The sequence below is a fragment of the Vespa crabro genome, chromosome 13, assembly GCF_910589235.1.
Source record: "Vespa crabro chromosome 13, iyVesCrab1.2, whole genome shotgun sequence".
NCBI classification, from domain to species: Eukaryota; Metazoa; Arthropoda; class Insecta; order Hymenoptera; family Vespidae; genus Vespa; species Vespa crabro.
In genome coordinates, this window is record NC_060967.1 from 6,099,379 (window position 1) to 6,171,467 (window position 72,089).

The following is a 72,089-nucleotide window of genomic DNA, read 5'->3' on the forward strand; positions in this document are numbered from 1 at the left end:
AATCAGATAATGTAAAAGCGAGAAAAGTATGAATATTATGAAAATAAAGCTAGAAAATAGAAGACAAAAAAATTCGCAAAAAATCGCGCATTCCGTTATCGACTGATATATCGGAAGAGGATGTACGTTAGAAAAAAATCTACTAATTATCTATAATTATGAAAAACTACAAAACAACGTGTAAACTCGTTATAACGCCCAAGATGACAAAGGAACCACTAATAGGGAACTGAAATAACTCCTGTAATTCGATTACATCACATTACTGCGGATACAGCGCGAGTCAATGCAAATATTATTATTATATTTATTTAGTTAAAAACAATAAAAACATAAAAAAAATATGTGAAAGTATCAAATATAATTAATTCGAATTTTAAATATAAACAAAAATTTTCTTTCCTAATTAAATTTTAATATAAATATAGAAATATAAAATAGACCCACACATGAGTAGATCCGTGTGCAGAACATCCGTAAGCTTTCTATATTACGCGCGAAATAATGAATAATTAATAAATCCAATAATTGGAATGATTTATCTATTCACGTATTTCTCTATTTATGCACATCTCTAATACGTTTCTACATGTATTTGGGGAAGAATAATACTTTGTCGAATTTTTATTTATAAATATTGAATAATAGGTCATTTACAATTATAGTAATGTGTATCATAATTTGGTAATAATTAGATAGGAATTGTTCGACTTTCGAAAAGGAGAAAACATATATACAAACAACCACACACTCATATACAAATACTTAAACGTGAAAGGCTCAAAACTAATACATTCATCGTAACAACTGCGAGAATAGAAAATATTTATATGGAAAATAATTATACGCGGACGAATAAATATTTTCTAATAATATATATATATATATATATATATATATATATATATAATAGAATATATAATATATAATATATAATATATATATAATATATAATATATATATATGTAAAGAAAGTCTCATTTTCTAATAATACATATTTTGTTTTCACATTTAGGAGCTTTATTTCTACAGGTATCAAAATGAATCGATTAATTTTTCATTTAGTTTGGACTGACAAGATATCCGTTTAGACAGTTTTTAAATTCCTGTATCATATTTTTAATGTTTCGATATTTTAATATAATAAATCGAAAAATTACAAACTTTGTGAGGTCTATTGCTCAGATGATATAATACGCATGTGCAAAGATCCAATTAGTTTCTTTGCTGACGATGAATTAATCAGTTTGTATAACTTTGCGATACAGGCTGCAACCAAGTCTCGTCGTCTGGTTAATTGTAGGTAATTAGAATATTTTCTAAAATTATATACTTACTTTATATATTAATCAATTGTTAAATAGACGACTTTCGCGCGTTAATGTTGACATGACATAGCATCGTTTCCTTTAACAAATATCTGCGAAAATAAAATCGGCGTCTCAGCGTTCCTTGGTGTTTCTATTTTGAATTATTTTGTCTTATATTTGCAGTGTCAGTACTTGTTTCACTTTTAACATTTTTATTATTTTCATAAAAAATTAATGGCAATCGGTCATACACCAAATCGTGGCGTTTCGAAAGTAATGCCATTTTTTCATCGGACTAATGCTTCATTTTTATCTCGTTTTGAAACGTAACTAGCTTAGGGAATAAGGATGACGATATCTATATAATAGGTTTTGTAAAATTTCGGCGAAAGCTTTTGTTATTTACTGTAACTTTATTTCTGTCAATTCTTTTTCTGTCAAATGTGTAGTGTCATGCGGAAGATACAATCCGTTTTCATTGGAGAGGTTTTTCCTAATAATTTCTTAGCACATCTTTTTTAATAACACGAAGTATGTTGCGTGACAACTAAATCGAATCATTGTATTTATAAGATAAATGCACTTGGCAAAGTCTAAATGTGAAGTAAAAAAATATCTAAGATAATTGATAGAACGAAGAAAACACGTACAATTTTTCGATTTTTCTTCCTGATCATATGTATCATTCAAATATATGTGTTCTTATACGATCCTCGTGATTGGCTAATTTTAAGCGCTGATGAAGAACGTTGAGTAGTTAGTAATTGGTGTCCTAGGAGTACATTGGTTGGACAGTTGCGTACTTAGACATTGAGCTCGTTGATTGGACGGTTGGTGCGAGTAAATAGGATGATGTTGTTTGATCGATCTTGTGAAATAATAATTATGTCTGGAGTATTTAGTTGGAACGAATTTATTTCATTCATATAAGAAGATTTAGCTGTATTTAAAAATAAATATTTGAGAAATGAGGTTTTCGATATTGCGAGGTAAGATATAACTTCAGCTTTCATGTGACCGAGGGAAAATATTTTTCTGTTTTTTTCCGTTCCTAGTTCCTTTTTTAGGGATGCTTGCAGTTTCTTTCTAGTATTTTACCGGCCTTGTTAATGATTCAAAATGAAAAAATGGAGAGGTTTAAATTGTTTCGCCAAATACATAAACGGTAATGATCTTAAATGGGTTGGACAAATATTCATTTTCATTTATAAGAGAAAATCTTGTTGAATTGTGCGAGCGAAATTATAATATTCATTAGTACATTATCTTTTCATCATACTAGCCTTTTCTTAAGCAATCGAATGAACGCTTTTAATGATTTTTTGATCTTTTAAAATTATACAATATGTGAGATTTAATAGAAGTTTAATAAAAGATTAATAATTTAAAAAAAAAAGATATAAAGAAAAAAACTTGTCCAATTCAAAAGCACTGTTTTCTATATACGCCTATACTCTCCAAAACCATATATCAATGTTTTCGATAAATGCAAACCTGGTGAAATAGTGGCGCTGTTGTCAATAAAGGTCTAAGGTTAAGTTAGCTTAACATTATATTCAATGCTTATTTAAAAAATAAATTGATAGATGCGTTTGATCCCATAATTTTTTCAAGTGATATGTTTTCGTTGTGCATAACAAAAATGTTGAGTTAATACCAATTTACAGAAAATCATTTGCATAACCACACTGTCTACATATATATCATAAAATGATACTTTACTCATAATGTGTTTGTTGCGAATTATTCGATATCAACAACATCCTATTTTTCTATTAACTGCAAGGTAATCGTTCTTTTTTAAATTATTATAAATAACTTTAGTAAAAAAATTGTATTTGACGTTACAATATATTTTGTTTTCTACCAGTCATTTTCTTTGTGTATTATTGCTAATATTGATCATCATTAAAGTTAAAAATATAAAAAACGTAGGTCGTTTTTTTTCAGGGAATCGTTACTAATTAATCCATCCAAAGGGAAGAGTAATGTCGTCGTTGAATTTAAAAGAGATTTCAACGCCACGTTTAGGTTATCTATTAAATAAGAATACAAGAAGCAAAAGATTCTATCAAACATTTACGAAGTTGGTTGAAGGACATTATTAACAGGTCCAGTTAATATATTGAAAGTAAATATGAAAGAAGCAATTAAACGAATTAAGAAGGCAACAAAAAATAGTGATAGGCCGTAACCACAATGGAAAGATTTTTTGGAATATTTATATTCACAGTTATTAATTTCTTTGTCAGTAAGTATGAAAACATTGATAAAAAGTATTTATAGCTGTAGATTGATTTACCCTTCAAGCTACTTGAGACGTAAAATTTGCTCGTATTAAAGTAAATCAATATTACTTTAATCAAATTTTCTTCCTTTAACTGTTTATACAAATGATGTGGCAAAAAATACTCTTATTGGATCATAGGAACAAATATAGATATAAAATTTATTTATCGACCGACAGATATTTACCTAAATTTATTATGTAACATGAACTTAGATAATTGCTTGAGGGTACTGTTTTACAGGACCCATGCCATCGTTTCTATCACATGTGCATAGATCCATCACTACATATTGTGTCACTACATTCGTTATATTATTTATTTGTAGATTATTCTGATAATAGCAATGTTAAATATATGGATCCCAAAAAGACACCATAATACATAAATGTATTGACAAAAATAGTATAAAGTAAAGGAAATGTTTCTACAAGGAATATTTTGGAAATGCTTCTGTGAATATCATTCGTGTTGGGTCGCATATATATTGCACAAGTATGTACATACTATATATTTCTAATAGAGATAGAGGATAGTTTCTTCTTTATGCTCTTAAATCATAACCAAATTTAAATGTTGCAGCCATTTTTTACTTGCTTTATTGCTTATATTCACGCAATTTCTTATATTATAAAAAGAGTGGCAATGAAATCAAAATGTATTCAAATCTATCTTTGCGCAAGGTGGTACACTCTTCGAGAAACAGAAGTACTTTTTAAAGTAGATGAATATGCATTTGACGTATTAGCACTTGGTATAGGTTTTTTCTATCACGTACAAATTTATTTTGAAATGATATTTTGCTTTATACATTGTACTTTGTTGGTCATTTTATGTCCATTGGGCAATTGGCATCTAACAATCTTATGGCATTTTTGATACCAACTCAAATAGTTCAAAGATTCTCTCTATAGTATTTAATTATTCTTACTCACAAAATTTTATATAAATTGTTTATAATCGTATGTGAATTTTATCTTATAGTACTTAAATATGCTACCATTGTCAATGATGGTGGGAGGAAAGACAATAATACATTAGGAAGACTCTTGAAAGAACTGAAGAAAGCATTATCTACAGTCAAGGACGTGAATTATATAGAAAACGAATTAAAAGAGAAAATCCAAAACGATAAAGGATCGGTAATTGTATAAGCTTGTCACAAATAAGAAATAGATGACAAAAAATGAAATAGATTATGTAAACTATCTGGAAATATAACATTTTAGAGGAATAATCGAATCTTAACAGCAAAATCATGGAGAAAGAACAATGAGTTAAAGGATCTTTCACAAGAGATTTTTCATCAGAGGTAGCTTCTCATTTTGTATTGCAGAAAAAATAGAAAATTTTCAATATTTAAAAATTAATATGCAAAATTTACCTGAGCCTAATGTAATTCTTTGATGCATAAGTATACTTTGAAAATGAGGTAGAAGAATATTGTAAATTTTACAGTCATTTTGACAAGAAGTTGAAAAGGAGCCGCCTGAAGAAAACAAAATGTGGAAATGGAATAAAGGATTCAGACCAAATAATCTGGATTTAGAGCATCGAAGAAAAGAGCCTTCAACAATACGGAACAAGCTACAAGGATGTTACACAAACGCGAGCCTCTTGTGAAAGTCAAATTTAGCAGCAACAAATGATACGACAGCTTGCAGACTGCAACAGAGTATTCTAAGATTTACACATCAATGAAGAAGTAAGAAGTAACGTTTTATATGAATAGTCGATCTTGGAATTGCAACAAATAGAAACACTAAATAAAATAAGTACTAAATCACACATTTCAGATAATCGAAAGGATGAAAATATTAAATATATGTACTCTAATATTCGATCTCCTCTCTGAGGAAATAATGATGGAAAGCAGAACGGTACCATGAAAAAGGATATTAATCCGCAAAAGCATAGTAATAACACAAACACATTCTAGTAAAATCACCTGTCAGCTGATTGATTGTTAAACGTACTGGTTATTGTAATAACAATCGAAAAAAGAAATTTTAATTCATTTTTAAATTGCAATTAACATGTAGGTAATATACTTTAATACGAATTTTAAATAAGCCAAACTTTTCATAAAGCTCATATATTATACAATTTCCAAACATTAGCAAATTTCTTATAGTTTTATAGTCTACAATCATAAAATTTTTAGGATTTTATTCTTTAGGGACAATTATATCAATTACGCTGGATGAAGGACTTATATTTATTTATATCAGCGATATTCAAAATTTTATAAAGCGCTCTTTTGATCGTTCAAAAAAGAAATTGTGAAAGAAAGATGAAGTACGAATGAATATTAAAAATTCGCTCACACACTTCGACAGAATTTTTCTTTTATAAGTGGAATTGAATATATTACATATATTCACTAAACCGTTAATTTATGCAGTAAATTCAATATTACTGTAATATCTGATATCGAAAACAATGTAATGTTCATATCCGGCGCACTCCCTGCAATTTTATCGGATTAAAGCAAAAATATTAAATCCGAAATATTCGAATAGTTCTCAACAATTTTTCTTCCCTCAATATTATATAACATTGGCACCGTAAATCGAACGGATGTTTAAATTGTTTAAACTATTGTATAAGCGAACGTCACAAATAGAATTAATACCTTACGTTTCCCAATTTTTGTTATATAACGTGTATATCAATAAAACGTCTATCGTTTATACGTCATCATATATGATGAAACTTTAGACCTTTTATTTGATAAAGCTGATAAAAGTAGCTTATATTAATTGAAAATTCATTTGTTCGTAGCATTAACTTTCTGCAAGAATAAAATTAACTATAAAAGTAGAAGTAACAGCTATTCCCGGCAGTGTCACTATTACAATTTCAGAATTTATCCCTTACCTTATTATGTTAATAATTATCCATTAATCTAGTGAGCCAAAGAATTTACAATATCATAGTAAGAGAAGTATGAATTACCGACAAGTATTCAATATAGGAATCTGTAATATCGACGTATGAGAAACGCAAGTGTGAACTAAATGCTGACGTCATATATATCAACGGAGCAATCAGAAAAATCCAGATGACACAGTGGACGCGAACAGGACTGAAATGATGACCCTGGTGACTACAAGTTCAGTGTAGTAGGGACAGACTTTCGAACTTATTCGTCGTTAGCATGAATGAAAGATCGAAAAAATTGAAAAATTCACCCATCGCTTAGAAAAATTCTGCGATGGTACTCTAACACGTCTATTTCACAGCTACTACGGCAGTCATGCGAATAATGAACTCCATGATATTTTTTTTTATAAAGAAACAAGTAAGGAAAAAGGAAAATACACGCAGAGCTCACTTTGATTTCAATTATATTGATCCTTGCATATTAAAATAATGTGCCAGAATAACGAACTCTTAGAGTACAACAGAATAATGGCTCATTTGCTTTTAGATGAAAACAAACACAAAAGCAATATATCATTTTCATGCAAACAATATAGCATAATATCATCATTATTATAAAAAATTATGAAAATTATTTAAGAAATATTTAAAAGAGCAAATTATCTATCACGTAAAACAATCTACTGACAGAAAAATGACTATTATAAGTAATTTACTCATATGAGCTATTGTATTTATATTATTAAATACATTACAATTCTTGAAAATCATTCCTGAAAGTAGCACTTTAAAAAGAATAGTATTCGAAAGTATTAATCATAGATAATATATTATATTTTTCATTTAATCAAATTAATAAAAACTAAATAATAATTTTGTAATATGCCAAAGTATGCTGTCATGGAGACATCATTATATTTTCATTCCATAAAATTGATTATTACACGAAAATGATCAGTAAATCTCATGTCAAATCAAAAAATGAACGAGTGGTATTGTACATAAAGTTTATTCTCGCATAATCGGTCGATTATTACTCTGTAAAATTAACAGACTTGAATGAACAATAACTTTTACAATAATTTACTTCTTACCTTTCACTGCTTTATATATCTCATGTGTCTTTCTCACACTCTCTATTTGTATCTATTTAATCGATCTAATGATGATCGATTAAATCGCATTAAAGCATGATTATATTAATCTTACGAACATCGATAATTGCTACAATAATATAAAATTTATAGTAAGTAAAGCTTTTAAAAAATTTCCCGATTCTCCATAAGAAAAATGAATATAAATAAAAATAGAATGAAATGGAAAGAATTGTGAACGATGCTAGCGAAAGCTGCTAAAAAGTTTTAAGTTCGATCACTTAATCATAATATAATTTCATTTTCTTATAAGACCTATACATCAACGGCACTATCTAGTTATAAGATCGAAACTGATTTCCTTGTGTCGATTACTCCTTCGAATGCGCATCGACACTATTCTAAGCCTCAAACGATTCGATGTATCACCAAAAAACGACGATTACCTTTCCATTAAAACGATCTTGTGAAAATAATCTACGAGCCACAGTCTTCTACGTCACAAGCACTAGATATGTTCAACGCTGAAGAACAAGAAAACAGTATAAAATAATAAACATAATTTCCGATATTAAAAGATTAATACATAAGCGGATAAAGTTCAATCACTTTTTTCCCGAGAAAACTATCAGTCGTGTCGATTGGTCACGATCGACTAATAAATAAAAAAATCTTCAAAATGCAATATATACATATATATATATATATATATATATTACATATATATATATATATATATATATATATATATATATATATATTACATATATATATTACATATTTACTTTTACATATTTATTTTAAATATATATATATATATACATATATATATATATATATATATATACATATATATATATATATGTAAAGAAAGTATACTTTCTTCAGGTAGATTTGCCACGCTTTCCATGGTCCGCCCTTCCGTTGTCCTTTGTTATTTACAAATTCTTTTGTTACCTACAAATCGAGCCGATAAGATTTGGAAGAAAAACGGGCACTAGGAAATAGAACGTAGAAAAGAGAAGTAGCACGAGAGTTTATAAGAATATTTATACTAGATAATATATATTAAATAAAATTTAAATAGTGTGAATAATAAACGTAAATTGTCGTTTTTTTGTTCACAGGTAAGACTAATTAGCAAATAAGTATTAATTAACAAATAAAGATTTATTACTTTGTTCACGGAGAAACATATTTTCGTTTATCACCTCACATAATCAATCCAAATTATTATATATATATATATATATATATATATATATATATATATATATATATATATATATATATACGTATTCTATACAAGATATCTATGTATATGTATATGTACACACACGCACACACACATATATATAATAAGATGAGGAGATGTAATAATATACGATAGAATTGAAAAGCTCCGTTCCATCTTTACGTTCGAGAGAATGATTATTTGCACGGCAATGAAACGAAACAAATAAGAGACGAGAATTGGGAGATGGTGGACCGGGAATTGGGGAGAAATAGGATTAGATGATAAGGTTTGGAGGACTTAAAATGATATCAATATGAATCCATTAAGAACTTTTCCATTCCTTCTACTCTTCGTCCTTGACCAGTCTTCTTTCTCTACTGTCCATCTCTTTGTAATATCTTTTACGAGACAATGTTTAGGGTTCATTATTGGCAAGCAATCGTCGATTTTATATCGATGAGCCCTTGCTAAGGTATGACGAAAATGATCTCGATCGAAGAGACAAAATGAACGCACGCGCTCTTTTTACTCCTTCTTTTCTTTTATTACTACTTCCTCATTCACGTTATTCTCCTTTCACATCCTACATGACGGTCTTTTTTCCGATCCAAAGCAAGAGATCATTCAACGCGCACTTGCTGTTTCTACTTGATGACCTTGAATCTAATTACTCCTTCTCATTTTTGTTTCATTTTTTGTTTCTTTAGAATAGAAGAATAAAGAGAAAGGTAGTAATTAAATAGTTTCCCGGGCTTTTAGTCGAATTATTTTTACCAACTAATTATGTAGTAATCCGATTACACCGGACGCGTGAATATCCACGCATTTCATACGATAGGAGAATCCTCCCGAGGATTCAACGGACTTTCCCTTCCTCTCTCTTTTTATTACTTACTCACTGACTCATCCGCTCTCTTTCTCCATATATCTATCTATCTCTCTTTCGTACTTAATATTTCAGTTTTGATCGAAGGAAACGAGTTCACTGATCGTTTCACATGCGTCTAATCGCTAAGGACTTCCAATCGAGTTTGATTTGATTTGATTTGAGAGAGAGAGAGAGAGAGAGAGAGCATGCTGAAAGTTATTTCCGATGTCTTTTTTGTTAACTATTTTTCCTTTCTATCCGTTATAGAATCCATCAATCAACTCAATCCTATTTCCTACTTCCCCCTCTGCCGCAGCCGGTCTACCGTTAGCTGCATTTGAAGAGAAAGTAACATGTATTATTCTTCGTCGAACTTTAATTTGTTTTTCTCTGTTTAATTCTGTTCATTATCCCTGGTTTTTTAATGGATTACGCCATAAAAATATTATAAAAGAATTTTTGACTAACTTTAATGAACAAGCTCTCATTTCAAAGACGAAGTTTTATTATACGACGTATTGGTTTCAAATATGAGAGAAATGTTTTTTCTTCGAAAAAATATCGTGCTAAGAAATGGTATTTTGCGAGAATAATATCCACAAATAAAAACCTTTTATAAAAATTTGAAACCAATACACTGTAAATTAAACTTTTGTCTTTAAAATGAGATCTTGTTCATCAAAATTGGTCAAGAATTACTTCTGTTCTCATTGATGTTGTTTTCGACATTTTTTGCGAAGGAACAGTTTAATAGTGCGGTGCACCTCGAAATTGGTAACAAAAGAAATAAAGCTCATACCCTCACTACTGATTTTCAAATAAGCGCTTAAATGGTGTATGTTTATGTCCGTGAAAAAGCTATTGCCTGCTTGGTTGTGTAAGAAAATAGTTGATGTTCAGATTTTTTAAATATTTCTAAACGCAAAGAAATACGGTTTCCGAAGAAATTACGATGAATCAGTCGATCGTTTTAATGAGCTTTGGCCAGATGATTCTATGGCAACAATAAGAAAATATATGATCAATCGTTTATGCCAAGAGATCTGAGTTTCTAAGTTATTATTAAATTTTTGAAAAATGTATAGTTCTTTTAGATTTTATAAACTAAAAAGATAGAGATTTTATTATCAACTTAAAGTACTTTGGCATGCGTCGAGATTCGTAATTCAAGAATTCTAGTTTCGAGCCTATAATAATCTGGTTTTTTTGTATTGTATGGATGTTAACGACAATAGCGAACTAATTTACTCTTTTCTCCTTATTTGATAATTTACTAAGAAGTTTCTCTCCAATCTCTTATATTTATTTCCTCCATTGATGACTGAAGTGAATTTGCGGTAATCTGTGCTAGATAGGACACAGCAGTAGTATAATTTTGTTCGATGATAAATGCATATGAAATATATACATGTGTTGATTAATTTTTCAAAATTAATAATTAGGGAACATATACATTATATTTTATTTTTAATAAAGATCAAAAGATGAATTCGTTTTCACATTATCTATGAAATTTCTCTCCCAGCGCTACTTTGTTATGATTTTCTCTATAAGAGTTAACTCCATATTATTATTATTATTACTATTATTACTATAATAATATGTAATGTAATAATATAGTAATGAAAATAGTAATAATAAGAAGAAACAGAAGAATGTATTTACATTGTATACATCGTGACACATATGATGACGGTAATATATGATAAAAACAGAAGGAAAAATGTATCATTTTAGATGTTGGTTTGACGGTCGAATTCTTAACAAATCGTGTCCTTGATCATTTCGACACATGACCGTCCTTCTAATACAAATGTCATGAAGAAAAATACAAAAGGTTTCTTCTGTTTTCGTCCGCTATCGTTTCTTCTTGTGTCACTAATTTATGATCGTTATGCATTTGTTTCCATACCGTTTCTTACGATCAATCGAAGATAATTGTCTTTACTATTATAATATAAAATGTATTAAATAATATCTGGATGTACATAAATCATTTTTAAAAACAATATATTATTATATTATGTTTTTATTATTATTATTATATTATTATTATCAGAAATAATAGTAGAAGTAATAGTAGAAGAAGTATAGAATGGATTGCTCCTACAGGAGAAATCATGAAAAAGAACACTAATAGTTCTACCTCATAAGTAGTATGCAAATGAACTTATATTTTATTTAATTAACTTATATTTGTATTAAAATGATATAAAATATAAGTATTCACTAATTATTTTTAAGAAAATATTAGAAAAATTCTTATCTTTTGTCGCAAATTTATATAACAATTCCTATATGTGTCAATTATATTTATTATTTTCTATACATTTATCGTGCAACAAATGCGTATCTAGCACGGACCACTGCAAGACGCACGCTCTTTCAAAGGAAGATATACATATGAGAAAACAAAGAATGTGTGTTCATGGTCTACTAAACTACTTTAACCCACACGAAACCAATTGTTATGTATGTGTGAGAGGGAAATAACTAAACAAGCTTATATGCCGACAAGATAGATGCATGATTGGGACAGCGTTCCACGTTTGTATAGAGAGTAAGAGAAAGACACATGAGATATGTAAAGCAGTGAAAGGTAAGAAATAAATTATTGTGAAAGTTATTGTTCATTCAAGTCTGTTAATTTTGCAGAGTAATAATCGACCGATTATGCGAGAATAAACTTTATGTACAATACCACTCGTTCATTTTTTGATTTGACATGAGATTTACTGCTCATTTTCGTGTAATAATCAATTTTATGGAATGAAAATATAATGATGTCTCCATGACAGCATACTTTGGCATATTACAAAATTATTATTTAGTTTTTATTAATTTGATTAAATGAAAAATATAATATATTATCTATGATTAATACTTTCGAATACTATTCTTTTTAAAGTGCTACTATCAGGAATGATTTTCAAGAATTGTAATGTATTTAATAATATAAATACAATAGCTCATATGAGTAAATTACTTATAATAGTCATTTTTCTGTCAGTAGATTGTTTTACGTGATAGATAATTTGCTCTTTTAAATATTTCTTAAATAATTTTCATAATTTTTTATAATAATGATGATATTATGCTATATTGTTTGCATGAAAATGATATATTGCTTTTGTGTTTGTTTTCATCTAAAAGCAAATGAGCCATTATTCTGTTGTACTCTAAGAGTTCGTTATTCTGGCACATTATTTTAATATGCAAGGATCAATATAATTGAAATCAAAGTGAGCTCTGCGTGTATTTTCCTTTTTCCTTACTTGTTTCTTTATAAAAAAAAATATCATGGAGTTCATTATTCGCATGACTGCCGTAGTAGCTGTGAAATAGACGTGTTAGAGTACCATCGCAGAATTTTTCTAAGCGATGGGTGAATTTTTCAATTTTTTCGATCTTTCATTCATGCTAACGACGAATAAGTTCGAAAGTCTGTCCCTACTACACTGAACTTGTAGTCACCAGGGTCATCATTTCAGTCCTGTTCGCGTCCACTGTGTCATCTGGATTTTTCTGATTGCTCCGTTGATATATATGACGTCAGCATTTAGTTCACACTTGCGTTTCTCATACGTCGATATTACAGATTCCTATATTGAATACTTGTCGGTAATTCATACTTCTCTTACTATGATATTGTAAATTCTTTGGCTCACTAGATTAATGGATAATTATTAACATAATAAGGTAAGGGATAAATTCTGAAATTGTAATAGTGACACTGCCGGGAATAGCTGTTACTTCTACTTTTATAGTTAATTTTATTCTTGCAGAAAGTTAATGCTACGAACAAATGAATTTTCAATTAATATAAGCTACTTTTATCAGCTTTATCAAATAAAAGGTCTAAAGTTTCATCATATATGATGACGTATAAACGATAGACGTTTTATTGATATACACGTTATATAACAAAAATTGGGAAACGTAAGGTATTAATTCTATTTGTGACGTTCGCTTATACAATAGTTTAAACAATTTAAACATCCGTTCGATTTACGGTGCCAATGTTATATAATATTGAGGGAAGAAAAATTGTTGAGAACTATTCGAATATTTCGGATTTAATATTTTTGCTTTAATCCGATAAAATTGCAGGGAGTGCGCCGGATATGAACATTACATTGTTTTCGATATCAGATATTACAGTAATATTGAATTTACTGCATAAATTAACGGTTTAGTGAATATATGTAATATATTCAATTCCACTTATAAAAGAAAAATCCTGTCGAAGTGTGTGAGCGAATTTTTAATATTCATTCGTACTTCATCTTTCTTTCACAATTTCTTTTTTGAACGATCAAAAGAGCGCTTTATAAAATTTTGAATATCGCTGACATAAATAAATATAAGTCCTTCATCCAGCGTAATTGATATAATTGACCCTAAAGAATAAAATCCTAAAAATTTTATGATTGTAGACTATAAAACTATAAGAAATTTGCTAATGTTTGGAAATTGTATAATATATGAGCTTTATGAAAAGTTTGGCTTATTTAAAATTCGTATTAAAGTATATTACCTACATGTTAATTGCAATTTAAAAATGAATTAAAATTTCTTTTTTCGATTGTTATTACAATAACCAGTACGTTTAACAATCAATCAGCTGACAGGTGATTTTACTAGAATGTGTTTGTGTTATTACTATGCTTTTGCGGATTAATATCCTTTTTCATGGTACCGTTCTGCTTTCCATCATTATTTCCTCAGAGAGGAGATCGAATATTAGAGTACATATATTTAATATTTTCATCCTTTCGATTATCTGAAATGTGTGATTTAGTACTTATTTTATTTAGTGTTTCTATTTGTTGCAATTCCAAGATCGACTATTCATATAAAACGTTACTTCTTACTTCTTCATTGATGTGTAAATCTTAGAATACTCTGTTGCAGTCTGCAAGCTGTCGTATCATTTGTTGCTGCTAAATTTGACTTTCACAAGAGGCTCGCGTTTGTGTAACATCCTTGTAGCTTGTTCCGTATTGTTGAAGGCTCTTTTCTTCGATGCTCTAAATCCAGATTATTTGGTCTGAATCCTTTATTCCATTTCCACATTTTGTTTTCTTCAGGCGGCTCCTTTTCAACTTCTTGTCAAAATGACTGTAAAATTTACAATATTCTTCTACCTCATTTTCAAAGTATACTTATGCATCAAAGAATTACATTAGGCTCAGGTAAATTTTGCATATTAATTTTTAAATATTGAAAATTTTCTATTTTTTCTGCAATACAAAATGAGAAGCTACCTCTGATGAAAAATCTCTTGTGAAAGATCCTTTAACTCATTGTTCTTTCTCCATGATTTTGCTGTTAAGATTCGATTATTCCTCTAAAATGTTATATTTCCAGATAGTTTACATAATCTATTTCATTTTTTGTCATCTATTTCTTATTTGTGACAAGCTTATACAATTACCGATCCTTTATCGTTTTGGATTTTCTCTTTTAATTCGTTTTCTATATAATTCACGTCCTTGACTGTAGATAATGCTTTCTTCAGTTCTTTCAAGAGTCTTCCTAATGTATTATTGTCTTTCCTCCCAGCATCATTGACAATGGTAGCATATTTAAGTACTATAAGATAAAATTCACATACGATTATAAACAATTTATATAAAATTTTTTAAGTAAGAATAATAAAATACTAGAGAGAGAATCTTTGAACTATTTGAGTTGGTATAAAAAATGCCATAAGATTGTCAGATGCCAATTGCCCAATGGACATAAAATGACCAACAAAGTACAATGTATAAAGCAAAATATCATTTCAAAATAAATTTGTACGTGATAGAAAAAACCTATACCAAGTGCTAATACGTCAAATGCATATTCATCTACTTTAAAAAGTACTTCTGTTTCTCGAAGAGTGTACCACCTTGCGCAAAGATAGATTTGAATACATTTTGATTTCATTGCCACTCTTTTTATAATATAAGAAATTGCGTGAATATAAGCAATAAAGCAAGTAAAAAATGGCTGCAACATTTAAATTTGGTTATGATTTAAGAGCATAAAGAAGAAACTATCCTCTATCTCTATTAGAAATATATAGTATGTACATACTTGCGCAATATATATGCGTGCCAAAACAAATGATGGTCACAGAAGCATTCCAAAAATATTCCTTGTAGAAACATTTCCTTCACTTCATACTATTTTTGTCAATACATTTATGTATTATGGTGTCTTTTTGGGATCCAAATATTTAACATTGCTATGATCAGAGTAATCTACAAATAAATAATATAATGTATGTAGTAACATGACAATATGTAGTGATGGATCTATGCACAGGTAATAGAAACGATGGCATAGGTCCTGTAAAACAGTGCCTTCACGCAATTAACTAAGTTTATGTGACATAATAAATTTAGTTAAATATCTGTCGGTCGATAAATAAATTTTATATCTATATTTCTTCCCATGATCCAGTAAGAGTATTTTTTGCCACATCAATTGTATAAACAGTTAAAGAAAGAAAATTTTATTAAAGTAAAATTGATTTATCTTAATACGAGCAAATTTTACGTCTCAAGTAGCTTGAAGGGTAAATCAACCTATAGCTATGAGTACTTCTTATCAATGTTTTCATACTTACTGTCAAAGAAATCAATGACTGTGAATATAAATATTCCAAAAAGTATTTCCATTGTGGTTAAGGCCTATCACTATTTTTTGTTGCCTTATTACTTCGTTTAATTGCTTCGCATTTAATTGCTTCTTTCATATTTACCTTCAATATATTAACTGGACCTGTTCATAATGTCCTTCAACCAACTTTGTAAATGTTTGATAGAATCTTTTGTTTCTTGTATTCTTGTTTAATAGATAACCTAAACGTGGCATTGAAATCTCTTTTTTGAATTGAACGACGACATTACTCTTTCCTTTGGATGGATTAGTTAAAAACGATTCCCTGGAAAAAAACAACCTATAATTTTTATATTTATTATCTTTACTGATGATTAATATTAGCAATAATACACAAAGAAAATGACTGATAGAAAAAAATATATATTGTAACGTAAAATACAAGTTTTTTACTAAAGTTATTTATAATAATTAAAAAAAGAACAATTACCTTGCAGTTAATAGAAAAATAATGTGTTGTTGACATCGAATTCCCAACAAACACATTGTGAATAAAGTATCATTTTATGATATATATGTAGATAGTATGGTTATGCAAATGATTTTCTGTAAAAAAATTATAGGATCAAACGCATCTATCAATTTATTTTTTGAATAAGCATTAAATATAATGTTAAGCTAACTTAACCTTAGACGTTTATTGACAACAGCGCCACTATTTCATCATTTTTGCATTTGTAAAAGACATTGTTATATGGGTTGGTGTGTAAAATAAGGGTTAGAAAAAATTTTTTAATTACCTATAATAAAGGAGACGACGAAGCTCGTTTACAACAAAGTACCACAAAGTTAAATCAAATTAATTAATTCACCGTTAGGAAGGAGACTAATTGGATCGTCGCTTATTACATCATCTGTGCAACGGACCTCACAAAGCTTGTCATTTTTTGATCTATTATATTAAAATATCGAAACATTAAAAATATGATACAGGAATTTAAAAACTGTCTAAACGGATACCTTGTTAGTTCAAACTAATTGAGAAAATTAATCAATCCAATTTGATACCTGCAGAAACAAAGCTCCTAAACATGAAAACAATTATTCGATTTATTAATTATTCATAATTTCGCGCGTAATATAGAAAGCATACGGATGTTCTGCATACGCATCTACTCATGTGTGAGTCTATTTTATATTTCTACATTTATATTAAAATTTAATTAGGAAAGAAAATTTTTGTTTATATTTAAAATTCGAATTAATTATATTTGATACTTTCACACATTTTTATTATATGTTTTTATTGTTTCCAACTAAATAAATATAATAATAATATTTGCATTGACTCGCGTTGTATCCGCAGTAATATGATGTAATCGAATTAGAGGAGTAATTTCAGTTCCCTATTAGTGGTCCTTTAGCCATGTTGGACGTTATAGCAAGTTTACGTGGTATTTCGTCGCTTCGCATAATTACAGATAATTAGTAGACTTTTTCTAACGTACACTCTCTTCCAATTTATCTATCGATAACAGCGTGATTTTTACGGGACCGCGTTCGCAAGTCGGCACGTACTTTTGCGTATTCTATTTTCTTGCTTTATTTTCATAACATTTTTTTTCTCTGACATTGATGCTTTTACACTACCTCCTATTCAATAATTTTGTGTTTATAATTTTGATCGATCGATATCTTGTATTACATTGAATATTCATATATACTTATATTTATGCTTGTATATATAATGTATGAAGTAGAAGCAGTGTTTATTCGTAATACGTTTGATTTATTTTTATATCTCAAAATTATCTGATTAAATAAAATTAAATTCAATATAAATAAGCGATGTAGAGTTTATGCTAGTTCATATTCTTCATGATCCTGGGGGAGGATGTTCATCGTGCAAAAGATCAACAAAGTGTACTCTAAGTAAATTTCTTTTTTAAACATTTCCTTCATAATTCAAAAAACACTTTCATTATGAAGGTCATACTAATAATTTTGTTTTTCTTTCTTTTTTCAGATAATCAATGCAATCATGCGGGTGATAATGAATCGAGTGTTGTACCGTTTAAATAATATAACAATCATGAATTAGAAGGATCCTTCGTTGGTTACTTTAATTTCGCCCACGTTTAGCGATTTAAGTTTTAGTATCATATGCACTTAAATCGACTGCGAGCAAAGCAGTCATAGAGTTATGATTTGTTCTTATAAAGTTTAAAATTATTTTTCTTTTTATATTGTTACACTATTCGCGTAATAGAGTCAGTGCATCGAAGAAAATGATCAAAAAATAAATACATTTTCTTCTATAAAAGCATATTGGTAAGTAAATTTTTTAATTTCATTCCTAATAATTTCACAATTTTTCTATTAATATAAATTTAATAAAAATCTGTTTATCTTTTTACTGATCATCATTATGATTGTATCTTATCAATGACGATGAGCTACTTTATTTTCAAATTAATTATATATCGAACTACATTGTTGTTGACTTACTATGGATCATAGCTGTTCAATTTTGACTTATTTCGCGGACAAATGTTTTGAAGCTAACGTAGAACTTGTAGCAGAAAGCGAACGAATTTAAAATCCCTCCAACACTCAATCATGTCGAGGATGAAAGGTCCGAATCAGCACAAATTACTGTTTGTAATATTTTAAATAAGTTATTGACGAGCATGACCATGAGTAATTCCTCTTTAGGTAATTTCTGTTTTGCTTGGTATTTTTTAGGAAAGTTGTTTTGTTTTCGCATGATAGACAATTAGGGAAGGTGACTTCTCTTTCACTATTCTGTAATATGATCAAGGTACAATACAAATAGAGGTACATAAGTAATATTATTTTCTTGATGATTATTCATCGAAAATTTTATTTTATTTTATTTTAGGATAGTTATCATTATTAAATAAACCGCAATTATCATTTCCTTTTTATTTCGTGCTGTTTTAGTTTTTTTTCATTTAGTTTTTATTAATAAAAATTCAAGTAACCTCTTTTCGTTTACTTAGTATACGTTTACTTCCAAGGAGCTTTATTTATTATACTAATGATACTAGTAATATTGCTTTCGCTTTATATCAGATCTTATTGTGCAGTTGTCTGTGTAGCCATGGATGAGTCGATTCTTGTTTCATTAAAGTAAAAGAAGAATCGTGAAGCTGACTGTGTTTTTGCATTTATTTAAATTTATTTACGTTTTGCGATTTCAATTAACTTTGAGAATCATGTATTTGAATAGATTGCGCGCAGAACTTTCTGCAAGGAAACCCTCCTGATTAAGGGTGATTAGTTTATAAATCCTGTTCAGCTGGAATTGTCGGAGTTCTGGTGATGAAGATGGATGCCTGTAACCTTCTCAGGTTAGGGTCGAAGAGGCTTACACCCATCTCCCTATTTTTTTCTTTTCTTTTCACAACACTCCAATACTTGCCACATTATTCTCTATCCCACGAACCCATCCTATCTTACCGAACGTGTGTTAAGGATCGTGATACTGTGAGTAGGCCTCTCTGTGGTACCCTATGGGCACAGCTGGTGTCACCGTGGTGATTCGTTGTGGATGTCGGTCGTGGCTAAACCAGTCAGCCTGTCTTACCAGCAGGAGTTTTGGGCTTTTTCGGGACTGCTCAATCGGCGATTGTGGCTACTAACTGTAAATGATTTCGTAATGAACGCACAGACGTATTAACGAATGATATTTTTTTCATTCAACTCCGTCCTTTTCTATGTCTACATGGTTCGTAAAAATCGCCAAAAAGACGGGAGCTGTGCCGATAGTAGATGGTAGATTAGCCTGGAATAGCAGCATAAGATGTGGGGTGGAGGTGGGTTTCAGGGGAGTAGAGGCATCATAAAAAAAAGCTCAATTCGGGCCAGCGGGAAGTGCTCGGATAAAAGTCAAAAGGAGAAACTACGCAAAGAAAGAGAGAGAGAGAGAGAGAGATCACCTTACCGCCTCGTGTTTTTTTTCGTTCGTGCGTCATTCTAATGACCGATTTTCTTTATTTACTTTGATAATGTTTTCCCTCTCCTCTCTTTCTCCTTCTTACATTTGAATGCCTTGCCGTCTGCCCTGTATATTTCATGCATCCCTCTCATACTCTCTCTTTCTCTTTCTATCATTATCACCTAACTCTTCGTATACTGTTTGTACCTTTATTACCATTCTTATCTCTTCTTTTCATTCTCTCTCTCTCAAAGGAAAACTTATCTCGCTATCTTCCTTATTCTATGTGTGTATATATATATATATATATATATATATATATATATATATAATATCTCGGATTAATTATGTGAAGTAATAAACGAAAATATGTTTCTCTGTGAACAAAGAAACGACAATTTACGTTTATTATTCACGTTAATTAAAATTTATTTACTATATATTACCTATTATAAATATCCGTATAATCTCTCGTGTTAACTTTCTCTTCTATGTTCTATTTCTTACTGCCCGTTTCTCTTCCAAATCTTAACGGCTCGATTTGTAGGTCATAAAAAGAATTTGTAAATAACAAAGGACGATGGAAGGGCGGGTCATGAGCGCACGGCAAATTTACCTGAAGAAAGTCTACTTTTTATATATATATATATATATATATATATATGTTATGAAACTTTTGTAAAGATAGAAGGAAACAATAATAATAAAAGAAAGAAAAAAATTCACAGAAAAAGATAATACAAAGAGATAGCACATTGCGATCTTAAGAATCTATTAATATTTGTCACGTAATAGTGTGTTGACTCGATTTTTTACTTCTTCGTTTTTGTCATCGACGAAATTAGGTAAAACTGTAATGAACAAGAAGAGAGAGAACCTTTTTTCATGCAGTACACACAGTTACATAATTCCATTCCATAAAATCGATCACTACAGGAAAATGAGCAGGAAATCACGCGAGTGGTATTGCTCATAATGTTCATTTTTGTATAACCGGTCGATTAGTGCTTCGCAAAACGAACAGACTCATACATGATTCCACTTGAATGAACAATAACGTATTGGTGATCGTTTAAGTCGCATTACGTTAAAGCATGATTGAAATAAATTTTAACTTCGATAATTGTTACGATAATGTAAAATCGATTGTTATAAAGCTTATAGAAAATTTTCCAATTCTCCGTAAGAAAAAAGAAAATTAATAAAAATAGAAAAAGAAATGGAAAGGATCATGATCGATGCTAGCGAAAGCTGTTCATTCTACTAAAAATTTTTAAGTGCGATGAATTAATCATTATAATGAAGAAGAGATTAAGGGAGAGAGAGAGAGAAGATAGGTATGCCGATAAAAGTTATGAGGCAACATACTTTTCATTTTTTTCAAGCTCAACTTCACACTTTTAGCTATGATATTAAACGATGCTTGCATACATTTTTCTTTATTTTTTCTTTCTTTCTTATATTCTTTTATTCATTTTTTTCTTAAATAAGCCCTCTTACTATGTTCACAACTATACCATAACATAAACTCCTCTGTGTCAATCTATTCTTCTAGCATTGTTTTTTGATGGGTATTGAGTGAACAGAATGCATTATGATTCATTATTTAATATGTATATATTTAACATAATAGAAACTTTTTGATATATAAATATATATATATATATATATATATTGAATATATTGCTTATAATATATGGTCAGAGTGTTTGTGATCGCCTAATTAAAGGGTGATTGAAAGGGATCAACTTTATATCATGTCTTTTTATATCATGAATATATATAAATAAATAAATAAATATATATATATATATATAAATATTAAATATTAAAAATAAATATTAAAAAAATATATCAATTCTGTTGACAGTACTCATATGATTTTTCATTCTTCAAATGATACATGTCAAGATTTCGTGACATTCTGATAATTAGTTTACAGGTTATAGTGGTTTTAGTGAGCCCAGTTTTGTAATTTTCAAAACATTAGATAAAAAAGGATTTCGTGTATTGATTAAACATTGTTTTTTGACGAGGAAAAATACTGTTGAAGCAAAACAGTGGCTTGATAAGTGTTATGGAGTCTCTGCATCATGAAAATCAACTATTATTGACTGCTGAATTTAATCAAAATCGGCAGTTGTTCCGGAAAACATAAAAAAAGTCCACAAAATAATTTTGAAAGGCCGTAAAGTGAAGTTGCATAACTGATACCTTATATATATCAGAACGTAGTGTGTTTACAATTTTACAAGAAAATTTGAGCATACGTAAGTTGCTTTGTATGTATTACTCTTAAAAGAGAATGTGTTGATGAATAAAGTAAAATTTCTAAAAAAAAATTTATTTTTCCTAACTAGACCGGAGACTTATTGAGTGGTGTTATGCAGATTGTTATGCATATTATGTAGGTAGTCTCAATCGAGACTGGGCAACAGAAACCATGTTAAATTTTCAAAGCTGAATAATTGCAAGAGCGTAATTAATTATATATTCAATCATTGTTTCCTTTATATTATTAATGTTTTTAGATTAGTTACTGTATTTTCGGTCGGTAATTCATTACACATTTCGCTCAATAGTTTCATTTTAAATTCGTCTATTTTTCATGACAAGATCGGAATGACGAGTCGATTATGAAGGTATAAAAAATAGTTGACAGACGCATGATCTGTCCTTTGTTCGTTTATGGAAGGAAAAGAAGAGACTGAAATCTAGAGTAAGTGATATGGAAGTGCAGGGATAACGTAATAACAAATAGGACAAAGACCGAAAAGGACTCAATTAATCTTTATCGAAGAGAGAAAGAAGAAAAATGAGGGACATGTATAATATATATATATTTATATATTACATACATAAACACAGACATAGTAGCAAAAAAAAAAAAAAGAAAAGAAAAACAATCGACAATCCCAAGTATGGTTTCGTTGAGGAGTAATAGGAAATGAGTAAAAAGAATGTATGAGAGAGAAGAAGAAAAAGACAAAGAGAGATTGATAGAAAGAAAGAGAAGGGCTGAGAGACAGACAAGGGGTTTGTAGACAGACACGTAAACTGATAGTCGATAATCCTTCTCCCTCTTTCTTCATATCAGGGATAGAAAATATTGACGCGAGATAAAGACCATCAGGCAAGCGACATTGAGCCGTTTTCACTACCTGGATAATATGTCCGTTCTATTCTGGTACAGAAGTGAAATAACATTGGGATTAACAAACCGTTATTACTAAAACCGACCATTCTCTCTCTCTCTCTCTCTCTCTCCCTTTGCCATTCTCTTTCTTTCTTTTTCTTCTTTTATATGACAACAAAAAAGAAGAAAAAGAAGGAACATTGGCGTAATTTTCATTAGAATAGAAACTTTATCAAAGAAATTAACTAATACAGATATTCATACTTTTCAATGTTCATTTTCACATCGATTGGAATTTATACAAACTTATGGACTTGTTTTCTCGAGTTTACATATAGAGAAAAACAGAAAGAGAGTGAGAGGGGGAGAGAACGATTATCAATCCAAGCACCTAACTCACTCTATCCGGATGTAATTACGCGGAAAATAATTAATTATTCGTGCATGCGTAATTATTAATATTTAGTTATCATAATGAAAATTACGTAAATGTTTACAAACATATACTAAATATTTCATTTGTTAACGATTCGATGATTCTCAATTTCTCGCTTTCGTGAGTGAAATATCGATAGACATTAGTGTTAGATTATATAGAAAAAATATCGTTTCAAAACAAATAGAATCGGTTAGAAGACAGACAGATGTTATCTGGATTAAAAGGAAAAGAAAGATACGATTAGAGTAACCGGCTAATATTTCAAAAGGAAATAGACGAATTGATAATCGATAACATCTTTGAATCCAATGGAACAGATAAAAAGTATCAACTATATCCAGTAGTTCAAATTTTAATCGAAAGATATAGAATGTCCCGATTTAACTAAATAGAATGGTTTAAAATATTTTAATTATATTACGCATACTCTTTTTCTTTATCCATAATTTTTAATCTGAAATTTCGAATCCTCCATCTTTTCTTCTCTTTTGTATTTTCCAATTAAAAAAAAAAAAAAAAAACAGGAAAAAATGATCTCGACAGAATATTTCTTGAGTATTTGAACGCATTACTTTCAAAACCATGTATATATATATAAGAATCTGATTGTAAATTAGTTTAAAATATAACATAGAATATTTGATATCTTAACAATGCGTTTCATGTAACGTTCGATAAAAGACAGATGAACTAATAATCGATAAGCGCACGTATAGGTTGTTGTAAAAACGAAAATAACTTAATCACTTGAGGAATTTTTAGAGAATCTTATATATACGTATATATACTTATGCGATAAATCCCGAAGGATAGGGAAGATTGAGAGATAGAGCGAGCGAACGTGAGAAAGAGGGAAGATGGTCAGGTGCGTTAATACACTGAAGTCCGTTATGATACGAGCCGTCCGAAAAAGCTGTTAATTGGGATGGCGCTTGGTTTTACGACGTCGAGCATAAACATGATCCTTCGTGAGCATGCAACAATCTGTATGTAATAAATGATCATTATGCGGTTAACTTCAGCAAGGTTCATTCACGTTACCAACACTATTATTATGTATACGTGCACGAGTTTCACGTACGAGTGAGGCGATGGATTTATCAAGAAATTTAACAATGCGGGCGAGTAATAAAATCTGATCCTATTCTATAAAGTCCACTGTTGTGTATTACGTGTTTGCTTCACTGGTATATTCGGGTCTGATTGTGACAGAAACGAATTCCTTCATTATAATGATCCTTTCGGATAAACGAATTTATTATAACTTAGGTATAATTATATAATTTATGTAATAAATACTTTATGTAAGAAATTAGGCATAATAATATAATTTATTATAACTTACTATAATTTAGGTATGTATGTACATACGTAGATATGTAATATATAATAGATCATTTCCGTATCTTCTTCGACAAAGTGTCGACGAAAGCGCACTGCACTGCAACCTAATATACATATATATGTAAAGAAAGTATACTTTCTTCAGATAGATTTGCCGCGCGTCTCATAGTCCGCCCTTCCATTGTCCTTTATTATTTACAATTTTTTTTATGACCTACAAACCGAGCCGTTAAGATTTGGAGGAGAAACGGACAGTATGAAATGTAACGTAGAAGAGAAAAGTAACACGAGAGCTATAAGGAAATTTATAATATATATTAAATAAAATTTAACATTGTGAATAATAAACGTAAATTGTCGTTTCTTGGTTCACAGGTAAGATTAATTAGAAACTAAGCATTAACTAACAAATACAGATTTATCACTTGGTTCATAGAGAAACATATTTTCGTTTATCACCTCCCATAAGCAATCCGAGATATTATATATATACTTATATGTATTTAGGGCATATCATTATTGATATATTATTTTATTATGAAAAAAATTCAGTCCACAAAACGTGTATATTTTCTATCCTTTATGTAGTACACGACTTTTGTAGCATCATTAAGTTTTATTCAAGCGGAATAATCGTTGCAGTGTCTCGTAATAAAACAAGTTAACGAGGAGAGAGAGAGAGAGAGAGAGAGAGAGAGAGAGAGAGGGAGAGAGAGAGAGATAGAGTCAGAGAGAAAGTAGGTTCCATTTGTCAGACCCATGGTGAGATATTTCGATCGTTAAAACGATTTTCATATTGTTAAAGTAGGTGTAATCGTAAAAATAGGTAGTCGTATCAAGAAACAATATTTGACGAGTATTCGTTGAGCATTCTCGCGAAGTAACATCAATTATGTTCGTATACTATACAACAGCTGAGCAAATGAATTTTCTTCTCGTCGTTACACATCCATTAGCGCTAATCAATTCACATAATGTTAGATATTTGAACCGAGACTAGCGACTATGTGTTCCCACGTCATTACTTTTTTGTTCTCTATTCCCTTTGTGCATCACGAAACTGAAGGACGTATCTATGAACAAATTAACTTGATACATCTCAGTAATTAATATTAATTATGCATCATCGTATGTAACTAGCTTCGCGAGAGACGAAACATCCTGAGCTGACATAATTATGCGTATTACACGATTTATAATAAAATAAAGATATCACTTACTACTTAGAGAAACGGCAAGAGAAATTAACACTAGATTTGCCAGACCAGTCATTTTGACAGGTCATTCAATTTAAATTCAAAATTCCTACTGCATGTAACATTTGCTTTCCGAAATGATGTTGTGACTTTTGTAGCTATAAGTAGAGAATACATTTTATGAACTTAATATTACATTATATATAATAGTAACAAATATATTTTTTGTTATTGACACTTAAACCAATACCAGTCAAAATGACTGGTGCACGTTTCTATGAAGAAATTTTGTAAAGAAAAGACATTGGAGAAGCTATAACGATTGATGGGTATTGCAACGTTTTATCGACACAGAAATATGATTTCTGGAGAATCATGAGACCGATACATTATATATGGCGCCCCATGCGTCATTCATTCCGTTATCGTCATTGATCCGATTATGCGCAGTATTTATTTAGGAACCGGGCCCAGCGTTGCGGCGCGTCCAAGAATATAATTCATTGTTTCAAAACGTAATCATTCACTTTTATCACCACAGTGACACGGATAAGAAACATTTATGTATATATTGAAATATTCAAAAATTGATTCTCTTGTAAGAATACTAAATACTGAGAGAGTTACTTGATTTCAACTTTTTTTTAGCGATCGTCAGACCCTAAAAATGGCAAAACGAATAAATGTTTCTAGATATTTGAAAAATGCAACCAGCATACCTCAGGAATGTTCAGATGTAGAAAGTGATGAATTATATGATAGCGACGGCGAATTATTGGAGAGACAAACTGATCCATAAGGCAGTTACGAAAACAATGCTATTATCGAGAGCAATGATGAGGAAATTCCTGATAAAAAAAATATAGACCAGTCAAACGACAGTAATTGTGAAAATATTCCAAAGAAACGTGCCAGACGATGCATGCGATTTTCTTCCAGTTCTGAAGACGAAGGTGAAAGTAACGTACCACATAAGCAAACTGAAATTGCTTTAGACGGAACTATTTGGAAAAGAATTAAAGAAAGTGGTGTTGCTGGTAGATTACCAATTCAAACTGTTTTCAAAGATATTTTGATATATATATATATATATATATATATATATATATATATATATATATATATGTAAATGTATTCTTTATGAATTTCCGTGGAAATTTCGAACGATAGTTTTCTCGAGTCTTTTTTCATTCTTCAAAAAAAAAAAATGAAAAATAAAGAAAGAAAGCAAAAGAAAAAGAAGAATAAAGAGAAAGAGTAATACGACAGAAAGTAATTAAGTAGTTTCCCGGGCGTTTAGTCGAATTATTTTTACCAACTGATTAGATGATCCAATTAAACAAGCGAGTATCCACGCGTTTCATACGATAATAGAATTCTCTCGAGTATTCAACGAACTTTCGTCACTCTATCTTCTGAACTAAATAAGTTTGTTTCTATCAAGATACACATTTAATTATCAATTCAATCCCATGATAAATATAGATGTCAAAGTTACGATCTAATCGCTAGATCAAAATTCGCATTGATTAACTTCCGAAAGTCTACTAAAGTGCTAGGGACCGACCAAATAACGTCATCCTATCAATGTGCAAACTACTGTCCAATTAGCGAGCTGCAATGAGCAAGTACGCAACTGTCCAACCGATGTATTCCCAAGACTCCAATTATTAATCGATTATTTGATTTTGATTATTTTTCAATTTGTAAGAACAGATACAAAAAACTGAATAATTATAAGTGTTCTCTTCGTTGTATCAATTATCTTAGATATTCCTTTACTTCATATTTAAACTTTGACAAGTTTATTTATCTTGTATATACAATAATTCGACTTTATTAATAAACGCTAATTCGCGTTAATAAAAAAGATAATTACTAAGAAAAACATCTCCAATGAAAACAAATCGTATGCGATATAGCAACATACGATCGGCATGATGCTACGCGGTTGACGGAAAAAGAATAACAGTAAATACTAAAAGATCTTGCCAAAATATCACAAAACTTATCATATGGATACCGTCATCCTTATTCTCTAAGACTAGGTACTTATGTTTAAAAACGAGATAACAATGAAGCACTAGCCCGATGAAAAAATGGCGTTACTAAAAAGTTACGATTGGGTGTACGACGACTATCGATGAAATTTTTATAAGAATAACAAAGACGTTAAAAAATGAAACGAATACTGACACTTCAAAAATAAAACAGGATAATTCGAAATAGAAAACGTCGTTAGGAATTTATTTTCACGAATATTTTTTAAACGAAACGATGCCATATCTTTCCAACATTTATGCGCGAAAGTCGCGTTTTTAAAAATTGATTAATATATAAAATAAGGATATACGTTAGAAAAAATATTCTTATTACTTACTATTAACGAGACGACGAAGCTTGGTTGCAACCCGTACCATAGAGTTAGAAAAACTACCGGTGGAGTGAAAGGAAGGAGACTAATTGGATCGTCGCTCATGACGTATTATGCCATCTGTGCAATGGACATCAAAAAGCTTGTAATTTTTTGATCTATTATATTAAAATATCGAAACATTAAAAATATGATACACGAATTTAAAAACTGTCCAAACGGATAACTTGTTAGTCCAAACTAAATAAGAAAATTAATCAATTCAATTTGATGCCTGTAGAAATAAAGCTCATAAACGTGAAGACAAAATTTATAAGGAAAATTATTTTCCATTTGAATATCTTCTATTTTCGAAGTTGTTACAACGAATGTATTAATTGTGAAGTTTTCATTCTGTGTGTGTGTGTGTGTGTGTGTGTGTGATTAAATATATTTTATTCTTTTGGATGGTACAGCATTTCTCATCCAATTATTACCAAATTATGATAAACATTACTACGATTGTAAATGACGTATTATTCAATATTTATAAATAAAACTTCGACAAAGTATTATTTTTTTAGAGATATGCATAAATAGAGAAATACATAAATAAATAAATCTTTCGAATTATTCAATTTATTAATTATTTCGCTCGTAGTATTGAAATGCGAATGATCTACATACGCGTGATACATATATGAGTTTATTTTATATTTCTGTACTTTTAGAAAATGTAATTATTTCATTAGAAAATTTTTCTTTACATTTAAAATCCGTATTAATTACATTTGTCATGCTTTTGATGCTCCTACATGTTTTTATTATATGTTTGTATTGTTTCTAATTGAAAAAATTAATATTTGCATTGACTCGCGGTCACGCAGTAATGTAATGTAATCGAATTACGGTGGGTCATTTCGTGGTTCATCCTGCTGATGATCTCGTCGCCATCTTAGACGTCTGGATTTTTCTAACAGCCTCTTCTAAAATATCAATCGATATTAGAATGCGCAATGGCAGAGGACGCGTTCGCAAGTTGGTACGAAATTTTGCGTCATAATTTATCTTCTATTTTCTTGCTTTTTGAGTTTGCTCGCTAACTTGATACAAGATAGACATATTTCCTATCCCTCGCGATTTATTTTTGTTTAGTAAGCGTACATCGTACGGCTGTTGGCTCAAATATGCGACTAATAAAGATAAAAATCTCAAAATTAGGAGACACATGCTCCATAGGGTATACATCAAATAACGAAGTGGAGGATATCGATATGTCCACTAATGCTTCAATCTACCGAAGTGAGATCCTATCTACTAGCAACAAGAGGAAATCTAATACAAACACAGATATGACAAATTTACGCACGTTCCATCAATCCGAGATGTGTCTACAAGATATACTTACAACTCATACAGTATTATCTCTGAAACCGATACTATACCAACAGGTAACACCAAAACAAATGAAAAAAGTAAACCTCCTCCTATTTACATTCTGGCTCAACTCATTGAACCCCTGATAGAATTATTTGTGCAACAAGCAGGTAACACAAATTTTATTTTAAAGCAACTCAAAGATAATCAGACAAAAATCCAGTTATCATCCTCGGATCACTATGGGAAAGTAATAAACGAGTTAAAAAGCAAAAACGCAAATTGTCACACCTATCAACTTAAAGCTTAAAGAAGTTGCAAGGTTATTCTACGCGGAATTCATCCAAAAACAAATTTTTTTGCTATTGTACATGAACCAAATATTAATAACAAGGAGCATAGAAAAACTACTGAATATATTAATTAAATTCGAACCGCCAAGACCGAAACGTGACATATCTCAATGCCATCGCTGTCAAATCTACGAAGAATTACTGCAATAGGTTACCTGCTCGTGTTAAATGTGCAGGCAATCACTTAACTACATTTTGCCCAAAGCATGGTAAACTAATAAACGTATAGTGCTTTTTACTGCCAAGTTAATCATCCAGCAATCTATAAAGGCTGTTTGGTACGTAAATAACTACAACACAAAACATTTCACTAAGACGAAAAACACTATCTGAACCTAACAATGAACATATTCCTTATACCACAGAATACAATTCGAAAATAGACATTTTTCAAAACTATACTAAACACTTTTACAAGAATAATAGAATCTATGCACAAGCAACAGGCAAACAGACCTCGCAACAACAAAGTCTAGCACCGCTTACTTGCTCAAAAAATTCTCCTGGAAATAAATATACAGAACTTAAACAACTTTTAATCCAATTTGCTAAAAATACAGAACTCATAACAGACATGCTCTCAACACAAACATCACCGTTACAACAAAAAACATATCAAGTAACCATTATGTTAGACCTCTTAACAAAATTCTTGAATACCTATAAATAATGGATGGGCCAATCAGAATAGCTGTTTAGAGCAGTAACCGGTTACAACAAAGACTTCAAGAACTCAAAATTTTCATCTACTCATATTACATCGATATTATGGCAATTTCGGAAACTCATTTTACAGTTAAAAATTATATAAAAATACCGTACTGCAGCATATATGATACCAAACACCCATCGGGAAATACACACGGGAGTTTTGCGATTATCATTAAAAATAATATTGAACATCATCTATATGCCAATACTTCACTTGACTATCTACAAGCAACAACAATTACACTAGAAACCATAACTGGAGAAACACAAATATCGATTATACATTCACCGCCTAAACATAACATTACTCAACAGCGATATAAGTCTAGGAAACAAATCTATAACAGTAGGACTAGAATGCTAAGCACAAGTATTGGGGATCAAAAAGAATTTCAATTAGGGGTAAAACACTATTCGAAATCACACAGAAATAACCATTAACACAACTATTAACCGGGGAACCTGCCTATTGGCCAGCATCATCAAACAAATCATCAGATTTTCTAGATTTCACGTAACTAAAGAACTGAACAAGGCGTACTTCAAATTAATCTCAAGCACAGAACTAACTGACTTATACTGATAGAATTTCTACAAAAACCAATCCACATAGAAACTACACCCAAATTATAAAATAGAAATACAAACTGGGATAAATTTCGGTGCACTATTAACGAATACCTAAATTGCAAGATCACTCTAAAAACTTTAGAACACATCGAGAATGCCATGGACGAGATAACAAAAATAATTCAAGAGTCAGCATGGTTATCTATTCCTAATATACAAAAAAATAAAAAGGGTTGTTCATACCCAGCTTATGTTTTGTAGGAAATTAAACAAAAACGAAAAGTTGTATACAAATGGCAAAGGCATAAAACAGAAGAAAATAAAAGGCAGTTAAGTGCACTCACAAAAGAGATTAAAATAATGATAAAAGAATACTGTAATTCCGGGTTTAGCAAATATCTCTTAAACTTTACGCCAAATGAAGATACAAACTATTCGCTTTGGAAGGCAACAAAAAGATTAAAAAAACCAATAATGCAGACTCCAGCATTGCGAAAACCAAACGGATCTTGGGCAAAGACGTCGATGGAACAAGCCAAGACATTTGCTAACCACTTATATCAAACTTTTCAGCGAAATAGTATAGCCATGACAATAAATGCTACAACCGTATGTGCGATAGTACTGAAAGCAAAGATAAAAATAACTTGACATATAAGACTACAAAAAAAGGAAATAAAGCAATTGATAAATACAATAAAAACTAAAAACATCTCCAAACTTTGATCTCATTAGTGGGAAAATAATTAAAGAATTCTTAGAAAAAGCCATCAGAATGATTGCCATAATATTTAACGCCTTACTTAGACTCCACTATTTCCCTGACTCATGGAAACTGGCAGAAATAATAATGCTGCTTAAGTCGAATAAAGATATTCATAAACCATCCTCTTACAGAACTATTTCCTCATAACCTATTGTATCCAAACATTTAGAAAAAGTAATATTAATTAGAATTAAAAAATATAATTAATAAAAAACGATTAATAAGAGATCACCAGTTTGGCTTTAGAGAGAAACATGGTACAACTGAACAGGTCCACAGATTAATTAACCAAATAACAACTGCTATGGAAAACAAGAAATACTGTACACGTCTATTCTTAGACGTAGAAAAAGCCTTTGACAATGTATGGCATGAATGCTTATTGAAAGCTATAAAACACTTACAAGTACCAAATTATCTCTTACTTAAATCAACCCTAAATAATAGAACCTTTTATGTTAAAGACTCGCACTCAGCTGTACACGTAATATTTGCCGGTGTACCACAAGAAAGTGTACTAGGTCCGGTCCTCTATATGCTCTACACTGCTATACGCTGACACTATATTAACTGCGGTTATCCCGATAACGCAAGACATTATATTAAGTACATTCGATAGTGCATTCTTAGACACACACGAAGATCCACAAGAAGCAGCTATAATCTTGCAAAGTCACATAAAATAGCTTGAAAAATGGCTGATAGATCGAAAAATTACTACAATAAATGCCATCGCATTACATTCACTCTTCGCAAAGACAAAATACCTATAATCACTATACACACTATACCACAAACAAAATCAATCAAATATATGGGTTTGTACCTTGACCCTAAACTAAACAACACATTCATAGATAAATACTACAAATTAAACTTAAAAAAAAGACATTTACCGGTTAACAGGCCGAGAATCTAAATTAAATATAGAAAATAAGTTACCAATATACAAAACAATAATAAAGCTTACTTGGATGTACGGCATCCAGTTATGGGACACGGCAGCTAAAAGCCATATCTCTGAAATGGAATCAATAATAATCTGCACAATAGTGGACGCGCCATTGCATGTCAAAAACATGGACTTACGTAAAGATTTGCAAATCTCAGCAGTATCAAGGGAGATACAGCGGATGTCTGACAAATATAAATCAAGGACCCTAAATCACCCTAACCCGCTAGCCAACACTCTCTACAACAACAATACAGCAAGAAGATTTAAGGAAAAAAGGCCTCAAGATCTGATTACGTAAGTCTGAAACAACAGGATATTGTAATAATGGTATTCCTATGTTCAATAAAAATTCAATATATCATGTGCTATCCTCAATTCAATAAAACAACTCTTGTCTTAAATGACAAATTGCCGTGTAATTTCTGGGAGAGTTACAAAAAAAAATTTTTGTACTTTATTTTCATAACATCGATATTTGCCTCACTTTTACATTACCTACTGAACAATAATTTTGTGTTTATAATTGTGATCGATCGCGCTTCATCTGGCGGCGCGTGATTATTGCCTGTTCATACCTGCATACGCGTTGTTTGTTTGCTCTGTAGTACAGTGTAAATTTGTGCAAGGAACAAAAAAAGGTGTTGATTTGTCAGATCAACTATCTACTAGCGTACTACAGTCGTTTACGAAAAACCATTAAATGGTACCGAAAAATAATAATAGAATTAATATGCGGAACTTCCCTCGTGAATGCCTGGTATATTCATAAAAAATGGGGCACTGAAAATATAACTATGTTACGATTTAGGGAAGTTATTATCGATTACCTTTTGCCCAATGAACAAATGTGCCGTTATATACCGTCACATAAACACGTTCTTCAATCATATGAAGGATCTGCAAGAGAGTCCTCAGAGTTAAACGCTGCAAGGAATGCTATAAAAATATGTCCAACAAAAAGGGCAGAGTTTATGCCACTAATACTACGAAAGTTAAGACGTATTGTGGGCATTGCAAGGGTCAGCCAACACTTTGCTTGAAATGTTTTAACAAATTACGAAGTAAAAGCAGTGTTTATTCGTAATCCGTTTGATTTATATTTAAAATAATATGATTAAATAAGATTAGATTCAATATAAATTCGCGATGTAGAGTCTGTGTTGACATATTCTTCATGTTTCAGAAAGCTCATCGTGCAACAAAGTCTAGAGTAAGTAAATTTCTTTTTTAAACATTTCCTTCATAATTCAAAAAAAACTTTCATTATAAAGATCATACTAATAACTTTGTTTTTCTTTCTTTTTTTCAGATAATCAATGCAATCATGCGGGTGATAATGAATCGAGTATAGTACCGTTTAAGTAATATAACAATCATGATTTAGAAGGATTCTTCGTTCGTTACTTTAATTTCGTCCACGTTTAACGATTTAGTATCATATGCAGTTAAATCGACTGCGAGCAAAGCAGTCAGTCATAGAGTTATGATTTGTTCCTATAAAGTCTAAAATTACTTTTCTTTTTATACTGTATTACACTATTCGCTTAGTAGAGTCAGTGCATCGAAGAAAATGATCAAAAAATAAATACATTTTCTTCCATAAAAGCATATTGGTAAGTAAATTTTTTAATTTCATTCCTAATAATTTCACAATTTTTCTATTAATATAAATTTAATACAAATTTGTTTATCTTTTTACTGATCATCATTATGATTGTGTCTTATCAGTCTACAACGAAGTTGAACTACATTTTCAACTTACTTATATATCGAACTACATTGTTTTCAACTTTCTATGGATCCATACTCCTTTAATTTTTACTTATATCGTGGACGAGTATTTTGGAATCATCGTAGAACTTCTTAAGTAGTGAGTGAACAAATTTAAAATACCTTCAGTACTTAATCATGCCGAGGATGAAAGGTCCGAATCAGCACAAGTTACTGATTGTAATATCTTAAATAAGTTATTGACGAGCAGGAGTAATTCCTTATTTGGATTTACTCGCGAGTGGTATATTTTGAATTGTCCATATCTATTCTGCATTCTTATTTTTATTAACTCACGATAAGATCCTCTTGTTTCGTTGGTATAATTAATTAATGGAGCAATTAATAAAAACTTTCTTTTGTTCTTATTTGCTCGCGATATTAGTGGTGAAATCGGGCATTATTTACTCGATTCCGTCTAAATTGCATGTGATGTAGTCTATATGTTATATGCATTGCTTCGTACTCATCCCATTTAAATGCGATTTAATTCGACATATCGATATCATTGTACAAAAAAATGAGCAGAAAGACAAGTGCGACGGATAAATTCTGAAAAAAATTGGTGAATCATGATCGTATTCTTTAATTAGAATGGTCACTTGTTGAAAGGAGTCACCTGAGGTATTTTGTTTATTGTAATGTGAGAAATTAATTAAATATTCAATCTTTTTTGTTCACAAAAGAAAAGTTTTGGAAAGAAAAAAGTCACGTAGAATCATTGCTAATGGAAAAACCAAAGAAACTTGTAGAGACGTAGTCCTTCGGCTTCAGAATGTGTTAATTTATTTTTAGATCAGATTTTCAGCTTCTAACAAACTAAGTTTCGTTTCTTCTAATATAATATTCGCAATCTGTTTTCTTCGTTTAAGTATTATATGTATTACATGTTAGATAGAGTCATGCGTTAAAATTTTTTTACAACGTGATATAGGGATGCATAAAAACAGATAGAAAATTAAATTGTAAAGTGCACCTACATATTGATACGTCAAATCCTATTATATTTTATGTCGTTGAACATTGATCGTGTATGATTAATATATTTTCTTTTATTCGTTACAGGAGAACATTGTTGGATTTGTTAACGTTAGTACTTTTCGATTTTCGCGTATTAGAGCACCTAAACTGGCTGCTATATAAAAAAATATGTATGTGGGTGTGTATGCATTTTTGAAGGAAAGCACGAAATATAAATTTAATTATTTACGGGATAGAAAAGTTTCAATAATTCTTATTTATATTAAAATTTCTACAAAACGTAATGTTTAAGCGTATAATGTTTCATTAATATCAGCTTGATGTGATTATTACTTAGGCTAGTTGAAGAACTATGTCATCTGATTTATATACATGAACTATTGCCATAACATGGCATCGTGCACTTATTTAAAAATATTGAAGGGCATTGTTAAATGCATAACTTTAAACACGACTTTTAGATTCCTAAAAGCAATTCGAATAGAACATAATTACAAATATGATAATGATAATAATTAAAAAAATGCAGAATTGTTCAAAAGTTCTCATTCAAGATAGAAAGTTCTTTTCCAATTTCAACATGCAATTGTACTTAAAAATATACTAAGTGCTGTGCACATATTCAAAAATTTCATTTAATTCCACTTACATCGATTATGTTTTCAACTAGAAAATGTAAGAAATAATTCGTTGAATTGTATCTTTGTGAACAGTCTATAATATCGCTCACTATAATTTTGAATAATTTGAAAAGTTATCTATTTGGAAAAGTCATTGATAGTCTTTATAAATGATATAATGAAAAGAGAAAAATAAAACGAGTAACGAAATAAGAAGGAAAAGATTATAATGTTGATATGAATGGAAACGACGAGAAAGATGAAATTTGCACAGAATATTCTTGATACTTGGACATAGAAACCTTGCGTCTCTTCGATATAATCTTGTTGTTTTCGCGAAGATTTTGAAGCCAAGCTGGATACCAGCGTAGTCTACAATCGCAGACCAATAGTTTGTCTATGTGAAATAATAAAAGAGATAGTCATAATCATAATTCAAAATCTTCTTTCTTCTTATATATTTTATTAGTCACGTATACAAATTTCTCTCTTAAAAATATTTTCTTTTTAAGAATTTCTATTTAATTATTTTGACGACGTCCCAATATCTCACTATGACGTCAATAGAATTTTCTACGCCTCTAATCAGAATTAATTATCGACTTTTTATCATTTCATTAATCCTTACGTCGGTATCTCGCAATGTATCACGATCGTTTCTGTCACTTCCTCTGGTATGCGGGCAAGTTTATTGTTCTGCAAGTTGAGCGTTTTTAATGAATTCTGATTGTCAAAGACTACCACCATTGGGTGATAGGTCTTTGATTCTGAAACGTCGAAAATGTTATTACAAATTTTTTTGTAGGTTAAGAAAAATCATCGTGTCTTCGTAACAGGTGAAAGTATCCTCCGGGATAATCCATGGTTATATTGTTAGCTCTTAGATCCAGATGATGCAAACGATGAAATTATCTCAGCGCATTACTCAACACGGCGTGTAGATTGTTATCTCCTAACCCTAAATATTGTAGATTCTCTAAAAGAGGAAAAATATAGCACGATGATATTTTTGTTCCCGTTTGTCAATTTAGGGAAATAAATCATTGGGTTTTCAAATCCAAATCGTAAATACAATTTTGATACAATCAGTATCATTGAATAAGGTCATTTGAACTCTCATATTTTATACGTAACATACAGAGATTGTATAATGATCGTAATTATATATCCACGATATATCCACGCGAGGGTGAAAAATCTTACACTGCATCATGCATCATGCCTGGGTCATACACACTTCTTTGTAAGTGTCTGATTTGTGCTGATTGATACGCAACACCTACGATATACTCACGCACTTATATTACCGCTATATTCAAGCATGGCAATCAACTATAAATTTCTTTCAAAAAAAAAAAAAAAAAAAAAAAAAGAAATTACCTAACTTTTTGCGAAAATGGAGAGACTGTGTCCTACTTTAAACAGTAAAGAAAATTGAACGGTCTTACAAAACTATTTAAAATCAGATGAAGTGAGAAAGTAAGTCTACCTTCCAAAGAAAAATTTAGAAGCAATTCGATTGTACTCACTTTCAAAACCCATAAATCCGTCTGGATCGTCATGAATGATTTCATATTCGTCGAGTTCCAAAGAATTTTTGGTATAGGTATTTCTTAGGTATAACTTTTCAATTCTATGTAAAATGCGAACATCGATATTATAAAGCACGACAATAATTATCTCTTGGAAGCAATATCATTTAAATCGTTTTTTAAGTAACGCCGATATCTTTAGCGCCAGATAAAAAAATTGGTTGCTATTTAAAGGATTTATGACTTTTTTCTACATTTCCTTAAACAAGTAAATAAGACAATCGCTATATTTCTCTGTAATATTTTTTGAAGAAAATAGAATAGAACTCTCAGAGAAAGTAGAAGTTCAAAACCTTATTTCATGATATAATTTCATTTGGATTATATAAATAACGTTAAAGTTTTGTATTTGACGTCTAATTTTGTATTTGATCGTAGATACAGATGAGAAAGTGATTAATTAAAAATTAATCAAATCCATTAGCTTACCTTCGAAATCTCCTTCCTCGATTGATTATATTTTATTATCTTGCATCACCAGTTGCTTCAACATATCCAACGTGGAGAGTTGTTAACGCTATTTAATTTATTCCCTCTTAGATCGAGACGTATTAATTTTCGTTTAATGTTGGTATAATTTGCATTACGATTAAAACGTGACCTGCTGCATTGGAATAAAATAATAATAAATAAATCGAAGTACCGTATTGTACATTGAATGAATCCGCTTTTATCCGCTTCTTCTCATTTTCGTAGAGAGTGAGCATTTCAAGTATGTCGAGGCCTTCGAAAGCTTCGGCACGAAGACCATTTATATTATTGCGATTGAGATTCAAAATAAGCAAATGATGGAGATTTCTTAACGCAGTCGATGGAACGATTGCTAAATAATTCTGCAGAAAGTTCAACTTTGTCAATTAGTTTCCTGAAACAATGAATAAAATTATTAATACTCATTAAAATTTATTACGTTCGAATCATCGTTTAATCTTTCAGTCATTATCAGTAGATATTTCTGTTCAAATCTCTAACTTGATTCGAAATATGATTGAGTGAGAATTGAGGTCGAATTGAGCGAGTTAATTTTAATTTAGGAGAAAGCAATGATACAATATCCTCTTTGATACAAGAAATTTCAATCATATTCTATTATTCTTGACAGATTTACTGATTGAGTACAACGATGATTTCTCAATTGCAGCCAGAGTGCTGCTACCTTATATGTAACCTTGGAGCTTCGGTAAATTATTGTGTTTGAGTATCAAATAGAAAATGACAATATTTGGTTTTCCCTTTAGTATATTTATGGCTTTGGAGATATACGATAATTCGGTCTGTTGACATACGATATCCAAGCCAGCCTTTTTCATAGTGCAGGAACAGGGTAAGATCACGCGTTGATGTAGACACTTTGATAACTTTTTGCGCCAAACTGCTGGTCAGAAGGCAGATGAATCACGTTAACCTACTCGTTCTCATATTTTCTATATATATTTGCTTTCTTCGTTAATTTCTTCCTCTACTTCAACTTTTTTTTTCTGTTTCCTTTTTTTCTCTTTCCCGTCACCATTCCTTCTTCATTTCATATCCTGTTTCTTATGTTTCTCTTTCCTCATTGCGCCTCTCTTTATTTCCGTACTTCTAGCCTGCTGCTTAGGTTCTGTTCTTCTCATACTCACTGTTCGATTCTCTGTACCGGTACGCCGAGATTGCAAAAAAAACAGAACACGTTCGTGCAAATTGCTTTTAACTTTCGCGAATATACGATAGATAACGTATAGAGAACATCTTCAAACTTCTTTAATTCAAAAAATTATTTTCTTCTAAAGCGGAATCTTGTAAATGAGAAAAAGACCATTTTCGGACTTACTTTGCTATAAAATGAGTCATTTCTTGTCTTCTCAATGAAAAATTGCATCATGAAAAAACGGACGTATCTTTAATAGTATAGGTAATTATACATCAATATACACTATATATATCAAGATGTACTATATATAATCATAGCACAGGATAATGCAGATGACCGGAAACAATGCGGTAGGTACACGAAGAGTATATATTTCAAACGTTGCAATTTATTTTCGTAAGACAGAGGCCATACTACAGTGTGTATATTTAATTTTAAGATCGTAAGGAATTTACTAACTAGACAATTAAGAAATAGGTTAGAAGTAGTATACAATGAAAACGGTAGGCACGCGATAGGCCGCAGACGTTGCAATTTTTAATAGCTGAGAAAGCTTATAAAGTTCAATCAATCAATCAATCAAACAATATCTCGCTACCTCTCTCGTGAAAGAGAAAGGATTCTCGGGTATATTCGACTTGACGTCAAGCCAGCGAATCCTCCGAGTAGTCCTACTCCTTTTCCTCTTTCACATCAACCGCATAATTTTACTCCTCTATCTCTTTTAACTCCCCATGGGTTAATGATTAGTACGGTTAGGACATACGGGATAAGATTAACTCGTGTATTATGCTAGTTTGCCATAATAAGGGGTACTGTCTCACTATAATAAGAAGAAGTTAAGGGTCAACCACCGTGTCGACACAGTGCACAACTGTGTCTTGTGCTGATTGATAAGGGTTATGATAGTGGAGAAGAATGCTTCACCCCAGTCGGCTAAATCTGAACTACCATCACCACCAACCTATCTCTCTATTTCTTTCTTTCATTCGTCTTTTCTTTTTTTTTTCTTCCTCTATCATTTTCTTTCTTTTGACTGTCTGCTTTTCCTTCGCCCTTCACCTATTTATATATCCATCTCTTTCTTTTATCTCTTCATTACAGACGTTTTCCGTATCACTCATACATATATACTCTTCATCCGCTATTTTCCGTCAGTAATAACAACAAGGAAACTGGGATCAATCTCTTGAAGGAGTTAATGCATTAAATTTAAATAAAGTCCTAATATTTTTCTCACATTTTATCTGTTTCTGCTTTCAACGCGTTGCTTCTCTCTTTGTACCTATTTACCTGTCTCCCATTCTCTCTCTTTCTCTTTTTCTATCACTTTCACTCTCGCTCTTCGTATACTATTTGCCAGCTTATTACCATTCTTAACCCTCTTTCTCTACTCTCCCACCTTCTCATCTTTCTCTCTCGAAATCAAACGTATCTCGCTATCTGTCTTATTCTAACAATACGAGCTTCGTGCCACGAGTTCTCGCAAAACGACCTTAAGATTGTTCAATGCCCCAAGCAATCTCTACATCAAAGTCGACGATTTACTTGGCTAAATGGCGTAGAGATCAATGTTAAAAATATATTCGGTTAACGTTTTCAAGTGGCTAAAAAATCAAAGACATGCATGAACATAAGTAGGAGTAAGAGAATATAAGGTCGATGATAGCAAGAAAGAGACGAAGGAGGAATATGGGGACAATGATGTGGACAAGAACGAAACAACGATAGATATAAATTTTCTATTTCCTTAATGAACTTATCTATCCATCGTCTTTAAATCGTCGAAATGAGAGACTCATGAAAGAAAATAATCTTTTTTTGGCCAGTCCACGTTATTCTCGTGTTAAATAAACAGCTGTACATGGATTTAGTATCTTTTATTTATATTTCTATCCGCTTGTTCTTTTTCAAATGAATTCACGTGCTCCTTTATTAATATATGCATATGTGGAAAGAATTAGATTGTCGTTTCAGAAAGTATATATGTCGTGCGTGTTACATAAGATTTTTAAAGGTAGAAGGAAAAAATAAAAAGAAAAGGAGCAAAAAAATGCACACAAAACGATAATACAAACAGATAGCACACCAATGATTTTAAGAATCTACTGATATTTGTCACGCAATCGTGTGTCTTCTCACTTCCTCTATTTTTACATTCTACCGAGGTGAATACGATTTGTTGCTTTTTCGTTTTTATCCTGAAATCCCGGGATTATCCCGAAATGGAAAATGGGAGAGAGCGAGAGAAAGAGCTTTTCTTACAGTTACAAGCCGTTACATAACGCTATTCCATAAAATCGGAGCGTTATCAATCCGCAAACTCCAACTTTGACAAAGAAATGCAAATCAGAAAAATAGCAAAAATATCATCTTTAGGCAATGCGCAAAAAATCAAGACCAGAAAAGTAGTTGATCGAAAAATAGCATTAGAGGGAAATACGCAAAACAGTAACGTCAGAGAAGTAACTGAGCAAGCAAGAGAATAATCTGTCCGTAAGAAGAAATGCGCAGTAGCTAACATCAGAGAAGTAGCCTATCAGGATCTCAGTCTTTCCATGAAGAGAAGTACGCAGAAGAGCGGCGTTGGAAAGACAGCCGAAGAAAGTCTGGCCAGTCCTTGAGAAAATACGTTGATGCGACACAAAAAGGTAGGCAACGAAATGACGATCAAAACAATTAGTACCTATGTACTAAAATAAGTTTTAATAGAAAGAAGACAAGAAGATAAGGAAAGGACCAGAGGATCGGCCGTTCTAGAGTACACCAACAAGGAAACATCGGTGAGATAAGTAGACTTGGTAAATCGCGAGTAAACTTAGGTGAAAAGTAAAGAGCAACGCTTGAAAGGTTATTGAATATGCTTCTGAGTGTACCTGCCGAAGTAAATTTTTCTTAAAATCGGAAAATTCGATCGATTTACACGAATCAGCTTATTTCCGAATACAATTATTACACGAAAATGAGCTGTAAACTACTCTAGTTATATTACACGTAAAGCTCATTTTCGTATAATCGATCGATTACTGCTTCGCAAAACAAGTGGACTCATACCGGCTGATTCGACTCGAATGAACAATAACATAATGATGATCGATTAAAATAAATTTTACGAACGTCGATAATTGCTACGATAATGTAAAATCGATTGTTGTAAATCTTTTAGAAAATTTTCCAATTCTCCACAAAAAAAAAAAAAAAAATAAATAAAAATAGAAAAAGAAATGAAAAGGATCATGATCGATGCTGTTCGTCCTTCTAAGAACTTTTAAGAGCAATCACTTAATCATAATATAATTTAATATTTCTCGTAAGATCGATACGTCAATGGTACGATCTATTTATAAGACAAAGTTGAATCTCTTTACGTCACGTCGAAACGATCATAAGCCTCAAACGATTCGATCTATCAACGAAAAACGATAATTACTTTTCCATTAAAACGATCTTGTGAACAACGTTTACGAGCCACAATCTTCTACGTCACAAGCACAAGAAATGTTCAACGCTGAAGAAGAAGAAAAAAACATAAAAACAATAAACATGATCTATTTCCGACAATAAGCGAATAATATGTAAGCAGATAAAGTTCAATCACTTTTTTTCACGAGAGGAAAAACACAACAAAGAAAATCTTCAAAATGCAATAAAGCAAATATTAACCGTTTGCGTACCAGAGGATTTTGACATAACATGATCGAAAAACGCCAAGGAGCGCGATCGCGTATCGAATAGCGCTTGTCATGTTCAATAAATAAAATAAAATAAAAAGTTATGAATGAAAAAAAAATATATATGTATATATATATATATATATATATTCCATTAATTTAGATTATGTAACAACAAAATACAAATTGGATTAATAATAGCGATGCGACGTACATGCGTCTGAAAGGCTGAGCGCGTTTCAACAAATTTCGGGTGGGCCGTCAGTTTCAGTTGTCAGTTTAGGCCAAATGCCCTGGTTTTTTTCAACACAAAATCTGAAGAGTGCGAAAGTAGTTTGTGATACGCAAACGGTTAAGCAGATTAACGAAACAGAGATGAAAAAACATGAGTATATATACTCACCAATTGTAGTAATTAATCCTGCCACAGCAAAATTTGCATTCTTTCTTTCTACGAAGAGAATATAAGGATAATTTGTTGAGCACGAGATTGATATAGAAGACGATAGAGACAGAACATCGAAAGGAAATTGTTACTTTGTCTACAGAGGATCAGGATCTAGAATTTTGGGGAGTCCCAACATCTGCAATAAGCATGAGTCGGAGCATCCTTGGAATCCTTCCAGACTTAAGTTTAAACAGAAATTTATACGGGCATTTTAAATGTACATTCTTTGCTGAAGGTTGGTTAACAAAAGGAATTAGAACTAGAACTGGATATTCTGGATAGAACTGGAATTAGAACTGGATAGAAACGAAATTCAAATTTTAGCAATACAGGAAACGAGATTTTTGGATAAAAATGTGACGGAAACAAAATATTATAGAATCTTTAAAGCCAAACCTGCGATTAAAATTATGAAGGGAATGTCACTCTTGGAAACAGCCTTTTATATCCATAAAAGATTATTAGACAGTGTAACTGAATTCAAATCCCGCTCAGAAAGGATGTCTCTTTTGACAATGAAATGCAAAAATAAATTATATACCTTTATTAATTGTCATGCACCAATAAATAAAAACAACAAGAAGAACCCAAATAAAGTAGCGGAATTCTGGGACCTCCTGGACGATGCAATGTCTCAAATTCCAAAATCAAATGTAGTGATATTACTTGTAGATTTCAATGCCCAAATAGGAAGAGAGAGAATTCATAAATCAATAGTGGGAGAATATGTTGCACACCAAAGAACAAACAGAAATGGGATGAGATAGATTACTATTTACAAAAACTTTCAAATAAAGTTAATGTCAACTTTCTTCAGGAAAGTGCCAAAAAGAGCTAAAACATGGACTTCTCCAAATCCAATGCTAGGTGAATTTCAACTAGGAAATTATGAATGTCAAGGTAGTAAGAAGCAGAGAATTTGACTCCGATCACTATTTGTCTAAAATCAAACTCAAATTCTTAACCAACAGAAATCACAGAAGGGGGGAAGAAATAAATAAGTACAAGTAAAAAGTAAAGAAATTCAAATACCTGGGAGAAATAATTCAAGAAAATGGTTTAGAAAAATCTGCGGTAGAAGAAAGGGTACGCAAGATGGAAAGGCGTATGGTATCACTAAAAATTTTTACAACAAAAAGTGTTTATCTAAAAATCTTAAAATAAGGCACTACAGTAGTGAAACAGGAATGCTTATATGCGAGTGAATGCTTGGTACTAAATTATAGATTAGATAAACTAGAAGTACTAGAAAGGAGAATCATGAGGAAAATTTTAGGTCCAGTGAAAACAACAGAAGTATGGAAATTAAGATCTAATGATGAAATATAAAGGAACATGGAAGGCATAACAGAAACGATAAGGAAAAGAAGACTGCAATTTTTTGGCCATATTTACAGAATGGATGATTCCAGATTAACAAAAAGGATACTCATGTACCTTTGGGAGAAAAAGGCAACAACTAGCTGGATTCAATTGGCAAAGAAAGATCTAGAAAGAAATAATATAAGTGAGGAAGAAACTATAGACAGAGAGATTTTTAGAAAGAAGGTATTAAGCATGGAAGGATTCCAAGGAAGATTGAAGAAGAAACCTGGTGCGAAGTGGTCTGAGGACAGGAAGAAACAGCATAGTGAAAACATGAAGGAATATTGGAGAGAACGAAAGAGAAAACAGCTAAGTGTGAAGAATTGAAATTGGCACGTGGTCCCTAGTAGGCCTAATCGAAAGAAGAAGAATGACGGTAATGATAATAAAAATACTATATGCATACACGATAATACGTTGAATGATTTCTAAGAGTTCGGGGAGGAATAAAAGAAAAAAGAAAAATTTCAGCTGTTTGTCCGTTCGCTCGTAAAGATCGTGAACTATGATACTTTTTATAGTAACGATCGACAAAATGTAATAAAGGAAAAAACGAAGAGTGTGTCGTAACGAAACATCGATCCTTTGGTCGAGAAGCCACGTTTTGTTGGCTGGCACGACAATCCGGATGAAGGTCTTACTATAGTCAACTGGTCTCCGGTCATTCGCGTAGATCTTTCGAGCTGCCAGTCGTATTTGAGACTGTGCAGCGCGGCGCACCTACGCCACCAATATTCTATCTTCATCTTTCTCTTTCGTAGCGGCGACAATCGAATTGTACCTCGTTTGCACTGTACTTCAAAAAAAAAGTGAGATGGCGAGGAGTAGCACTTTTCGTTGCTTCTTCCTTAGATCCTTCCTTTTTATCTCTCTTTCTTTTTTCCTTCTATTTTTGTTTGTCCTTCTTTTTCTTCCCCCCTCCCTCTCTCTCTCTCTCTCTTTCTATCGTCCGTCCTTCCTCTTTCTTTCAGATTCATTCTTTCCCTCTTTTTCTCTATCTCTTGTACTAGAAGAAAAGTTCTTTTACACTACAGATAGAAAGTTCTTTAAACACCTATATAAAATTCTAAATCCAAATTCCCTAACCAGGGGCAATTTTGAATCGATAGTATATATATTAATCGATAATGTATGTATATAATCTTCGTAATGTTTCTAAGAATATTCTAGTCCTTAAATATTAGTTAATTATATTTCATGTTCTTTGTACATTAGTTAGTTAGTAGAATAATCTTATTTATTAATTATACCCACCCGAGTTCGTGATTTATATTTGTCGAAAGATTAAATTAAATTTATTTTCTTTTGATCGTGTTTTAAGGTTTTTGTAATGTTATTAAGAATGTCCTATCGTTTAAACATTATTCAGTTTTGTTGCATGTATCATTCAATTTTATATGTAAGATACGATTATGACTACATCACATGGTGATTTTGTGAATTTTTTAAATGATAGAATAAGGGAACTAACAATAAAAGGAGAATATATGCCATTGGAAGATTTTAATATAGATTTTATGGTAGTTCTATGGAAAAAAAATCGTGGATCTTAAACGAGTGTTTGAAACAGTGGATACCAAATAGGTAATAGAAAAACTGTATCAATATGGAATTAGAGATTATGTTGCAGAATGGTTTAGATCATATCTAAATAACAGAATGCAGCAGATTCGTAACAACGATAAATGATTACGATTAATTAACACGGAGCGTGGAGTGTCACAAGGATCTGTATTGGGACCCTTATTATATACATAAATGATATAATCAAAATATGCATCAAAGGATGTAAACAAAAGTTTGTGGATAATACATTAATTTATATTACTGGAGAAAGTAGTACACAGTTAGAGTCGGAAATCAATAAGGCATTTAATATAGTAGAAGAATGGATGAATATGAATAAATTGAAAATGAATTCAGAAGATAGTTAGGAGTATAAGAAAAGAGTTGAAAGGAAACACTGTATTGAAATGCTTAAATGGTACCAAGATAGAATATGTACAAATAATAAAGTAGGTAAAGGTAAAAAAATTAGTTCTTTAAATAGAATAAGCAATTATATATCGGCATATATTAGATGTGTTATATATAAAGCGATTATAGCGTTGCATCTTGAGTGTTGTGCAACATTATTAATAGATATAGGAGAGACATAGCTGGATAAATTGCAAACAGTGCAAAATTGAGCAATGAGAATTGTATTGCAATGGTATAGTAAAGTGAAACGCATCCTGCTAGCGTTGCAGTTTATGTCCATAAGGCAGAGGTTATACTATAATTTGTACATATTTATTTTTACGATTATGACGAATTTACTAACTAGACAATTAAGTAATTGGGTAGAAATAATAGATAATGAAAGCAAAGGATACATGTAACAGGCCAGAGACCTTACAATACAATTTCGTAGAACAAGGAGTGCGCAAAAGAGCTTGTTCTACGAAGGAATAAAAGTATATAACGTCTTACCAACTGAAATAAGGCAATGCGAAAGGATAATTCTGTTCAAATAAATGATAAAAGAATTTATATGCGTAAATTTTTAATATACTAGCTGAGAAAAATAACTAAAGTTTAATCAATCAATTAATCAATCTCTCTTTACATACTCGCGAGTTTGAACTTCCAATTTACAGACGTCACCCTTTTTTCTTCCTATTACTGCACGGCCACGTTTTGTGTATAGTAAATTCGATCTGTAATAATATTAACGTCTTTAAATGTGTGGAGATAACAAAGAGAAAGAGGGAGAGAGAGAGAGAAAAGAAGACAGAGGAAGAGGTTCAGATGTCGACAGATACAGTTATTCTGACTTGGTTCAATCTCCGTTTCCACCCTCGACGGTGGTATAAGTGGCATTAATATGAATTTGAGAAAGCGGAATTGAAGAGAAAGCGGAAGAGAGATAGAGACCAACAGAGAGAGAGAGAGAGAGAGAGAGAGAGAGAGAGAGAGAATGAGAAAAGTATAGATGGCAAATGTTAAATGGGATACTAGAACGAAGGGAGGAAGTGAAAATTAAATAACAACTAACATAGTATCACATGAAACACATTACATGATCATAACAACGAATCTATCGACAAGAAGTGCAACAATCACAGAAAATATATTAATTAACATTAACATGGGAATAAGACAATGACATTCCACTTCATGTCAGCTGATTGCTCCATGAACGTAACGGCTATTGAAACAGTAATCGAAGAAAATAAATTTACTCAAAATTCACTTTTAGATTGACAAGTAGGAGATATACTTTCTAGTAGAAGATTCACTTTTAGATCCACAAGTAGGAAATATACTCTGATACAAATTTTAAATAAAAAAACATATAATTTGAAAAGATCAGAAAATCCTTAATACCTTTATAGTCTAACATCAAAAAATTTTTAACTCTTTAGAATCGAATATATCGATTATGCTAAGTGAAGAACTTATATTTATTTATATAAACGATGTTCAAAATTTTATAAAACGCTCTTTCGATCTTCCCGAAAAGAAGCTAATATGAAAGAAAAATAAAGTACCGATGGATATAACGAATTCGTCTACAGAACTCGACCAGAATTTTCTCTTATAAATGAAAATGAATATGTATGTATATATATATATATATATATATATATATATGACAATCGAGAATTTATAGCTTAAATTAAATATTATTATAATGTTTGATATCGCAAATATAATGTTCATATTCGATACACTCCCTGAAATTTTATTCGATTAAAGCAAAAATGTTATGTCCGAAGTATTCGAACAATATGCAAAAATTTTCCAAATTCTATATTATAGAACATCGGCACCGTTAATCGAATGGACCTTTCGAATGTAATTATCATGGATCTCTAGATTATTTCAACTATTGTACAAGCAAACGGCGCGACTAGAACTAATATCTTATATTTGTTAATCTTTTTTATAACACGTGTCTATCAATAAAACGATCAAACAGTTATATTATCGTATACGATGAAACTTTAGATCTTTCATTTGGTAAAGCAGATAAAATAAACTTAAACTAATTAAGTTATCCGTGCCATTGACACTTCTCGCATCAATAGAATTAACTATAGAAAAAGAAATGACAGCTACTTCCAGTAATGTCCTCCTTACAATTTCAGAATTTATCCATTAGCTTATTATCTTAATAACTGTCTATTAATCTATTGAGCCAAACAATTTACAATATCATAGGAAAAGAAGTGTAAATTATATATATCAACAGAGCAATTAGAAATATCGATTGAGTAAAATATGGAGATGGTTTCATGCGTATATTCAAAAAAAAAAAAAAAAACAAGAAAAGAATTATGACGTTTTCACAGGAACAGTAGAAACTGAGGAGAATAAGAGCTCATCAAACATAATATTCTCTTCACTTCTGCCGGCTTTATCCAAGCTTTTCACATAATGATGACAAAAGAAACAAAGCTTACAATAAGTAATTAAAAAGTGAAATAGAGCAAAGTTAATGACATATAAGGGAGATCAATTTTTCGAACGTTAAATTCACATAATGACTTTTCTCGTTGTATGATTGAAGACTATAAGATAATATAATACAAATGAAAAAAAGAAATTTATTTAAATGAAAAGTTAACATTATGGGTTCCACATTATGGGTTCACCTGAATAATATATACACGCATACATTCGTATTTGTACAATAAGAATAAAATAATAGAGCAGATATATTGAATATTAAAAATGTAAAAGTTAATAAAATCAAACAGGCAAGTTCTACGGCAGTGGAATGATCACAAGTAAGATAGTTGACCAGGCGAAGGAAATTAACGAACCAATTGATCATCAAAGTACGAACAGGATGGTGAGGTTGTCGGTAACGTTTCAGAATTACTAGAGAAATTATCTATAAACGAGAAACCACAAAGAGAATCGGGTTTACATCTTCATGTATTTTTTAACAGAAAAGTTCAAAAATTAAAACAGAGGAAACGGCAACAATTGAAAAATTATAAAAAGAAAGAAAAAGGACATAAGGAATTGCTAAGTGCATAGGTACGTAGTTTGTAAGATTAGCAAACATTGTAATTATTATTGCAACACGGTGTATGATGAATATGTGTGTGTGTGTGAAGGAATGAGTGACATATATAATAAACGTGCAAAGTGAAGTGTGAAACAAAATGTCGGCAAAGAGCACCGAAATGATGACAGGAAACTTTAAGGAGAAAGAAAGACGATAAGTGATTAGACGAGAGTGAATAGAATATTCGAGGACGAATGTAAATATATGCAGAATGGCGAAGTGCGGAACCGTTGTTGTCACAATCTCATATTACGACGATATTCTTTCGAATCTAAATCGGCTTTCTGGAATAAACGATATTAAATCGAATCACTGCCGCGTTATTACTGCGATTCTCGAACTCATTTATGATTGTTTCCGATATCTTTAGATTTTAACACGTATATATATATATATATATATATATATATATATGTAGCAGCTAAAGGTTTTAAAATGATATAACGTAGAAATGATGAAGTACCTAGTGTTCGATAATGTGTCGAGCAAAGGACCTACCCTTCAAATATCAATGCAACACTCATGGATCCACACGGTCACCAGGACAAAGGACCAAACATGAGATTGCTTCAACATTTCGAACGAACTATCCAGACATACCCACGATCAATAAGAATATTGCTTTCCCTTTCCATGTACCTTTTACTTAAATTCCTCTTTTTTCATTTTCCTTTCCTAATTTGTTAATGCCTTCTTGGATAGTTCGAGAGAAATATAAAGACGGTGGTATCCAAGCATTCGCATTCATCAGCAGGACAACCGACTCTTACGAGTATTACTGGCTACGCCTTTAACGGAGGTAACCGGCACGATGGAAATCGTTACTACATCCATAATTGTATCATACTTCAACAAATATACTGTGATAACTTCAATTCATGATAAAATTCATTAACGTGCATTTATCTCACGAGTTCCACGGGATCTTTCAAAAAAATTCCCGTTCTCCCATTAATTCGCGAGAACCGGATCCGCGAACCTGGTCCGGTGCAGGACGCGTACCTGAAAATGCTCTCGTACGACGCAACCTCGTTAAATAGAGATTCTGCTTCATTTTATCTAAAAGGAAACGTACGAATCTTATACGTAATTTAATTTTTTAATGCTCGAATAAGTAAATAATTTCTTGAAAGATCTATACAAATTTGAACCAAAGATAGTAATAATAGTAGTCATAAAATATTAAATAATAGAAAAAAATAATCCTGGTATGTATATTAAATTTGTCTAATTAATAATATTGTATTAATGATATTGATCTTTAATTTAGGGTATATAAGCGCCTGCACAACGGATCTCAGGGGTTGTATTTTTTTTCCGACAGTTATTTTCGGTTATTTTTTTCGAAAGTTATTCTCGACAGTTATTGTAAAGTATTAATAAATTAATATTGTTAAGTTAAAGTCAGTATGTTTTAAATAACCCCGTCGGCTTAACTTCCAACAAAATTATTCTCGCGAGTTTCAAGAACTTTCTGCCGGGCAGTCAACAAGTTCAAAGCTAAGAAAAGCTATCTGTCCATAAGAAATGAATTCTTAACTATAAGTTATTCTTTTACTAGGTGGTGCGTACGAATTGCACGTACTTAACGATTCGATTGGTTACCACAAAGATTTGGGAAATGTTCCAACGGAAACTACTGACCAACACGAGGCCGTACCTTACCGCCTCATACCCATCATGATTGAGAAGAAGACTTTCTATCCAAGTCGACAGATCCTCGAGTGAAACTCACCCAAGCAATATCGCCTAACACCGATCAACATTACCAAGGAGATCGTTTGAACGGAAGACAGCTCGTATTAGTCTCCATCCCGTGTCAAGAACTGCACATAGAAGGTAACGGCCAAAAAGGACACAAATCCCACAAGTTACCTCAGGTAAGTTCAGTAACTTATATATTTTTGTTGAGGCCCGTACCGCGTGGGATGTGACATAAATTCGGTGACAGTGGTGGGATGAGTTGATACGATATGTCAATCGATAAAATGACTCGCTCTGACAAACTTGACGCGACAGAATGGAGACGCGTAGTAGAACCAGACGACCAACGAAACAAGTAATCGGAGGAGCTCATAGGCAACTATTGCACAAAGAGTCTCAGTTATAATCACGCGAACAGGCTATATGCGAACGTGAAGAGATGCTTAGGCGTGGCACCGAGTACGCATCCGCCGCGAAACCAGAGATCGATCCTATCACATTCATAATGAAAGAAATACTCGCTATAAGGAGTGAGAGTCGTTCTACATCTAATAATCATTCGGTTAACGAGGCACTGGGTATGATACCGAAATTTGACGGAAAAAATATGCCCCTAACTTCATTTATAAAGGCATGTAAGAGAGCGCGACAGACGATATTTGAAGATCACTTTACGATTAGCTGCAATACGTAAGTTGCACAATTCCGCGCGATCGAGAAGCACGATCTTAAGACAATGAGTTCGTTATGTGACAGACTCAGGCGGGCATTAGGAACGCGTCATTCACAAGAAAACTACAAAGCAGAGCTTTGAAATATACTAATGAGAGAGAATGAATCAATTATAGGATACATCGGTAGAGTAAAAGATCTCCATGAGGCACTCACGGATGAAGAAGAATATTGGGAAGAAGCTTCTAATGTAAAAAGGTGCGAGATTGACGAACTCGCCCTCCATAGTTTCTGCACCGGGCTACCGATGGAGTACTTTCCATATTTATCGGCTCATAAATGTAGGGACCTTACAGACGCATGCGACAAAGCAATAGAATTACATTCCGCAATGGAACACGTCAGCACTTGCTTTCTTCGGGACGATCCAGAGAGGTGAGTTATAAGGCGATTTTGAAGATTGAATAACTTCGTTTTCTAAGAGCTCGCTTATCTGTTTGTTTATTTCCTCCTTGTGTATAGGAGGGAAAGGATACTGGCGTACGGAAACGGGTGTTGAATCTACGGTTTCGATCTAATGAGTTATGGTATTTGTGAACGTGAGTTTATCTTCTAGTAAATGAAATAGTTCCAGGGAATCTCTTATCATATCTTTTGTCGTTTTGATTTCTTCTACTTTTAGTGATTCTAGGTTTATGCTCTGGAGAGCTCTCGTGTAACGTTCACCGGATATTACAGAAGGTTTATACCAAACTTCTCCGCTATCAGCAAACCACTCACTAATTTCTTGAAGAAAGACATTCCATTCAAATGGGAGGAGAGCCAAGAGACCACGTTCAAAACATTAGTAAATTTATCATGTCAAGAACCACTGTTTGAATACCCGGACTTTTCAAAACCATTGGTCGTTACAACAGACGCATCCAATTATGTTATCGGAGGAATATTAAACCGAAGCGAAATAGGGAAGGATCTGCCTATCGCATATACTAAAGCTCGAGATTACTAAACCAAGCGGAACCGAACTACTCGACCATAGAGAAAGAATTATTAGCCATTATATACTCAATGAATTATTTCAGACCATATCTTTATGGTACTAATTTCTCTTTAGTAACAGACCACAGGCCCTTAGTATGGCTGAATTCCATGAGAGACCCTACATCGAGATTGATACGATGGCGATTAAAGCTAGCCAAATATAACATTGTACATAATGCCGGAAAGAGAAACGTAAACGCGGACGCTTTATCTCGAAACCCCGTGGGCCTTCATAAACAACAGATACTTCCGATAGTAGGAACGAGCTCGAGTGACGAAGAAATGTATATAGCTAGAAATAAACGCGCAAGATAAAGAAGCGGATAATATAATAAAAGAAACTGTTCAAGTCTCACCCGACGTATACGATAAGACAGACGAAACTAGTGACTAAACTCCAACCGAAGAAACTTACTCTCACATCGACGGCAATCTAACAGAGATAACAGACAGGATGATAATGTACAACGGGAACATTACATTCTTTATTACGAATAACGGAACTCTAGTAGATTTAGACGCAAGAGAGCTAACAGACAACCATACATTACCCACCAACACCGACGCAACCTTTGGAAGAATAAAGAAAAATGAAAGGTATTTAAACGCGTTACCCGTCAAGAAAAGAATCTCACTCTCTGTTCAACTAGAGACCCTGGTCGAAGTCCTTCATTCTCCTCTTGACGTGGCCATCGAACTACAATTAAAAACGATAGCAATCTCTAGAGGACCAGTGGGAGATATATCCTGAGCCGGCGTAAAGCGCAAAATTCGTTCGATCTTTTTAGCTAGAGAAACAATGATCATTATATTAAGGCATGAGATAGTGATACCTAAAGAAACCGAACGAATTGAAGTAATACATGACAATCATTCGACGCCTGTAGGCGGACATAAAGGTGTATCGGAAACTTACTCTAGAATCCGACAAAAATACTATTGGGCAAATTTAAAAAGAGATATTCAAAATTATATACATCAAAAATTTGTCAAACGAAAAAGCTTGTTAGGTTAAAAACTCATCAACCGATGACTATCTCTGATACGCCCGGGAAGGCGTTCGATAAGATATTTATGGACATCATAAATCCGATACCTACCACGAAATCCGGACATAGCTATATCTTAACAATGCCATCTTTTTAGTAAATATTCTATCGCGATTCCTCTTCAACAAGCTTCTTCGGAGGAAATCGCTTATGCGATTTATTAAAAATTTAATATGCCGATTTAGCTCTCCAAAAGGTGTCTTGACCGACCAAAATACTAACTTTTTGTCAGAATTAATGAAAGCTGTAACTAGAAAGTCCCACATCCATCAATACCAGAGAAGCGCGAATCAAACGGTTTGATTGAACGATCACATCCTCGTAGAATTTTTGAAACCGAAAACAGCCCAAAATGGGACGCGATTGGATTGTGATGTGGCAATGTTTTCATATAATACAAGCGTACACTGTAGGAACGATGTATACACATCACGAATTAATGTATGGCCAATTAGCCAGAACACCGGACGAGTCAGAGCAGATTCATAAGTTCGCAGGAAGCCGCGAAACGAAATTTAATTAACGCTAAAAATAAATCAAAAATATATTATGACAAAAAGCAACGAGTTGTCAATATTAAAATACAAAGCCGAGTGTACCTTCTGAAAGGGTCACATAAAGGTAAATTCGATGACAAATATGTCGGACCATTCGATGTAATAGAAATATTAAAAAACACAATATAAAAATACGTACCGATAATAACATAGTATACAATACAACAGACTTAAGATTGATAAATCCAAATAAAAATGGGCATCATGGAAACTTGTAATACCGACGCACGGTTTCTCTAAGCGCAGCATGGCGCAAAGATCGCTCTCCCTTCCATGATGACGATTGGTAAGGTGGTCCCCCATCTTAGTCTATAAGTTAAAATATAAAAGATGCTAAATGAGCTAACGGCATCAGTTGCCTTTCGACGCTTTGCAAGACAGAACAGTACAGAAGTTGACATAAAATCCTTACAATGAAAGAATCCTTTATTTCGATGCTGACCTTAATAAAAGTAGCAGTAGCACTGGTAGGGTATGATTGCGCTAGGCAATCCCTGAATATTACTTCATACTCTCTCCTAGAATATAGCCGATTGTGAGATCCCGAATCTCCAACCAATTAATAACACAATCTACGTAGAGTTACTACAGACTGCTGACTACTACTCCTTAAGAGTTTTACTGTCGCGTGGAGATAGACCGCACGATATTTCATTGCAGCATGCACTCACACGCGTCCATCGTTCATAATGGATGTCGAGAACACTTATTCATATTGACTGACCAATTGTGCCAACAGTTGCACTTTACGGGCACTCTCTCCCTAAGCCCGAACGCATTCATTCATTCAACCCGAACGGTTCTAAAGAAAAACAGCATCGAGACAAAAAGCCTTACCCTGAGTGGTACTGCCACGACAGATGGCACTTGCAAAGGTTCTCAATATAGCAACCTCTACGGAACATGGGATGACGTAGTAGTACAAGCCTCCGTTAGGATCACGCTACTTCGCCACTGACATGACAAAAGCCAATCAAACCCACCTAAAATCTGGAACCGTATGTGCATTGGACGAGGAAGCCTGCCTCGACTCGGATAAAAGCGAAAGTTACTGATCAAACATCTTCAACTGACTTCTGTGGAACATGAAGTCCTTTATGAAGGGCCAGCAATGAAACTAACACCTGCCGAATCATCTCAAGGACCCATAGTTTAGACAGTAGAGAGAAATACATCACGTTTGCTCTAACAAGAATCAGCATATATATATACCAAATATTTTATGCAAATATTCTTTGCTCTATCCGTAAAACAGAACACCTTAAGCTATTCATTATAGAAACATCACTTGGAAGAACATTTAAAGGAAAGACTAAAACTTCCGTAAAAAACTCAGATATCCTGGCCTATGTGAATTCAAAATTTATATATGTAAAAAGATATCTTAAGACACAACTAAACTCATTATATGTCGACATTACGCAACAAAAGTGTATCTTAGAGCAATAGATATTCAAGAATGCTCCTTCTTTAGCAACAATAGCACCCGAAGAAATGGCTTATGCCTTGATGAAGCAGCCAGGATACATAGCGGTCATCGCAGCAGAGGTAATATACACCAAAATGTGTTCCAATGGAAGTAAAAGTCAGATGAACCGAAAAATGTTACAAAGAACTACCAATCACTTATCGAAATGACTCATATTTCCTAGCGCCTAAAACTCGTACATCCTGAAAGAAGCTTAACCTTAGGAGAGATTGCACCTTAAGAGAGATTAAGTGAGATTGCATCAAGTACGGCACAACGACTCTGGGGAACCTTCGTAACCTTCGGATCAGCCAGCGCCGGAGTCTTGGCCATTTTTATGCCTCTTCGATTAGTCAACTTCATCGGTAGGTCGAGGCAACGCCTCATCTCCACGGCAGAGCCACCGAAGTTCAACCGGGTGTATAAGCGGCTGCACAACGTACCTCAGGGGTTGTATTTTTTTTCCGACGGTTATTTTCGGCTATTTCTTTTGAAAGTTATTCTCGAAGGTTATTCTCAACAGTTATTGTAAAGTATTAATAAATTAATATTGTTAAGTTAAAGTCAATGTGTCTTAAATAACCCCGTCTGCTTGACTTCCAACAAAACCTTACGACGTTCTAAACTATTTTCAAATTACATTAATTATTCTCACAAGTCTCAAGAACTTTCTGCCGCGCAGTCAACAAGTTCAAAGCTAAGAAAAGCTATCTGTCCATAAGACGTGAATTCTTATTAAGAATTCACGAATCCTAAGTTATTATTTTACTAGGTGGTGCGTACGAATCGCACGTACTTGACGATTCGGTTCGTTACCACAAAGATTTGGGAATTGTTCCAACGGAAACTACTGACCAACACGAAACCGTACCTTACCGCCTCATACCCATCATGATTGAGAAGAAGACTTTCTATCCAAGTCGACAGATCCTCGAGTGAAACTTACCCAAGCAATATCGCCTAACACCGATCAACATTACGAAGGAGATCGTTTGAACGGAAGACAGCTCGTATTGATGTCCGTCCCGTGTCAAGAACTGCACATAGCAGGTAACGGCCAAAAAGGACACAAATCCCACAAGAGTAGAAGCACCTCAGGTAAGTTCAATAACTTATATAATTTTGTTGAGGCCCATACCGCGTGGGACGTAACAATAGATTCTATATTATAATAGTAAAGGTACTTATTAACTTCGACTAAAGTAATGAGTAAAAAAAGGATAAAAACAAATGCAAAAATTATCATAAGGTAGTAAAACAAGTAGAAACGATTGGGATCAGGAGGACGGAAACAAAAGAATCGTTTTGTACTTTTCTTCATATGTCGCGCCATGCAAAATGATACACTTTTCCTTCTTTTGTTATTATAAATTACCGTCATTATATGTGTCATGATGGATATAATATATATATATATATAAGTACATTCTTCTGTTTCTTCTTAATATTACTGTTCTTATTACTATTAGGTGGACCGGAAAGTAATGTCGTTTCTGCGCATGTCGATATTTGATTGTTAAAAATTTATTCGTTTGAATTTAATCTAAGAAAGCGACATTACTTTCCGGTCCCCCTAATATATTGTCATATATTATTGCAATAGTATTAGTAATAACATACAGTGCACGCCTAAAGAAGAAATCATAATAAAACAGCCCCGGGACAAAAATCAGATAGATAATGTGGAAATGAATTTGTGTTTTGATCTTTATTGAAAATTATTCATTTTGAAAAAAAATCGACAAATATATAGATTTTATTATTCATTTGTCATAAAAAAAAATTATACCGTGTCCTATCTAGCACAGATCATAATCAGAAATTCATGTCAGTCAACATGGAGGAAATAAATATAAAAAATTAGATAGTAATACCTTACTAAATTATCATATAAGGAAAATGGAATAAATTAATTCATTATTTTCGTTTACATCAATGCAATGAAACAAAACCATTGGTTTTAACTAGTCTCGAGTACCTAGAATTCATCAATCACGTATCCAAAGGCTTGTCAATGTGCTATAAATTGTTTGCAGAACCTCCTGCGTTTTCAACGTATAAAGTCATATTTTCTTATTTTTGCCATAGAATCGTCTGCCTAAAGCTCATTAAAATGATCAAGTGAGTACACTGTTTATGACTTTTGTCGGATCATTATTAAATTTTTCGTGTATATTTTTCATTATGCACAAGAAATAGAATAAATATAAATTTATTATAAGTATATAAATATATGTAGTAAGAGAAAATAATCATATAATCATTTAATCGAAGTTATTTACTAGTGAACGAATTTAAAGTCATTACTACATGAAAGTGTTTTTATTCCTTTCGGAGATTGTTCATTGCGGACATCGGGATCAGGAATGCCGCTCTAAAATTTTTCTTTCTTTTTTTTTTATACTTCTATACTCTAATAAGCAACTCTAATTATCTAGTAAAATATCGTCTGATATTAAAAAATACGTATGTAGATATGCAATTACAACACGCGCAAGGACAGCAGGAATCCTGGTGCAGCAAAACTTTAATAATGATTTTAAAACGAAGGTTGAGTGTACAATATAGACATTTACACTTATCGTTTCAGCAATAACAATTTTATGGTACGTAGATCGCAAAACTTAAATAAAAAAATGGCAATGATACATCACGTATTAGAGGGAAGAGCTTAAAACATTACGTAAAGGAGTGAGAGAAAATAATAATTCTTCTATCTATGATTAATGTTCGATTCGAGGAAACATCTACGAAATGTATTTATTTCACGTTCTAGTGATTTTTTTCTTTTTCTTTTTTCCTTTTTTTGTCCTTTATGTGTAATTTGCTGCACTTTTGTAATTTACAAAACGAGGATGATCGGGGTTTAAATTGATTGATTAAGCCTTTTCTAATAATTCTTGCTAGATACATTAATTGAATAACATCGATTTCTCTAAAGACATTAATCTACTTATATCGTATGAATTATATTAAGAAAGGATACTGATAAAGATATTTCAAGGGTCTCTGGTCGGTAAGCAATGGTAATTCTTTCGGTTTTTATTTCGCTTTTTTTGTATTAAGATTGTTTATATGAGAATGGAAACAACATCACACTTTTTTCGTTTAATCGTCATTTAATAACATTGTTAAATATTAATATGGCATTTATATGGATCTTTGTTATTTCGATTTTTCAACATTTTCTTTCGTAGGTCAGAATATTATATTTTCATTAAGATTTATGAAAACTATCATCGATGGGATCTATTCGGGAATTTCATTTGGACTTGATACTTTAGGAGTAGACTTTTGTTATTATTGGCTACACCGTAGTGATCACGGTAAGCCGTCACGCCAAGTTTCGCGTTTCTCTGTCTCTCTCTTTCTTCCTCTTTCTGACTTTCTACGTTCGATATTCTTCGCAGACTTGGTACAAACTACTCTCCGAGAAAGTTTACATTTTGGGCCAGTTATCCTTGATTCGGTGAAAGAATTCATCATAGCCATGAAAATAAATCCTGTTTGTTAGAATTAAGGAGATATTGCTAAAGTCTGGATTAAAAGGAATGAAAGGAAATTAAAGAAGACAATGATATTCCTTTGAAAATATAATGTTCAGGAGTAACTAAATAAAATACGTGTTTTGTTGTATATGTATATTTTGTAAATGCTTAAACATAGTTTGAAATGCCAATGAAGAAATCAACAAATGATTTACATTCAAAATATTTGATACTTGTATCAAGTATATTTCAAGTTAGATTTTTGTTTTCTTTATGATGACAAAGTTATTGAAATTGTTATCAGAATATTACACTTATTCTACATATTGTAACATTTCGTTACCAGTCATCGTTATTAACATTCGTAATAATATCTGTATTTTCTGTACGTCGTCTATTTCAGATACTTTCTGATTTATCACTTTTATCTTTGATTTTTATTATATCTCATTGGAGATATATTCAGTGCTTTCCCTTATTCTATTCCTTTTACTTGTAACTCAAAGTCACTATATCTTTTTTATTTAACTTCTTCCTCCTTGGTTCCCTTAAACGTGCTAAATTTTATTCACTAATTTCACCATTTTCCGTTACATGTTTACGTTTCTGAGCTTGATGAATTTTAATCCAGGAATTATAAAATTTCACTGAAGCTGTACCCTGAATTCTCATTCTATTTTTCTCAATTTTCGATTTCTGTCATATTCTTCAAATCGAATATATCCTTAGCTCTTTCACTTTCTATATGTTCTGAATTTTCTTCTATTTTTTTTTTTTTTTTTCCTATTGATTACTTTACTTTCTTACAATAATTTGCGACATTTTTTCGAGTTTTTGAAAAATACTTTCAACTGTAAAATATATATTTATAAATTGGACAACATATTATATATAGAAAATAATGGGATAACATGCTATACTTACTTATATTATACAAGGAACATAAAAATCGGGGAAACATTAAATGGCCATCCTTTGCTGCTATTTCTAATATTAATCGGTAGAGACCATCAATTATACTATCTTTAGATATTTTTAATATACAATTTAAAGATATTGGTTTCATTGGTACAGCTTTATGCTTTTTATTAAAATCATAAGATGATAATATCTGAAATCAATATTAAAATATATTTTTTTAAATATTTAAAAACATAGATACTTTTTTATACGTATTAATTAATTACTATACTCCCAATAGAAATGGTAAAATAGATGTGAAAGTATTTGTTTCCTTAGAAATATTAGGTAATGTTTGCAAACAATGGAAACATAAATTGTTGACTCGGTATTTAATTCTTCCAATAATAATCTGCTAATACGCAATTAATATGATCGTTAACATACCTGTACTAAAGGATATAACAAAGAGTGTAACATTAGTTGTTTTTTTGAGAGTGATATTGACTTGGATCAGAAGAATAATAAATTTATATGCCTCCAATTATATACTGCCTGAAAATTTTTTTCTATAATAAAATAATCTTATAAGTTTAATTAGTTGATAATAATTGATATTACCTTTTTCTTCAAAGTTACTGCATTCCTTAAATGAATAGCAAGCTGTCAGATATATAAAAAGGCATGACTGTACGCAAAATCAAAATAAATCTCTGTTAAAGAATGCCTCATAAAATTTATTTCTGGCGAAGTATTCGGCGATACATATTTGAAATTTTTTACATACTTGACGTAGGAGATCGACTAAAAGACATAATTAGAATTTAGTCATTTATATGATTGTGACGTCTATTCTGACTTAAACAGAAAAATATAACTTTACCTTTAATAATATTTCAAGTAAAGATACCCTATGAATAGCTGCAATACGTAATGTATATAAAAATGCAACAACTCGAACAGTTTCTTCATCAGTTGACCAAAATTTTAATAAGACTCTCAATAATGGTTTCTTTAATGAGAAAACATTTCATGTAAATGTTTTAAAAGTATCGTTTGCATGTTAGCTGATGAAACATTTTATAAGATCTATAAAAAATATTGTTATTTTAATACAAACATTGTTGCACATTATTATTTATGTTATCAATATTAGAATGATACCAACCGTAATTAAATCAGTTAAATATGATTTTAATGAATCTTTCACTTTGATAAATCTTTTGCATTTGCGCTGCAAAATATGTATTAGTATTCAATTTTTTAAAATGTCTGAATGCAATATATAAGATAAATGCAATATGCACAATTGAATGACTCAATGAAATACTGAAATTGTTATAATTAAGGTGCTAATTTTGCTAATCACAAGTACATTAATTAGATATATTACTTGATAATGACTACTTACATTTCCTTCTACTTTAAATTTTGTAGCATTTTCATCTTGCGTTTTCGATACGATTTACTACACAGCATAAGAAATTTCGAGTGCAATGTTCTAAACAAATAAGATTATAAATACACTATAATATATTGATAATACATAGTTATTTTGATAATTAAAAATATATGAAAACATTATTTCTCAGTTTGAATATTATTCTGCCAAACTGTTATTAATTATAGCGTAACTCTTATTCCAAACCATCAGATGTTATACCACTAGTATCTTCAGAGTCAAAATCACTTTCGTCGCTAGCTATCTATGATTTTATAACGAATAAATTATGAAAGTATATTATTAGAACATATTCTTTTTTTGTATTAGTATTTTAAACATATATTATATTTTTATATCTCTAACTTATCATTAAATTTATGATGTAATTCACCATCAGATTCATTATTACTATCGGATAAATCAAATAAACAGATATCTAATAGAATTTGATCATTTTCTTTCAAATACAAATAAAATTCTAGATACGTTTCCTTTAGCTTCTTCATTCATGATTTGACTCATATTCTTTTTGACTCATATCACTATCACTGCTTTCAATATCATCGGCTTTTTAAACCTTATTATTTCCTAATTATTAAAAGCATGGACTTTAGAATCATATATATATGTATGATTCCGTCAATCGTTATCCCCCTTCCTATTAAGCACGGTCACCAAAATTTTTTTGTTCAAAGTATTCTTCCTTTACTCTCACATTTTTTCCTTTTCTAGCAGATATAGTTGAATTTTTTATTCCTTTCTTCGTCTTCTTTATTTTCATTAGGTATAACTGAAACTAAATACACAAATAATTAATTAATAACATGTTAATCGTTGATATCTTTAAATAATTTAGAAAGAGGTAAGTATATCCAATATTTCATTTTACCTGATGGTTACGTACGTAATATATATGTATAAATATTTACGATATCCTTTAAATTGTACTATTTATTTAAAAAAAATAAGTTATTAATATTCGGCAGCTAGAAAGCCATAAGGTTAATCCATCAACATTATATTACCATTATGATAGATCGACAGAAAATCAACTTAGCTTCAAAATATCATAAAATATTCATGAGAGTATGATGCTTACTGATTCCACCAATCAAAGAATCATATTATCAATGGATGTGTTTGCATATTATGTTAGATTACAGTTCAATGAGTTTCGTATTTAGATATCGCTACGGACATGTTTATAGGCAAAAGAAATCGATTTTTAAATAGACTATGCATGTTAACAAGTATCAGAAACATCGACAGTATTTCATAGTTAAATTAATAATAATCTATATAATATGTAAACGCAAAATAATTGTTATGTTATGAAAAGGTGAATAATTAAATGACTGTGAACAATAGATATCAAAACGACCGACAATAAGGATCTAACAGAGTACTATCTTATTCGTTTAGGTATATTTTCAATTTATTTTTTTATATGCATATATTACATATCTCCTTTTCTAATTTAAATATTTATTATTACAAGTATTTTGTCACTATTACACAAGTACAATAATCATAGATAATTAAACTAATAATTAGATATAATTCTATACTATTTCCTATTTTTGAATAAAAGCTTAGGAATCAATAAGTATTTTTCTATTAATCTTGTTTTATCTTTTATTTCGGACGCATTCTTAATATCCATAAAAATTATTTCGCAGGATTTTTATCTATCATATTTTAATAATATTTCATCTTCTTTTCCCTGATTAATTTAATCACTATATTTCTTTCCGTTTTGTACTGCAACCAATGCTATTACATATCCTCGTATATTGCCGTATTATACGCTTCATCCATTTTTATATTTACCGTTACTCTGGTATCATCTGAAAATCATTGTTTCCCTTTCCATACTTTTGGGATTCTAAACTTTTTCTTAGGTGCAATGACGTTCAATGCCTCTATTATGTCATCAGCAAATTTCTTAGCTTTGCTGTTTATTGCATTATATCTTGACCTTGCCCTATTCTGTTTTTTACCAAGCTAACAAATTTATCTACACTAAATTTACTATAGTTTCTAGCAATAAATTATCTATAATTATTTCCAGCTTTATTCGTATATAAATCAGATTTTAGCCACGCACGATCTGCTACTTCATTCATGATAAACTACTTGTACTTGCAGTTTATTAATAGCAAAAAATAGACCTATAATTGTTTGACTATACTTTGTGATTCTTGACGGTTTATTAATATACTGCTTCATACCTAAACTTAATATCATCGTTTACATTTTCTTTGTATAGAATGAGTCTACCATAAAGTCTATATTAAAATTTCTCAATACTATACATTCTTCTTTGCATGTACATTCTTCTATACATTATACTATTTCTTCAATACTATACATTGCGAATTCCTTTACTATATCAAAAAGCTCACAAAATCACCGTATGATGGACTCGGTAAATGATATAAATGACATTATTGTTCCTTTATACAATTTTTCTTTTATTCCTATCGCAACACACCAACAACATTTTATCGTCACTAATATTTCATATTTAATATCGTTTCTTACATATGATATTGCTACTTTCATTGCTATTTTCAGAATTACATTGTTCTTTTCTGTAATCGCTATTTTATATCTTCCCAGCCGGCTTTCCTCTTCTCTTCCTCTATCGCTCTCATGAATGTTGGACATCCAGAACATTATGCTCCTAATTTCTCTTCAAATTATAGATTTTATTCTTGTATAAACAGTTCACACACTTCTCTTTCTTAGCTTTACAGTCATTGTTCTTACGATCATCAGCACATTTCAAACATATTACTGGTTGTGTACAATTTTTCTCAAGATGATAAAAATCCCAACATTTAAAACATATCTTTACGTTTATATAATCAGCAACATAACATTTCCTTCATCCAATTTTCCTATTCTTCAACATCGTCGCATGCATTGCATCATCCATCTCAACTATCAGTGTACCATCATTTAAACCATACTACTGTCTTCATTCTCTTTTCTAGTAATTTTTTTCAAAATTTACATATGAAATCCTTTTCTTGTTTTGTCCAAATGATTAGTTTTATTATCATTTCTATTATCTGCTCCTTTTCACATTCCATTTTCTTTTCTTTCGAATTGATAATTTCCTATTTAGTGTGAATACCTTTTGGCTCTATAATTTGATACTCCCTTTACTCCCTATTTATTTACACCACTTGATTTTAATTGTTTTAATTCTTGCTCACTTTTACAAGCTAAAATGGGTGCCCATTTTCCTCCTTTTCTCAACTTTGATACACTTATACTTTTGGTATTAATTTTAGTCTTTATCTATTTTTGTCTTCTCACTCTCACGTTATTCCTTTGGCTTTATTATAATAATATTTCCTTTTTTCCTTTCTTTTATCACTTGAGCAAACACAATATTAAAATACATACCGATAGTGGCGATGTACACAACAGACTTAAGATCCACAAGTCCAAGTAACACTCGACATCATGAAAAGCTGTATTACCGACAAACGGTTTCTCTAAGTGCAACATGGCGGAACAATTGCTCTCTATTCCATAATGACGGTTGGTACGGTGGTCCCCCACAATAGGCTATAAGCTAAAATATAAGAGATGGTAAATGAACTAACGGCATCAGTTGCCTTTTCGACGCTCTACAAAACAAAATTTTTATACTTACTTTAGTAAAAGTAGTAAAAGTAGCAATAGCACTGGTAGGATACGATTGCGCTACGCAATCCTTGAACATCACATCGTACTCCCTCCTGGATATAGACGCCTGCGAGATCCCAAATCTCCAGCCAATCAACAACACGGTATACGTACAATTACTACAGACTGCTGACTATCACTCCGTGAGAGTCTTACAATGTCGTGTGGAGATTGACCACACAATATTCCACTGTGGCATGCACTTACATGCGTCTATCGTTCACAATGGACGTCGAAAATACCTGTTCACATTGACTCATCAATTGTTCCAACAGCTGCATTCTACAGGCACCCTCTCCAGGACCAAATGTATTCATATCAGGCTTAAAGAAGAACAGCACTGACACGAGGAGTCTTACTTTAAGTGGTTCCGCTACGACAGATGGCATTTGCAAATGTTCCCAATATAGTGATTTTTACGGAACATGGGATGACGTAGTAGTACAAGATCACGCTACGAGACTAATTCGCCATCGTAGAAACGAAAGCCAATCAACCTAAAATCAGGAACTGTATGTGCATTGGACGAGGAAGCCTGCCTCAACTCGAATGGAAGTGAAAGCTATTGGTCAATCATCCCAACAAACAGCTGTGTTTTCCATGAATACGATGCTCTTTACGAAGGGCTGGAAATCAAACTAACACCCGCCGAATCATCGCAAGGACCCATATTATACACAGTAACTTTTACAAAAATCAGCGAGTTCGTTCCATGCGGATATTCCATAATAAAAGCAGAACATCCTAAGTTATTCATCATAGAAGCATCACCTGGGAGAATATTCAAAGGAAAAAGGAAGACGTCCGTAGAGAACATAGACATCTTCGCTTACATAAATTCAAAATTCATCTACGTGGAAAGGCATCTTAAGACGCAAATAACCCCACTATACGTCGATATTACACGACAGAAATATGTGTGGAGCAGGAAGTTTTTAAAAACGCTCTCTCTTTGGCAACAATAGCACCCGAAGAAATGGCTTATGCCTTAATGAAACAACCGGGGTACATGGCAGTCATCGCAGCAGAAGTAATATACATCAAATTGTGTTCCAGTGGAAGTAAAAGTCAGACGAACCGAAGAATATTATAAAGAATTACCAATCACTTATCGAAATGACTCATATTTTCTGGTACCTAAGACACGCATCATTATAAAGCAAGCTTCTCCAAAGGATTGCAATAAGCTATTACCCAATACGTACAATTTACATGGAACAATATAGAACATGGTACAGGGTAACTCCCAAATTAGTCGAATCAATACCTTCTCCAGTAATTTAGCCATTAACAAAGCCATGATGGAGGTACATCGACCCCGAACACCTAGAAATAAGTAGTATTTATTTGAATGAAGATCTAAATGAACTAAGATCGCATATAATGGAACCAGCTGAGAAACCTGCTATCAAAATCTCTTTGTACAACCTGATGGATGAAGAGTCATTAAATAAGATCGCACCAAGTACGGCATAATGACTCTATGGTGCCTTTATAACATTTGGATTGTCAAGCGCCGGAGTCCTAGTCATCTCCATAACCATTCGATTAATCAAATTCATCGTTGATACGCTCATCCATGGGTAGGCATTACATGACATATAAGGATGAAGCTGACACCTCTTGGGAGCACTATGGAGTTCGGTTACACATCTCCTCCTCCACCTCGGCAAAAGAGTAAAGCGGGAGGAAACACCCACAGGCACGGCACCCGAGGCTACCGCCCTCGACGAAGAGAAACGAAGGTACTCAGCTGACGCACACGACCGTGCGATAATGTGATAAGAGATTAAAGAGTGGTGGTCTCCAGATTAGTTGTCATAGTGATTTGAGGAAAATGTGGCGTGAAAAGCTGGCTGATTCTTTTGATGGTAGAGCACTGGCCGATTCTGGAAAAGTTTTGAACCAACATGATTGGATTACTGATCGGATGAAGTTTTTGAGCAGAAAAGACTATGTCAATTCTTGTAGACTGCTTATTAATACATTACCTACTAAGTCTCGAACTTCGCGAGGCAGAGTTAAAGATCGTTCGTGCCGAGCTGGATGTGGTTGTATTGAAACACAGAATCATATCTTGCAACAATCGTATTCATGATGCCAGAATTCGTAGACATGACTGTGTCTCTCAATATGTTGTCGGTAAACTTAGAGATAACAACTTTGTAGTTGATGTGAAGCCGAAGATTAGGACATCCCAAGGCCTTAAGAAACCAGACATTGTGACAACTGAAACTGGTAAATGTTGTGTGCTTGATGCTCAAATTATAAGCGATAAATATGAATCGCGCCGATGTGGAGAAAATCTCGAAATATGATGACCGCGAAATGATGCAACTGGTTAAGGATCGATATCGGGTTAAAGATGTTGGTATCACTTTTACTAATCGTGGTATGTCGAGTTTACACTCAGCTAAGAATCTACTAGACAGTAATCTTATTAAGAAAGGTGACTTGAAAATAATATCTTCTAGAGTCATTATTGGTGGTCTTCATGCTTTTAATATTTTTAACACGAGAACAACTGTGTCTCGTCCTATAGTCACGAGAACATCTGTGACACAAAGAAATGGAGTAGGCTGAAATTTTTAATTCTTTTTGGGATACCCGTCCCCCAAAATATCTAAATCCGCAACGGACAATAAAGGAGGTTTTAGTGGGTATCAAATTGTTGTAGTTCCACATAACCTAAAGATCTAATCTGATGGTATGCGTAATGCACTTCCTCCTTGTAAAAAAAAAGCCTCGTCATCTAATTAGTGACGCGCATGAATGGATTAACCCTTTGCGGTCGGTGTCCCCATAGCGAGGACATTTTTAAATTGTCGTAGAAGTCAATGACCCCACAGCGGGAACCTTCGAAAATCGCAAAAATAACAAAACACTATCGTCCCCTATGCCTCGTGATTCAAATATGCCGGTCGATTTACGAGATAACAATGCATAATTGTTTAGAGAAATTTACAGGCAGTCAGTTTCGAATGAGCTTTCGGAAAACATGGAGATCGCTAAAAAGCTAGTCATTGTGTACATCACACACCTTATTTTACAAAAGTATCAATTTTATCAAAAAGTACCGCGAACATAATAAAATGTGTGTTCAAAATTTTTAAAATTCAGTGTAATTCGCAAAAACGAAAGGGTTTAGAAATGATTCGCAAGATAATCGAGAGATAATGAGTGATGATGGATTGGAACTTGAAGCATATAATGAAAATATGAGAAATTTAACGTACGATTCAGTACCTGATAATAACAGTGATGATAGTGACGAGTACATAGTTCCTCCTAAGAGACGGAATGTACTAAGAATTTAAAGTGACGTGGAGAATAGCGAAGGTGATGATGAAGAACATTTAGAAAAAATAGGACACTCCAGTAAAAGTGACGAATGGGAGGACGTCACAGAAAAAAACGATTTACCTTTTACTTTCAATTTTAAAACTCTGCGAATGGTAGGACCACAAATACCTCAGAATGTAACAAAATCATTGGACTTTTTCAAATTATATTTCACTAAATTATTGATAGACCAAATTGTAAAACACGACTAATGAATATGCACAAATGAAAATACCACTTGCAAGCATATCGGAATATTGGACAACGAGTAGCAACAGTAAAATTCCTTTCTATTCGGAGGTATTTAGCAGAGACCGATTCTGCCAAATTTTCTGAATGTTACATTTACAAGGCAATGCATCTTCCAATACATCTTTGAGAACTCGGATTCAAGGAAAGGCAAACAACTTTTTGCAGTATATCGACACGAAGTTTGCGGAATATTTTATACCTGATAAGGATATTTGTATCGACGAATCAGTTGTCAAGTTCAAGGGAAAAATTGCATTTATAACATATAATCCGAAGAAACCGACCAAATGGGGTATAAGAATTTACGTATTAGCGGATGGGGAAACCGGCTATGTATACTCGATTTTGCCCTATTATGGAAGCTTGACAACGGCAAATTTGGAAAAAGCAGAACTTCCGGTTAGCTCTCGAATTCCATTAACATTAGTTAAAAAACTTTTGAACAACATTCCGAGTGCTGAGGGTTATCACATGTACACTGATTGAAACTTTACAAATATCCCTCTTGCTAATGAACTCCTCAAACTAAAGGTCCATTTAACGGGTACTGTAATGCCAACGGGTAATGCTATTAGATCTTCTACCCATTTTAGTAATTTTCACTCTACCTAGAGTTGCGTCGGTAAGGCTGGGTAGCTTGTTATTGTCAGCGAGTTCTTTTACACCTATATCTACCGGTGTTCCGTTCGTCGTTGTGAAGAAGGCAATGTTGCCATTGTGCATAATTATTCTATCCTTTATTCCTATAATTTTTCTATTGATGTGCGAGTATGTTTCGTCGTTCGTATCGTCTGTTTCGTCGTTTACATCAAGTGGGGCTTGAGTGGTTTCGTGTGTCGTATCGTTCGCTTTCCTATCTTGAGGGTGCGCTTGCTTATTCTTGGAAGTGTATAATTCTTCCTCGCTTGAGCTTATCCCTACTATAGGGAGTATTTGTTTATGTATTTCAACGGGGTTTCTCGATAATGCGTCCGCGTTCACGTTTCTTTTTCCTGCTTTATATACTATACTATACTATACTCATATTCGGCTAATTTTAATCTCCATCGTATTAATCTTGATGTTGGATCTTTGACTGAATTTAACCATACTAATGATCTGTGGTCCGTTACGAGTGAAAAGTTAGTACCGTAAAGGTAAGATCTAAAATAATTTACTTCGTAAATGATAGCTAGAAGTTCTTTTTCTATTGTGGAATAGTTTTGTTTTATCTGATTAAGAAGTCTAGACGTATATGCAATAGGTAAATCCTAGCCTATTTCACCTTGGCTTAATATGCCACCTATAGCTTAATTAGATACGTCGATTGTAACAACGAAAGGTTTCGAGAAGTCTGGGTATTGGAGAAGTCGTTCCTGACATAGTAGATTTACTAGTGTTTTAAATGAATGCTCCTGGACTGTTTTCCCATTTGAATGGAACATCCTTTTTGAAGAGGTTTGTGAGTGGTTTACTTATCGCTGAAAAATTAGGTATAAATCGTCTGTAGTAACTGGCTAGTCCTAAGAACTGCTTAATGTTTTCAACTGAGCGTGGTACTGGGAATTCGTTTAATGCTCTTATCTCTTATCTTTCCTGGATCGGGTTTCACACCGTCCGAACTTATGTGTCCTAAGTAAATTACTTCTTTCCGAAGAAAGTTACACTTCTCGGGTTGTAGCTTTAATCCTGCGGTTTTTAATCGATCGCATAATTTCCGATATTTAATAATGTGTTCTGAGAGAGAGCTGGAGTAGATAACTACGTCGTCTAAATAAACAAAGAGCTCATTTCCTTGCATTCCCGTGAAAATCGAGTTCATTAGTCTTTGGAACGTAGAAGGAGCGTTCTTTAAACCGAAAGGCATGCGTGTAAATTCATAATGACCGTAAGGAG

The 72,089-nt window shown here is 32.0% G+C and overlaps 2 protein-coding genes and 2 long non-coding RNA genes across 12 annotated transcripts; 2 read left to right on the forward strand and 2 right to left on the reverse strand.

Annotated features, from left to right (window-relative positions):
• The first annotated feature begins 2,749 nt into the window (after positions 1–2,749).
• Positions 2,750–5,821, forward strand: LOC124428601. Of its 4 annotated transcripts, none has more exons than XR_006943228.1 (7): positions 2,750–3,096; positions 3,261–3,561; positions 3,927–4,093; positions 4,583–4,910; positions 5,057–5,303; positions 5,395–5,636; positions 5,763–5,821. XR_006943228.1 is itself a non-coding variant. In XM_046972847.1 (7 exons), exons 4-7 carry the CDS (start codon positions 4,244–4,246, stop codon positions 5,145–5,147), a joined length of 441 nt encoding a protein of 146 aa, XP_046828803.1. In that variant the 5' UTR covers positions 2,750–3,096; positions 3,261–3,561; positions 3,927–4,093; positions 4,181–4,243; the 3' UTR covers positions 5,148–5,381. The 4 variants fall into 4 exon arrangements, 1 of the variants encoding a protein (XP_046828803.1); XM_046972847.1 differs by lacking the exons at positions 5,395–5,636; positions 5,763–5,821 and adding an exon at positions 4,181–4,352 and having other exon boundaries at positions 4,583–4,740; positions 4,828–4,910; positions 5,057–5,381; XR_006943229.1 differs by lacking the exon at positions 5,763–5,821 and having other exon boundaries at positions 3,246–3,561; positions 5,395–5,754.
• An 8,203-nt stretch (positions 5,822–14,024) lies between these two features.
• Positions 14,025–17,223, reverse strand: LOC124428600. Of its 4 annotated transcripts, none has more exons than XR_006943226.1 (8): positions 17,096–17,223; positions 16,786–16,901; positions 16,303–16,620; positions 15,768–15,934; positions 14,951–15,278; positions 14,558–14,804; positions 14,225–14,466; positions 14,053–14,098 (listed from the first exon to the last, which is right to left on the reverse strand). XR_006943226.1 is itself a non-coding variant. In XM_046972846.1 (8 exons), exons 5-8 carry the CDS (start codon positions 15,615–15,617, stop codon positions 14,714–14,716), a joined length of 441 nt encoding a protein of 146 aa, XP_046828802.1. In that variant the 5' UTR covers positions 15,618–15,680; positions 15,768–15,934; positions 16,303–16,620; positions 16,786–16,901; positions 17,096–17,223; the 3' UTR covers positions 14,480–14,713. The 4 variants fall into 4 exon arrangements, 1 of the variants encoding a protein (XP_046828802.1); XM_046972846.1 differs by lacking the exons at positions 14,053–14,098; positions 14,225–14,466 and adding an exon at positions 15,509–15,680 and having other exon boundaries at positions 14,480–14,804; positions 14,951–15,033; positions 15,121–15,278; XR_006943225.1 differs by having other exon boundaries at positions 14,025–14,466; positions 16,438–16,620.
• A 491-nt stretch (positions 17,224–17,714) lies between these two features.
• LOC124428623 lies at positions 17,715–52,147 on the forward strand. Of its 2 annotated transcripts, none has more exons than XR_006943234.1 (5): positions 17,715–18,227; positions 18,322–18,626; positions 34,640–34,666; positions 34,766–35,069; positions 51,045–52,147. It is a non-coding gene; the product is annotated as an uncharacterized LOC124428623 (long non-coding RNA). The 2 variants fall into 2 exon arrangements; XR_006943235.1 differs by lacking the exon at positions 51,045–52,147 and adding an exon at positions 35,185–35,250.
• Positions 52,148–61,339: 9,192 nt separating this feature from the next.
• Positions 61,340–63,233, reverse strand: LOC124428529. Of its 2 annotated transcripts, XR_006943204.1 has the most exons (7): positions 62,886–63,233; positions 62,643–62,708; positions 62,358–62,563; positions 62,096–62,278; positions 61,922–62,029; positions 61,499–61,685; positions 61,340–61,425 (listed from the first exon to the last, which is right to left on the reverse strand). It is a non-coding gene; the product is annotated as an uncharacterized LOC124428529 (long non-coding RNA). The 2 variants fall into 2 exon arrangements; XR_006943205.1 differs by lacking the exon at positions 62,643–62,708.
• Between the last annotated feature and the right edge of the window lie 8,856 nt (positions 63,234–72,089).

Coding starts and splice junctions, on each gene's coding strand:
- LOC124428601 (XM_046972847.1), top strand. CDS start 4,244: ATGAAATCAAAATGTATTCAAATCTATCTTTGCGCAAGGTGGTACACT. Junction 4,353..4,582: donor ATTTGACGTATTAGCACTTG/GTATAGGTTTTT, acceptor TTTATCTTATAG/TACTTAAATATGCTACCATT. Junction 4,741..4,827: donor TCCAAAACGATAAAGGATCG/GTAATTGTATAA, acceptor ATAACATTTTAG/AGGAATAATCGAATCTTAAC.
- LOC124428600 (XM_046972846.1), bottom strand. CDS start 15,617: ATGAAATCAAAATGTATTCAAATCTATCTTTGCGCAAGGTGGTACACT. Junction 15,279..15,508: donor ATTTGACGTATTAGCACTTG/GTATAGGTTTTT, acceptor TTTATCTTATAG/TACTTAAATATGCTACCATT. Junction 15,034..15,120: donor TCCAAAACGATAAAGGATCG/GTAATTGTATAA, acceptor ATAACATTTTAG/AGGAATAATCGAATCTTAAC.